Raw genomic sequence first — 72,089 nt, 5'->3', positions numbered from 1 at the left:
GTGGCTGCCTGGTTCACACACACCAAAAAGCAACTGAAAATCAAATAGCCTGTTCTCAAACTTCTCTTATAAGGACAAAACACTCAAATCGGGATTTCATAAAAATTGATCTCTTCTTTGCTAAATTTACAAGATTGCATCCATTTTGCATTCCAAGAGGAAATCTTTAAAAGAACTGTGATGCAGAGAAAAAAGGAAAATAAAAGGAATTATGAGGAACTGGGCTTGCAATGTCTACATTTCTTTCGAACATGAGCATCTGAAGAGTTTGGGCACTTTCCAAACAATCTGTAAAACCTGAGATTCAGGCAGAAGGTCTGCGAAACTATATGGAAGAGCACAAGAAACCTGTTACCTCTTCATAGGTGGAAGCCATCTGTGAATTGATACATATGGACCTGCTGGTCAACCCCCTTTACACAGGATGGCGGCAGTTGTGAGTCTTTCATGAGGCTTAAAACATGGCCAATCTGCAGAGGTGACATAAAAACATATTTCTGTGTTACTGCTTCAGTGTTCCTTGTGCATTTTGGTGTCTCACGTGGAGTTTGTGCACAACAGATGACACATGTCCACAGAGAGATGCTGCTTTTTTTACATGCATGCTGGATTTTAAGTGGTTTGCCATCATATTTCCAGACTGTTCCTGCAAAGTGTGTGTGTGTGTGTGTGTGTGTGTGTGTGTGTGTGTGTGTGTGTGTGTGTGTGTGTGTGTGTGTGTGTGTGTGTGTGTGTGTGTGTGTGTGTGTGTGTGTGTGTGTGTGTGTGTGTGTGTGAGAGAGAGAGAGAGAGAGAACGAGTGGACAGAATGAGCTAAATATTAAATGGTTAATTTTTCACGCTCGTCAGTTTGGATTTATCTTGTGTCTGTGTGCGCATGTGTTTCTCTGTCAGCTAAATCTGCAGAAAAATGACCGCTGCACAAATAACACTGTTGGACAGTATGTTATCACGCCACACAGACAGAACAGTTTTAATATGACACATGCCATTTCAGATAAACAACGCGAGCAGGTCACCCGCAAATGAATGTCAAATGCAACACTTTCCAACCAATCACATAGCTCTACTGATCCACGCACAGGGCAAAGGTGTACCAAGAGCAGGCTTAAGAACATTGGAGGGGTGCTAGGTCGGGACTCTTGCATACAGCTCCTGGGGGGAACGTTTGCTGCAGCAGTCCAGCGCTGTCGTAATTACTCTGTTCAATCCGTGAAGATGCTTTTTAATACAACATCTGATTTTGAAGTCTGTTTCCTGTCAGTCTTTTGAGTGTTTGAGTTCGCTCACCACATTAAAGTACCTGGGAGGGGATCTGCCAGCCAACAATATCCCCTACAACACCTTTCACTGGACTTTCTATGGCTGGAAAATGACTGACAGCCATGAAAAATAAAAACTGATTAAAAAAAAAACATTGCAAAGTCACATGACTGTTGTCCTTTTTAGAAAACTCACTTTTTTGTCTTCTTGGCATTCTGTGAGTCAAACTCTGGATTTTACAACTCACTACATGTAGTCATTTATACTCTATACGGAGGACAGCTGACTTTGGGGGAAAATCAGTTTACAGTTATGCTACAGTTTTTAAGTAAAGACATAGAAAAAATTCTTGGCTTTTATGAAAGTTTCTGTTTTAAGTTTAATCTGTTTTCCTCCACACACACATCTTCAACCGCATATCCAACATTGGGTTGCAAGGTGCTGGAGCCTATCGCAGCAGTCACAGGGTGTGACGTGGGGTTCACCCTGGATAGGACGCAAGTCTGTTGCAGGGACACATAAAGTCCAACAAACACATTCACACCTACAGGCAGTTTAAAGTCTCCAGTCCATCTAACCTGCATATCTTTGGATGTGGGAGGAAGCCGGAGAACCTGGACGGAACCCACACAAACAAGGGTAGAACATGGAAACTTCACACAGAAAGGCTACAGGTGGGAATTGATCCCATGACCTTCTTGCTGTGAGGTAGCATTTCTAACCACTAATCCACTGTGTTGCCCTAATTTGTTTTTAATTGTTTTCAGTACAATATTCCATGTAACAAAATTATGAATAACTGTAGTTTTATATTTGCTCTGTTACAGTGTTCACATTAGATCATCACCCCCCCCCTTTTTTTTTTTTCCTTTTTTTTTTTGTGGTCTGTGTGAGACACTTTTGAGACACAATTCTGCTGTTTTGCCCGGAATGTGAACATGTTAATTCTGTGTTTGGGATCACATGCCAACAGAAAGATGAAAATTAAAGTTAAAAAAAAAAAAATTAAGAGAAAACTTGATCTATCTTGTCAAACATTTCATCTTTGCGTGAAGCAGCCACAGCGTCCAACTCTCAGCCTCCAAACAAACAATTCAGCGCTGTTGTGAGTTATAAGGGCAGAAAAATCAAATGTTGCTATTTTAAGCGTAACAATGACTTTATTTCTTTGTTTATTTTTTTTTGCCAAACAGCTGCTGGTTTGAGAGCTGAAAGTTTTCATGTAGGAGGAGGCGTGGTCATGGTAAGGAATTTCCCATAATGCATTGAGAGATTGTGACAAACCTTCAGGTTTACTGTGTAATTAACAAAGACGGGAATTTTTATTTCACATATTAATATTAGCATTGTTAGTGTTATGCTGAGTTTTAAGGAGTTTCACTTACGTCATTCTGTACCTTTGGTGTAAATGTCCTTGATGTAGCTCAAGAATTGTGTATGACAACTTTAAGTATTCTTGTGTGAAATTCAATTTTTGACTGCCTTTTATGGCATGTTAATGTAAAAGATAACCTTGTAAATGATAAAGACGTTAGCTTCAGGTGTTTAGTAGTTGATTACTGCAACGCGTAAGATGGTTAAACTTTGTTACTTCTACTATTAACCAGCGTCACTGATATCTTTATAACACTGGATTGCTCGTTACCACTCGCATGCTCCGCTCCTGAACGCTCTTTTCTATTGATCTTTAATGAGGTGCACGCAACTTTATTCTTTGTGATTTTGCCAAAACTGTCTTCATGTGCAGCTATAAACTGCGCAAATCGCCAGTTCAAAGGCTGCGGACGAACATTTCACCTCCGAGTATGATTGAAATGGAAAGTAATGAACAATAATTTGAAGCTGTTCCCTTATACCAGCATATAGACATAGACAAGATTTTATATATATATATATATATATATATATATATATATATATATATATATATATATATAACAACAACAAAAATATAAACGCAACACTTTTGGTTTTGCTCCCATTTTGTATGAGATGAACTCAAAGATCTAAAACTTTTTCCACATACACAATATCACCATTTCCCTCAAATATTGTTCACAAACCAGTCTAAATCTGTGATAATGAGCACTTCTCCGTTGCTGAGATAATCCATCCCACCTCACAGGTGTGCCATATCAAGATGCTGATTAGACACCATGATTAGTGCACAGGTGTGCCTTAGACTGTCCACAATAAAAGGCCACTCTGAAAGGTGCAGTTTTATCACACAGCACAATGCCACAGATGTCGCAAGATTTGAGGGAGCGTGCAATTGGCATGCTGACAGCAGGAATGTCAACCAGAGCTGTTGCTCGTGTATTGACTGTTCATTTCTCTACCATAAGCCGTCTCCAAAGGCGTTTCAGAGAATTTGGCAGTACATCCAACCAGCCTCACAACCGCAGACCACGTGTAACCACACCAGCCCAGGACCTCCACATCCAGCATGTTCACCTCCAAGATCGTCTGAGACCAGCCACTCGGACAGCTGCTGAAACAATCGGTTTGCATAACCAAAGAATTTCTGCACAAACTGTCAGAAACCGTCTCAGGGAAGCTCATCTGCATGCTCGTCATCCTCATCGGGGTCTTGACCTGACTCCGGTTCGTCGTCATAACCGACTTGAGTGGGCAAATGCTCACATTCGCTGGCATTTGGCACGTTGGAGAGGTGTTCTCTTCACGGATGATGCGAAGGAGATGTGTTGCACTGCATGAGGCAAATGGTGGTCACACCAGATACTGACTGGTATCCCCCCCAATAAAACAAAACTGCACCTTTCAGAGTGGCATTTTAATGTGGGCAGTCTAAGGCACACCTGTGCACTAATCATGGTGTCTAATCAGCATCTTGATATGGCACACCTGTGAGGTGGGATGGATTATCTCAGCAAAGGAGAAGTGCTCACTATCACAGATTTAGACTGGTTTGTGAACAATATTTGAGGGAAATGGTGATATTGTGTATGTGGAAAAAGTTTTAGATCTTTGAGTTCATCTCATACAAAATGGGAGCAAAACCAAAAGTGTTGCGTTTATATTTTTGTTGAGTATATATATTGTGTGGGACCTGGTTATTTGTGGATTTTTTTCTACCAAACATTCCCCGATTTGATCGACGTGAGAAACCGGAGTGACCTTTGAGAAGTGACGAATCACAGGCCACCCTCGTTACGACGTATAGTTTTAATTTCTTTGAAGGTCAAACCGCAAAAAAGCACGAATCTGAACATTATCTTTTTCAGAAACGTTTACGCCTCAATTGAGGACATCCAAAAATTATAAATGTTGTTTTGATTTCCTGTAATGCCACTGTAGAAGTTAACACTCTAAGTATGTTCAGATCATTTTCACTTATAGATTCGTCTGGTTACAATTCAGATTTTTTGATATTTATCAACAGTAACTCAAATATGCTATTTATAGTCAGTGATCATAGAAAATATTTGCTCCCCCGCCCCCCCCCAAAAAAATTTAATTAAATATGAAAATTTGTCACCACATGCACTAAAGGCATTATGGGAATATGCTTACCATGCCCACGCCCCTCCAACTGAAAGTTAATTTCATCAAACACTTGACGATTCCTCTTGCTGGATGTGCTTCTATAACAGTCTATGGTACAGAATCAGGCTACGCGGTCCATGTGGGCCATACGGGCCATGCGGGCCGTTTCCCTGGGCGGCATTTATGGAGGTATATTTATGGAGGTGGGGACGAGCACTTGAAAAAAAAAAAAAAATCATGTCCACCGTAAAATGGTTTTCTTGTCACTGTGTTGAATTGGCAAATTAGCGCCCCCTGTAGGCAACTACGGGCGCCTCTGCTTGCAGTGAAATGATGGTGAAAGAAAGAGGGGCGCGCCGCGTGCAGAGAACAGTTCACCCCTGGGTTGGGAGGAACAAGTGGGCTAAAGTCAGTTACACCTCGATTTTCTTCCAAATAACGCACATGTCATTCATAACATTATAAATACAGGCTTATAATTCCTGCACGTTTTTTCTGAATTGTGTGACATATGCTGCACACGGTAAGGGTTCAGCTTTATCCCGAGCTGGGCGCAGCCGAATTCTCTCCGTGTGCGGCAGGAAACTGTGTACAGTCTCTGCACCGCTTTAGCTCCGTCCACTTCGGACGCAGCACAGAACCAGAACGCTGCGCCACATTTCTCTGAGGATCGCGCAGCAAACGAGGCAGGCAGCCAGTTTATAAAATAAAAGGCATTTGAAAGCAGACAGACAGGGCGTAAGAACGGGTTTGAATCTGCCCACTTATGCAAAAAAAACTTGCAAAACGGACAGCCTGCCTATTTGTAAAGACGGCTTATGTTGTGTTCACATTCCAAGCTGAAGTGACTGAATCTGTCCTTTTTTGAGCCTGCAAGTGTTTTTACAATAATTTTCCAGCAGCTGGCAACTCTTTTTGTTGTCATGTGCACTGACATAATAATAATAATAATAATAATAATAATAATAATAATAATAATAATAATAATAATAATAATAACGACATTTAAAATTAGGCTTATCTTCATAATTAACTGGTTTATTTAATGGAGAAAAAGAATCACATTTGAGTTCATTGGCATGGGAACCCTAGTAAAATTTCAGTTTAGATTTTTGTTTGATCCACAGATGAAGACCAAAAATTGGGAGAAAAAAAAAAAAGACAATGAAAAACACGACATGAAAATTCAGTAAGGTACGTCTTATATATTATATTCCAATTCTAAGGTGGAACTATGCCAGTATACAAAGGTATATCCAAATATGTAAAAAGGAAGAGTAAAATAAGACAGTAGAAAAGAGCAGAGTAGAGCCACTTAGGTGCCTGGTCTTGAGAACCAGGGATGGTAGGTTTGATCAAATTTCTGTCAAACCTAAAACTTTGGCAGATTAGTTAATGCTAAGTATTTAAACATTTAGCCTAATATGTACAAACATCAAGTTAAATATTTAGCTAAATGTTGAGACAAATATTTACCTCAATAAAACTGTTCCTTCCTGAAAGACAGATTAATAAAGTCTCTAATGTAAGGGCATGTTTATTCAAACTTGCAATTCATGGATGTTTTGTTTTGAAGTAATATTGTAGCCTGCGGGCTTTTGACGTCAATTTCAATTGCAATTTCAGGGGCACTTCTAAAATATTAATAATATAATAATTTTAAAAATGGCTGTGCCAAAATTTTGTCTGTTTTTTTGGGGGGGGAGAAATCCTACAGCTAGCCAGGCCCCTGTAGTCGGTGCGGACCAAGGTAGCTTAGCCGCCGTTAGTTCCCTTCCGGCAGATCCCGAGCAGCCGGGAAAGCAGGCCGACTGGGTGACTGTGAGGAGGAAGCGTAGTCCTAAACAGAAGCCCCATGTACACCGCCAACCCGTTCACATCTCTAACCGTTTTTCCCCACTCAGCGACACACCCGCCGAGGAACAAACTCTGGTTATTGGCGACTCTGTTTTGAGAAATGTGAAGTTAGCGACACCAGCAACCATAGTCAATTGTCTTCCAGGGGCCAGAGCAGGCGACATTGAAGGAAATTTGAAACTGCTGGCTAAGGCTAAGCGTAAATTTGGTAAGATTGTAATTCACGTCGGCAGTAATAACACCCGGTTACGCCAATCGGAGGTCACTAAAATTAATATTGAATTGGTGTGTAACTTTGCAAAAACAATGTCGGACTCTGTAGTTTATTCTGGGCCCCTCCCCAATTGGACCGGGAGTGACATGTTTAGCCGCATGTTCTCCTTGAATTGCTGGCTGTATGAGTGGTGTCCAAAAAATGAGGTGGACTTCATAGATAATTGGCAAAGCTTCTGGGGAAAACTTGGTCTTGTTAGGAGAGACGGCATCCATCCCACTTTGGATGGAGCAGCTCTCATTTCTAGAAATCTGGCCAATTTTCTTAAATCCTCCAAACCGTGACTATCCAGGGTTGGGACCAGGAAGCAGAGTTGTAGTCTTACACACCTCTCTGCAGCTTCTCTCCCCCTGCCATCCCCTCATTATCCCATCCCCGTAGAGACAGTGCATGCTCCCAGACCACCAACAACCAGTAAAAATCTATTTAAGCATAAAAATTCAAAAAGAAATAATAATATAGCACCTTCAACTGCACCACAGACTAAAACACTTAAATGTGGTCTATTAAACATTAGATCTCTCTCTTCTAAGTCCCTGTTAGTAAATGATATAATAATTGATCAACATATTGATTTATTCTGCCTTACAGAAACCTGGTTACAGCAGGATGATTATGTTAGTTTAAATGAGTCAACACCCCCGAGTCACACTAACTGTCAGAATGCTCGAAGCATGGGTCGAGGAGGAGGATTAGCAGCAATCTTCCACTCCAGCTTATTAATTAATCAAAGACCCAGACAGAGCTTTAATTCATTTGAAAGCTTGACTCTTAGTCTTGTCCATCCAAATTGGAAGTCCCAAAAAACCAGTTTTATTTGTTATTATCTGTCGTCCACCTGGTCGTTACTGTGAGTTTCTCTGTGAATTTTCAGACCATTTGTCTGACTTAGTGCTTAGCTCAGATAAGATAATTATAGTGGGTGATTTTAACATCCACACAGATGCTGAGAATGACAGCCTCAACACTGCATTTAATCTATTATTAGACTCAGTTGGCTTCGCTCAAAATGTAAATGAGCCCACCCACCATTTTAACCACACTTTAGATCTTGTTCTGACATATGGCATAGAAATTGAAGACTTAACAGTATTCCCTGAAAACCCCCTGTTGTCTGATCATTTCTTAATAACATTTACATTTACTTTAATGGACTACCCAGCAGTGGGGAATAAGTTTCATTACAGTAGAAGTCTTTCTGAAAGCGCTGTAACTAGGTTTAAGGATATGATTCCTTCTTTGTTTTGTTCTTCAATGCCATATACCAACACAGTGCAGAGTAGCTACCTAAACTCTGTGCGTGAGATAGATTATCTCGTCCATAGCTTTATGTCCTCATTGAGCACAACTTTGGATGCTGTAGCTCCTCTGAAAAAGAGAGCCTTAAATCAGAAATGCTTGACTCCGTGGTATAACCCACAAACTCGCAGCTTAAAGCAGATAACCCATAAGCTGGAGAGGAAATGGCGTCTCACTAATTTAGAAGATCTTCATTTATCCTGGAAAAAGAGTCTGTTGCTCTATAAAAAGCCCCCTGTAAAGCCAGGACATCTTACTATTCATCACTAATTGAAGAAAATAAGAACAACCCCAGGTTTCTTTTCAGCACTGTAGCCAGGCTGACAAAGAGTCAGAGCTCTATTAATGACTTCATGACTTTCTTTGCAAATAAAATTTTAACTATTAGAGAAAAAATTATTCATAACCATCCCAAAGACATATCTTTATGTTTGGCTGCCTTTAGTAATGCTGGTATTTGGCTAGACTCTTTCTCTCCGATTGTTCTGTCTGAGTTATTTTCATTAGTTACTTTGTCCAAACCATCAACATGTCTATTAGACCCCATTCCTACCAGGCTGCTCAAGGAAGACCTACCATTATTTAATGCTTCGATCTTAAATATGATCAGTCTATCTTTTTTAGTTGGCTATGTACCACAGGCTTTTAAGATGGCAGTAATTAAACCATAACTTAAAAAGCCATCACTTGACCCAGCTATCTTAGCTAATTATAGGCCAATCTCCAACCTTCCTTTTCTCTCAAAAATTCTTGAAAGGGTAGTTGTAAAACAGCTAACTGATCATCTGCAGAGGAATGGTCTATTTGAAGAATTTCAGTCAGGTTTCAGAATTCATCATAGTACAGAAACAGCATTAGTAAAGGTTACAAATGATCTTCTTATGGCCTCAGACAGTGGACTCATCGCTTGTCCTGTTAGACCTCAGTGCAGCTTTTGATACTGTTGACCATAAAATTTTATTACAGAGATTAGAGCATGCCATAGGTATTAAAGGCACTGCGCTGCAGTGGTTTGAATCATATTTATCTAATAGATTACAATTTGTTCATGTAAATGGGGAGTCTTCTTCACAGATAAGGTTAATTATGGAGTTCCACAAGGTTCTGTGCTAGGACCAATTTTATTCACTTTATACATGCTTCCCTTAGTGTTATTAGAAAGCATTGCTTAAATTTTCATTGTTACGCAGATGATACTCAGCTTTATCTATCCATGAAGCCAGAGGACACACACCAATTAGTTAAACTGCAGGAATGTCTTTCAGACATAAAGACATGGATGACCTCTAATTTCCTGCTTGTAAATTCAGATAAAACTGAAGTTATTGTACTTGGCCCCACAAATCTTAGAAACATGGTGTCTAACCAGATCCTTACTCTGGATGGCATTACCCTGACCTCCAGTAATACTGTGATAAATCTTGGAGTCATTTTTGATCAGGATATGTCCTTCAATGCGCATATTAAGCAAATATGTAGGACTGCTTTTTTGCATTTGCTCAATATCTCTAAAATTAGAAAGGTCTTGTCTCAGAGTGATGCTGAAAAGCTAATTCATGCATTTATTTCTTCTAGGCTGGACTACTGTAATTCATTATTATCAGGTTGTCCTAAAAGTTCCCTGAAAAGCCTTCAGTTAATTCAAAATGCTGCAGCTAGAGTACTAATAGGGACTAGAAGGAGAGAGCATATTTCACCCATATTGGCCTCTCTTCATTGGCTTCCTGTTAATTCCAGAATAGAATTTAAAATTCTTCTTCTTACTTATAAGGTTTTGAATAATCAGGTCCCATCTTATCTTAGGGACCTCATAGTACCATATCACCCCAATAGAGCACTTCGCTCTCAGACTGCAGGCTTACTTGTAGTTCCTAGGGTTTGTAAGAGTAGAATGGGAGGCAGAGCCTTCAGCCTTCAGGCTCCTCTCCTGTGGAACCAGCTCCCAATTCGGATTAGGGAGACAGACACCCTCTCTACTTTTAAGATTAACCTTAAAACTTTCCTTTTTGAAAAAGCTTACAGTTAGGGGTGGATCAGGTGACCCTGAACCATCCCTTACTTATGCTGCTATAGACTTAGACTGCTGGGGGGTTTCCCATGATGCACCCAGTGTTTCTTTTTATTCACCTCTTTTTGCTCTGTATGCACCACTCTGCTTTTAATCATTGGTGATTGATCTCTGCTCTCTTCCACAGCATGTCTTTTTCTTGGTTCTCTCCCTCAGCCCCAACCAGTCCCAGCAGAAGACTGCCCCTCCCTGAGCCTGGTTCTGCTGGAGGTTTCTTCCTGTTAAAAGGGAGTTTTTGTTTCCCACTGTCGCCAAGTGCTTTCTCATAGGGGGTTGTTTTGACCGTTGGGGTTTTTCTGTAATTGTATGGCTTTTGCCTTACAATATAAAGCGCCTTGGGGCAACTGTTTGTTGTGATTTGGCGCTATATAAATAAAATTGATTTGATGCCAAAATGTTGCTTTTACAAACAAAGCACCAATGCAAGGAACATTTGGTTCTCAACCAATTTTGACAAAGATTTCAATTAAAATAAAGAAGTTCTGACCATAATTAACACTAACAAAGAAATCCACGTATTTCACTATTGAACAGCTTATGATATTTATTTACTTAAACAACTATAGCTCAATAAAGAGCATCCAAAAATTTTGAAAAAGTTTAATAAGGACTTATTTAATTTAAGTTCCACTACTGCATCTAAATGACGTTGACGTCATTTTCACCTATGATTATGGCAAATTATAAATCAGACTGTAGATGATTCTTCGACATAGCTGCTGTATGTCGTAATGGAACTATTGTACGTATTTTTGTATTTAATGCGCCAAATGTCAAAGTTTGTCAGTTTTCAGCGACAGAGGCTAAATGCATTATGGGAAAACGCTTAATAGATACGCCTCTCGTCCACGAAAGCTCATTTCATTCCACCATGTGCACTTTTCTCTCGCTAGAAACATAAAAGTAATGTTCAGTTATAAATATGTTAGGATTATATAAAGTGAATATTTGCTTCTTTTTCGTCACCTTCACAACAGCGTTGCTATTTTTGTTTTTTTCCTCAGCTTCAATTCGGACTCATGGTGACGTCACACCTCAATCAAAGATGTAGTGTGGAACAAGATGCTTCAAAACTTCTCTTTTACTTTTGATGTTCTTTTCAATCACCAATCTGCTTCTGGAGCCACTAGCTCAAATTTGTCTGGATAAAACTGATCCTAATTTTGAGAATCTCTTTTTTGCTGCTCTGGATTACGTAAACAATTTTACTTTTATTTTTATGTTGTTTTACAAAGCAACATTGGATTGGATTACTCTGATCCAGATTTTCAGGGTCATTAAACCCAGATAAAGACTGCTCTAAATGAAAATAAATACTGCAATTTAAGATATATTGGGATCTTGCAGCAGGTCTGCTCTGTCAGCCTGATCCTGTCAGATCTCAGAAGATAAGCAATGTGGGACCTGGTTAGTACTTATATGGGAGACCTCTTTGGAACACCGGCAGCTGTGTGTGTTTCTCCATGTTGCACTGGACTTGGGTCAGGAATGGCAACCGGCATAAAACCTGTGCCAAATACCAATGCAGATCTGGCTGTATCAGCTGTGATGACCCTGAACAACATGGGAACAGCCAAATGGACAACAACAATATATATGGAGATCTTCAGCACTGGGTCAATGTTACATTTTTATTTGAAAAGAGAGAAAATAAAGCAATAACTTAACCACATGAGGTGTACAGCCAGTACACTCTGATGGCCACTGTCGCTGACCGAATGGTCCCCCCTAAAAATCAGTCCGCTCTGCCTTCACTGTGTCATTAGCCATGGTTCACTGATTATCACCTCTTGTCTGTTTAAAACTGCACCCTAGTCATTTTCTGTCTCAGTGACAGATATCTGAAGTGTTTGTACAACAATCATTTCCACATAAATTCAGCATTATTTCATCATAAAAGATGGAAGGAGTGATCAGAGCACCGCAGCTACATTAGCTGCTAGCTGTTGCATTCACTGTGTGTCGGTCATTTCAAAGCATCACAGAGTATCGCCTTGTTTCTGCTTAAAAAACTGACTTTAGAATGATTTTAGAGGTTTTACCTTGTCATCTGATGCCACTGAAAAAACTTAGAAAGTGCACTAAATTTGAACAACCATTAGTAAGGTTAGGCAGTTCTTGGGATGTGTCTCAGTCCTTGATGGAAGAATTAGATGCCTTTACTTCTGCTCTCTACAATAGACAAAATGTCAGGAATGTTGATGAACTGCATTATTTGAAACACAAGGAAGTTGGTGTTGATTGTCTGAAAATGAATCCTTCAAAGAATGGAAATTTTGCATCTGTCCCACCTTACCGCAAGATTTTAGAACATCACATCAGAGGGGTTAACTTTCAAGTGGGAATTTGGAAGCATGTTCATGTCCCTGATCCAAACATTCTTGCTCCAACTGATAATAGTGACCGGACTCTCGTGAATGGCAAGTTGAAGCGTCTCTGCTTTGATAGTGATGTTATGGGCTGAGAGCTTTGCAGACAAATTTGCCAAAGATCTGAAACAGAAAATGAAGATCATTCTGAATCTGATTCTGCTGGTGTCACTGATGTGATGTGTGAAGTAGTGATGTTAAGCTCGAGTCAGTCTGCTCGACACTGCATCGAGCTTTTTGAACCAGAAGTGTCAGTGAGCAGCGTGTCGAGCACGCCCCCATCACGTGACCACTGCTAGTGAGGCCTCATTACGTCACACCACGTGTCGAGCTTCGCGGAAAATTCGAATAATCTGGACGTGTCAATATGACCCGCCAAGTATTTAAATGAGATATGAATCACAGCTCAAACCATGGGTTTTTGAGAGGAGTAGATTGCTAGCGACATTGTTATTGCCAATTACCACATGAATCGGAGCCAAGGAAAGCATTAGTTTATATTTAGGTCTAGTTTAGAGTTCATTTACTATAGTTAGCTACATACACATAAGATCTAACATAGAGAGACACACACCATACACAACAGGCATCCATTCTTATGCAACATTTATTCACACAGTACATCAACATAGGTTATAGGTTAGACTATATATTATAGGTAGATCAGAGACTGAGCTGAACGACTGAAGAGCTGTGATTTTGTTGAAGTGAAAGGATGCGTGTGTGTGTGAGAGAGAGTGAGTAGTGGTGAGGAAGGGACATGGAGGAGCCAGTTCCAAAAAGAGCACGATCAATTGCTTGGGAGCACTTTGATCTAATAAGCCCCAAAAAGGTCAAGTGCTTGATTTGTGCTCAAGAGTTGAGGTACAGTAACAATACGTCTTCAATGCGGCGACACCTGTGGTGCAAACATCCCGAGACATCAATGGCTGCTGCTCCTGCTGCTCCTGGAGCACGAATCAGGCCATGTAACCTGTATTTTATTCTTTATCTAAGATTAAAACATACTCATATTAGAAAAGTATCCGACCTTATTATTTTTTTCAAAAACCATTTGGATTTGAATCACGTGTGATTACATCAGACATGCTTGAACCCTCGAGTTTTTTCACGCCTGTCGGTTACGTCTTTGAGTGAGGAGTGGCCCATCCTCTCGTCGTTTTTTTCATTGTTTATGAATGGCTCAGAGACTGCTGCTTTGTTTGATAAAAATTTTTTCAAAACTGTAAGGCACAACTGAGTGGACACCATTCAATAAATTTAGCTGGTTTTCGGTAAAACTTTTAATGGCTGATGAGAGATTTTGGTCTGTAAGTGTCGCCGTAATGACGGCCCACGGCGCCTGACGGCGATCTGCGCTTCGAGGCGGCAGCGTCTCACCGTTTCAAGTTGAAAACTTCCACATTTCAGGCTCTGTTGACCCAGGAAGTCGTCAGAGAACAGAGAACTTTCAGAAGAAGTCGGCATAAGGAGTTTATTCAGACATTCCATTGTTAACGGACATTTTGTAATGAAAGAACGTGCGGGCAGTCGCATGTCGGGCCGGACCCGACCGCGGGGGGTCGCGACAGGAAAAACACCTCCGTTGGAAACCTTAACGGGCAAGCTGGAACATGCCCAAGCTGTTAAACAATTTCTCAGTTACTCACTTGTTGAAAGCCATCAAAAGCCGCCTGAATTTTACAAATGGTTTTCAACACGGAGGTGTTTTTCCTGTCGCGGCGCACACAGATTCGCCTCGGCGAATTTGCGCGCACGTCTTTCATTACAAAATGTCCTTAAACAGTGGAATGTCCGCATAAAGTCCTCATGCCGGCCTCTTCTGAATCTTCTCTGTTCTCTCACGATGTCCTGGGTGAATTAAGCCTTAAATTAGGATGTTTTCAGGTCGAAACAGGCCGACGACGGCGCCTGGAAGCGCTGCAGGACGTCCCGTTCTGTGGGAAGTCCTTACACCGACAGAAACACCCCATAATCTCAGCCATTAAACTTTTCACCGAAAACCAGCTTAATTTCTTGAATAGTGTCCACTCGGATATTCCTCACAGGTCCAGAAAAAATTTTGATAAAGCAACGCGCGCCGTCTCGAGCAGCGTGTGAAACAAAGGAATTCAGCCGAGAAGGCGGGACCGCATCTCACTCAAGGCCTGCCCACAGGGAAATGATGTCACCGACACGCGTGTAAAAACTCACGCATGCGCACGAGGGTTCAAACATCTTCTTCTTCTTTGTCTTTCAGCTGTTCCCATTAGGGGTCGCCACAGCAGATCAATCGTTTCCATCTCACCCTGTCCTCTGTATCTTCCTCTGTCACACCAACCACCTGCATGTCCTCTCTCAGCACATCCATGAACCTCCTCTTTGGTCTCCCTCTTCTCCTCCTGCCTGGTGGCTCCATCCTCAGCATCCTTCTCCCTATATACCCTGGGTCCCTCCTCTGCACATGTCCAAACCATCTCAATCTCGCCTCTCTGACTGTTTTGTAAACTTTCCCCTTCACTCTTGCTGATATTCTTCAGTCACAAATCACTCCTGCCACCTTTCTACACCCACTCCACCCTGCCTGCACTCTCTTCTTCACCTCTCTACCACACTCTTGTTGGGTATTTTCGCCTCCAAACATTCTTAAAACCTTGATAAGACAAACAGAGTCAAGAAACACCAGTGAGACAGAATGTCAATTTTAGCTCGCGAGGAGTGCAGTCAGGCTGTACACCAAAGCTACACTAAAGTCTGGCCTGCGCTCCCGCTCTTTTTATTAAGGACTTCCCTACATACATGGGCGGTACAGCTCCTAAGGGGAGGAGTGATAGTGCGTGAGCTGTTGCCGCAGAACCGCTGATTGCACAATACATTCAGGACGTTCAGAACCTTTTTAATCTTGGGCTCGATTAAGATGTGTTTAAGACATCTATCGATTAATCACACTTCTTCTGACACAAGGACTAATGTATCATAATCACACTGTGGTTGGAACATTCAATTCTCTATTCTTTATCTCACTGCTCCGCTTACGGCTGCATTCTGCCTGGGTCATCTTCACATATCCTGAAAAAGAGCTTAGCGTGCACACAGAGATACCACAACTTGCAGAAACACTTCATGTCACATATCTTAAGTAACCTTCACCCATCACATCAGTACAGTACACTTTATCAGAGCAGAGAGAACTACATTCTACCAGAGCAGACAACACAAAACATGCATGATAAAATAAAACAGTGTATCTACAGAATAACTCCAACATTCCCCACTGTTTATCATGCATTCCAACGGTATTACATCTTCACCTAAAAGTAAACAATTGTTACTAAGCAACCACTTCTTATTCAGATTTTCAGCTGCAATTTTCAGGCACCACAGACTTTAGGTGCGTCAACAAGTCCTTGGCTAAAACGGGAATGGCTTTTACTGGGAGGAGTAGGGACACTAAAGCACAGTAGCCTGACACATTCCTAGGCAATCTGTCAAAAATTCTATTATCTCCACACCACCACCACACGCCACTTCGGCTGACCGGTATAAATGAACCGTTTATCTGTATTATTCGACTACACCACTTGTCTTATTACATTTTCAGCTAAAGCTTCATAGGCTAAGAGTGTGTTAACTCATCACGTCAACAGTTCAAGCTTGAACTGGAGTTGTGAGCTTTTCAATATCATCATAATTCTCAACACAGTCATTATAGTTTTCTCCACTAAGGTCTGACTGTTTCAATGCTTGATATTTTGGCATAGTTTGTTGGAAAGCCAGATTACACTGTACAAATGTATTTGACACCAATTTGCCAACCATTGTTTTGATATAAGGGATCACACAACACATGCAAAGTCCAATCAGAATTAGGACTATAATAACTGGTGTCACCATTTTCAATAGTAACTGCCACCATGGTCCTGAAGTCAACCAGGACCAGGGATTCCACCGGTTCACGGCTAGGGTGTCTTTATGCATTGCATCACAAAGTTTATTCAGCTCTTCCAATGCGTCCTGCACATCCACTGAATGAATGGAGTCTGGGATGAAAGTACAGCATGTTGTGTTCAGCAGAACACAAACTCCTCCCTGTGAACCAGTAAGCAAGTCTAAAACCATGCGATTTTGCATCACCATGGTACGTAAAGCATCTATTTCAGTGTTTTGAGCTGCTACTATTTTCTCAGTTACATTCATGAACAGACCCAATCGATAATTCAGAGTTTCAATCATTAATGAATTTTTTTTTTTTTTTTCCCACTCCTATCCAGGGGAACAATGAATGTGCTATTTTATCTCCTACAGACCACAATTTTTGATCCTTTGGTACATCCGAGCCCCACATGTGATCATGTGGTAACACATCTGGGTATATCAATCTCCTCCGTCTGGTGCTGCCATTCTTCTCTGTGGAGGTCCTTGGCACTACCACATATGTATGGTCAGTCACCTGGGTAGGTGCACACACACCACCCCAATTTGGTGGGAGACTCATGTACAGTCTGGAACCACAAAGCCAATAGATGTCATCATACACCGGAGTACCATTTACAGGTTGTAGCAAAAACTTACTAACATAAGCACATGCTTCATCCGTTCCCTGTGGACAGGAGCCTGTATAATTACATCCCCGTCCAATGTGATGAAGATAAGTACCATCCACATATTATGTTTTGGTTAGGCTTAAATTATTTGATAAAACATACGTTTGGGTACACAGACGTTTCTTAATTTTACCTACAGTTTTATTCCCTGTCCTGTAAAAGCAAATCGGGAATGGCCGTTGTGATGACAATTTAACATGATGATATTTTTGCATTTCCCTTCAGTCTAGTCAATGGAGCAGCACTTGGGCACGCTTGTACGTCCTCTGTTGAAATCCCTATCATATAAGTGGTTGCACTGAGGCAAGTGGTGTTACGTCTTGTCAGATTTGCTGAGAACTGTTGCCCCCGAAATACAGTTTGATTATGCATCCGTATAAGACATTCTGTCACCCTAGCAGGGTACGGTTTAGCCGTCAGAGCTGGGTGTGTTGAGGATATAGCCATTTGCGAACAAACATAACAATTAGTAACGTAATTCCATAGCCAATAAATGAACATCTCTGTACCACAAATTAGTATGGTATATATGAGGGTGTCCATCTGTCTCATTCACATTATGAATAAATCTCTTCTGACGTTGCTTGCGTTGTTCTCTGGCTCGGTCCACAGTGAGCTGCAATTCTTGGGTCAACCACCAGGCCAGGAATCCGAGGAGCACGAAACACACTAAGATCACAACGCAACCGGCTGCCCTACCAGCAGTCCGGCAGCAGCGGCGCTGAGCACGCTGCTCCGGGGTCTGCTGTAGTTCAGTCATGATTGCTAGGATACAGTGTTGTTAGCCAACCTCACCTAATAGTGCAAGGATCTCCCTGCTTCACTGGCATTGAGACAATCTATTGCTAATTAAATAGACTCCCTTTGTAGCCAGACTTCCCCTTACACTGTGGAGGCAGCCAACACACGCTGTATCTTACAATGACTTAGATGTATCCACATTGATCTCTCCGCTATCTTTACTGCAGTTGGTGTTGTTAACAGCACTTGGTATGGACCTTCCCAACGAGGACTGGACCAGTTCTTCCTCTTAATCTGATGAACACCCAGTCTCCTGGCTGGACTACTGGAAGGCCGTCCTGTGGAAGATCAAAATTATTCGGCAGTAAATGTGTTTAAGTTATCTCTTTCTGTGTTAATGTCTTTTTCATAAAATCTGCTAATGTTTGTTCCTCATCTGCTGTTTTAGTATCCATGTCAAAATTGGTAGACGATATGGTCGTCCATAAAGTATCTCAAATGGTGTTAAACCTGATGGTGTTGGTGTTATTCTCATATACAATTTTACTAGGTCCAAACATTCAATCCAGGCTCGTTTTGTCTCTTCTATACATTTCCTTAATCTTATTTTTATTGTGCCCTTTGTCCTTTCCACTAATCCTGCACTTTGTGGGTGGTAAGCACAATGATGTTTTAACTTAATTTTCATGTGTTCTGCTACTCTTTGTACAACTTCATTTACAAAATGTGTTCCATTATCACTGTACAATGTCTCTGGTATTCCATAATACGGAATAATTGTCTTACACAGTGCTTTTGCTACTGTTAAAGCATCTGCTTTTTGTGATGGAACAATTTCTACCCATTTTGAAAAGGCATCAATTAATACTAGACAGTATTGATAAGGTCCACATCGATTTAGTTCAATAAAGTCCACATGAACAATTTGAAAAGGATACTGTGGTTTTGGGAATTGCCCTCTCCGGGGTCTTATACTTCCCTGTGGGTTGTGTTTCAATCAGGTAACACAGGCTTTACAAAAATTTTTTGAGTATAAATTAAATCCATAGGTAGTAAAGTATTGGTCTACCATATATACCACCCCCCTGTCGACACACCCATGTGTCGCAATTGCAGCTGCTTTGAACAAGCTTTTGGGTAGGATGGGTTTGTTATGTATACAATAAAGTCCTTTGGGGTTTGGGGTTGCCCCATTTTTCAACCACAAATGTCGTTCCTGCGCTGGTGCCTGTTTTTGCATATCCAATAAAAGGTCAGAATCTATTAATGGTTCATTGTCTGTCTGGCAGGCGATAAGAATGTATCCAAACGTTTGGAATAATAGCCAACTGGTTTATTTTTATTACCATGTTGTTGTAGCAAGACTGCACACATGAATCCCCGTTTTGTGTCCACCATGAGAGTGAATGGCTTGGCATAATTGGGCAGAGATAATACTGTGGAACTCACAAGTTCTTGTTTAAGAGCTGTAAACTGTTCTTCAGCTTCTTTATTCCACTGTATTTTGTCAGTCATATCCATTGGTATAGAGTGTATTAAATCCTGCAATTTCTGCACCATCTCTGCATAACATGGAATCCAGGCTCTGCAATAATTACAGATACCTAGAAAAGTCATCATTTCCTTTTTCTGCTTCAGGTTTTAACGGATATTGTTTGATCCGTGGTTTCCAATCAGATCGTGGCTTAATTTTGACTGGCGGAGTATTTTTCAACAGTCCTACATCTGTGGGTGCATTCACCCAGAGATGAGGAGGCAGTTTGGCCAATAAAGTCTCATCTTCCTGTGTCAACAACACAGATGTTGTTAAATTTCAATCATCCAGATCTACTTCATGTATCACCGGTGTCGTCCAAGCACTTACAAACTTGTATTTCCGATACAAGCCTGTGGATGGACTGAAATCCCACACCGACATTGCATCTGCTTCATGCCAATCAGTTGCTTCCTCAGCTATTTTAACAATTCTTCCAAGGTCCTTCCAGGACTGAGTGTCTGCCCTTATCAGTGAAATATGCGGCACAGCCTCAGGTTTTCCTCTGTACCATTTGTCTGCACTTTGGGTCAGCACTACACTACACACAGAGGTGGTTTTTCTGTCTGTGTATAGGTGTGCTACTGTCTGTAATTCTGATGGAATTTTCAGAAATCCTGCTCCATACCTTTCATCCTTTCGTGGAGTGAATAGCATAGTTATGTGTAGATCTTTAGGTGACATCATTACTACATGTTCGCTGTTTTCACAGGTCATCAGACCTTCCTCCAATAATTGTTCAGTTTGTCTCAATTCCGACAGATCCAAAGAGTACTGCCAGGCCTGGGCCAAATTTGTATATACAGTAGCGGGCTGCCTTTTTTGTTTTCAGATTTCTTTCTGCGTGTATGGCGTGGTCTACATACTCTTGTAACCCAGCTGTTGGGGGCGTTATCATGTGTTTGTCTACCCATGCTCGGATATCTGATCTGGAGTTGGCATGGAGTGCATTTGTCAATTGTTGTTCATACACGCTATCATTTTTCAGTGGTAGAAGACCACTGTGCACTTTAAAAACTTTTTCCATTCGATGTCGATAGTCTTCGAATGGTTCATCATCTTTCTGTTTTGTGCGATTTATTTCTGTGTAATTTGACTTCTGCTGGTATTTCTGCTTAATTCTCAGCAATAGTGCGGCCAATCGATCTTCCAATTCCTGACTATCATGGGCTAATGGAGTGTGGTCTGCCTCTGCAGGATCCCAATCTCCTGTTACATCAGCCCAATCCTTTGTCACAGTTGCCATTATGACTTGTTGAACTTCATCCCCTCTAAGATTGTAGGATTTAACCAAAGCGGTTACGTCAATAATGTACTGGGCTACATCTTCTCGTGGGGGAGTTACACCTTCCACAGCTGCCTTAACGTCTGCTTGTGTCCAAGTTCGGTACACAAGAATAGTTCTTGGTCCTGACGTATGTGGATTTGCCACATGAATCATTGGATAGACTCCTGATCCACCTGGTTCCTGATCAGCCGGTGGGGCTGATGGTCCAGGTTGTTTTTCTTCATCTTTTGGTGTTTTGGATCGTGTTCTCATGACGTGTTGTGTAGGGTCTACATATGATGGGGGTTGTCCCTGTGGTAAATCTGGATAGAGTTTATTCTCCTTTATTTCAGCTTCTGGCTAACTGTGTTTTGTAGTATCCAATTTTACTACCATTTCTACTTTTGGAGCCGCAGGCCCTGTCTCATTATCTTCTTGTCTGTGAAACATCACGTTCCCCTGCTCCTTCTTATCATTTACTGTTTCTTTCTGTCTTTCCTTTGCTTCTCTAAGGCCCTTCTTTCGTTTCTCAACTTCTCTTTCCCATGCTACAATTTCACCTTGACCTTCTTTTTTTCCTTTTTTTTTTTCACTTGTTCCACACTTTTTCTCAATACTGTTCTTTAGTTTAGTTAATGACTCTTTCTGCAGGCGTCCATCAAATCCATGATCTTTTATCCACTTATCTAAGTGTTTTGTTGAATTTGGATCAATTTTATTCATGTATATCCAATCTTTTGTTTTTAGATCGTCCCGGGACTTAGGTCTCTCATTTTTACTGTTAGATTTTCCCATTTTGTGTTTTCTGAACGTTTTAGACCAGTGATGGTTTTGCCCCTACAGGGTCCTAATCCACTGGTGGTGTTACAATCACAGGGTAGTAATCAACTATTCTGAGAAGTGCGTTCCCTTTCGCCACCCCGGAGGGCACGGGAAGGCCTTGCCTTTGCTTCTTCTCAAAACTTACTACTTACTTTCCTGTGAGATTTTCATAGAGGGGAGTCGAAGTGACTCCACACTCTCACTCAGTCACCTTTATTACACTCACACACAGTTATTTTATTTACACAAATACATAGAAACACTTTTAATAACCGTACGCGTATTCTTAGGCCAGGGGAGCTCGCCCTCCCGTGGAATTTAACTAATGTCCTGCATTAGGGGAGTCCACCATCCCTGCGACGTTTAACTGCCTTTTCACTGTGCACTTATTTCTCTGTTTAACCGTGACTTTCACACTTTTATTCCCTACCGGTACATGTATATAAACAGAGGAGTCCGCACCCTCCTTCGGAATTTAACTACGTGCGTTCCTCGCCATTGTAGAGGAGTCCGACCTCCTCGCAGAATTTAACTGTGTTTCATTAACAGACGATTCTACGCCATCGCTTGCGGAATTTAACTGTTTATGTGATCTGATCACCACTCACTCAGTACTGTTACAAAGAAATTCTACTCACTGACTCGACCTCCTGTCTGTCTTCTTCGGGAAAATCTCGTCAACCAGACGATGCCAACGGCGGTCGACAATTGCAGACACGATCAATCGATCGGACCTTGGCCAAGGATTTTCGTCTGGACTTGACGACCTCCGCCGGACACCTCCGGTATTGTTGAGATCCCGGACGTAGCCCCCAGTCAATGTTGGGTATTTTCGCCTCCAAACATTCTTAAAACCTTGATAAGACAAACAGAGTCAAGAAACACCAGTGAGACAGAATGTCAATTTTAGCTCGCGAGGAGTGCAGTCAGGCTGTACACCAAAGCTACACTAAAGTCTGGCCTGCGCTCCCGCTCTTTTTATTAAGGACTTCCCTACATACATGGGCGGTACAGCTCCTAAGGGGAGGAGTGATAGCGCGTGAGCTGTTGCCGCAGAACCGCTGATTGCACAATACATTCAGGACGTTCAGAACCTTTTTAATCTTGGGCTCGATTAAGATGTGTTTAAGACATCTATCGATTAATCACACTTCTTCTGACACAAGGACTAATGTATCATAATCACACTGTGGTTGGAACATTCAATTCTCTATTCTTTATCTCACTGCTCCGCTTACGGCTGCATTCTGCCTGGGTCATCTTCACATATCCTGAAAAAGAGCTTAGCGTGCACACAGAGATACCACAACTTGCAGAAACACTTCATGTCACATATCTTAAGTAACCTTCACCCATCACATCAGTACAGTACACTTTATCAGAGCAGAGAGAACTACATTCTACCAGAGCAGACAACACAAAACATGCATGATAAAATAAAACAGTGTATCTACAGAATAACTCCAACAACTCTCCATTACTTTGAACAGTTGACCCCAAATATTTAAACTCATCTACTTTCACCACTTCTACTCCTTGTAACTGCACTATTCCACTGGGCTCCCTCTCATTCACACACATGTACTCGGTCTTGCTTCTACTGACTTTCATTCCCCTTCTCTCCAAAGCATATCTCCACTTCTCCAGACTAGACTCAACTTGCTCTCTACTCTCACTACAGATCACAATGTCATCTGCAAACATCATAGTCCATGGGGACTCCTGTCTGATCTCATCTGTCAACCTGTCCATCACCACTGCAAACAAGAAAGGACTCAGAGCTGATCCTTGGTGTAATCCCACCTCCACCTTGAATGAGTCTGTCATTCCGACTGCGCATCGCACCGCTGTCACACTATTCTTGTACATGTCCTGCACTACCCTAACGTACTTCTCTGCCACTCCAGACTTCCTCATACAATGCCACAACTCTTCTCTTGGCACCCTATCATAAGCTTTTTCTAAGTCCACAAACACACAATGTAACTCTTTCTGTCCTTCTCTGTACTTTTCCAACAGTATTCTCAGAGCAAACATTGCATCTGTAGTGCTCTTTCTCGGCATGAAACCATATTGCTGCTCACAGATCTTCACCTGTTTTCTAAGCCTAGCTTCTACTACTCTTTCCCATAACTTCATGCTGTGGCTGATCAGCTTTATGCCTCTGTAGTTACTGCAGCTCTGCACATCACCCTTGTTCTTGAAAATAGGAACCAGCACACTTCGTCTCCACTCCTCAGGCATCCTCTCACTTTCCAAGATTTTATTAAACAATCTGGTTAGAAACTCTATTGCCATCTCTCCTAGACATTTCCATGCCTCCATTGGAATGTCATCTGGACCAACTGCCTTTCCACTCTTCATCCTCTTCATAGCAGCCCTCACTTCGTCCTTGCTAATCTCTTTTACTTCCTGATTTACTCTCACCACATAATCCAGCCTTTTCTCTCGCTCATTTTCTTTATTCATCAACTCTTCAAAATATTCCCTCCACCTTCTCAGCACACACTCCTCACTTGTCAGCACATTACCATGTGCATCTTTTACCACCCTAACCTGCTGCACATCCTTTCCAGCTCTGTCCCTTTGTCTGGCCAATTGGTACAAGTCCTTTTCTCCTTCCTTACTATTCAACTTCTTGTACAGCTCGCAATATGCCTTTTCCTTTGCTTTTGCCACTTCTCTTCTCGCCTTACGCCACATCTCCTTGTACTCCTGTCTACTTTCTTCATCTCTCCGACTATCCCAAAACTTTTTCGCCAACCTCTTTCTCCTTATGCTTTCCTGGACCTCTTCATTCCACCACCAAGTCTCCTTGTCTTCCTTCCACTGTCCAGATGTCATACCCAGTACTGCCCTAGCTGTCTCCCTCACCACATCTGCAGTACTTTTCCAGTTGTCCAAAATTGCTTCCCCTCCAACTAGTGCTTCTCTCACCTGCTCACTAAATTTCATACAACAGTCTTCCTCCTTCAGCTTCCACCATCTGATCCTTTGTTGAGCTCTCACTCTCTTCTTCTTCTTTACCTCTAAAGTCATCCTACAAACAACCATCCTATGCTGTCTAGTGACACTCTCTCCTGCTACCACCTTACAGTCTGTGATTTCTTTTAGCTTGCATCTCCTATAAAGAATGTAGTCCACCTGTGTGCACCTTCCTCCACTCTTATATGTTACCCTGTGCTCCTCCCTTTTCTTAAAGTAGGTATTCACCACAGCCATTTCCATCCTTTTTGCAAAATCAACTACCATCTGTCCTTCCCCATTCCTATCATTGATACCATATCTACCCATTACTTCCTCATCACCTCTGTTCCTTTCACCAACATGCCCATTGAAGTCTGCTCCTATCACCACTCTTTCATGCTTGGGCACACTCTCCACCACCTCATCTAACACACTCCAGAAATCTTCTTTCTCCTTCATCTCACAACCTACCTGTGGGGCATATGCACTGATGATATTCATCATCACCCCTTCAACAATTTCCAACTTCACACTCATCACCCTGTCAGACACTCGCTTAACCTCCAACACACTTTTAACATACTCTTCCTTTAAAATGACCCCAACACCATTTCTCTTCCTGTCCTCACCATGGTACAACAACTTGTACCCACCGGTGATACTCCTGCTCTTACTTCCCTTCCACTTGGTCTCTTGCACACACAATATGTCTACCTTTCTCCTCTCCATCATATCAGCCAGCTCTCTCCCTTTACCAGTCATACTACCAACATTCAAAGTCCCCACTCTCATTTCCACCCTTCTAGTTTTCTTCTCCCACTGTTCGTGGCAACGTTTTCCTCCTCTTCTTCGTCGTCTTCACCCAGCAGTAGCCCAATTTCCACCGGCACCCTGTTGGGCAATAGCACCGGTGGCGGACGCTGTTAACCCGGGCCGCGACCGATCCGGTATGGGAATTCGATTCTGAGTCTGCATAGTTGGGTTGGCTTGTTTTACGCCAGATGCCCTTCCTGAAGCAACCCTCCTCATTTATCCGGGCTTGGGACCGGCACTCAGAATGTACTGGCTGCACAGCCCATGTGGCTGAGTTGCACGAGGGTTCAAGCATGATTGGTGGAATCGCACGTCATTCAAATCCATATAGTTTTTTTTTTTTTTTTTTTTTAAAGGTCGGTTTATTGTCTAATAGACCTCGTATTCTACAATAAAGGCTTTCATAACCATTATGTGTGCATCTGTATGGACTATTTATTACATTAAAAAGACACAATAATACATCTGACATTTTTATTATTATTATTTTTCAAGAACAAACCCCATCAGTCATGAATTAATGCAAACATTTGTCAGGGCACTCGCTCAAGGTAATTCTCAAAGCAATCCAGCAGATGTCACCCTTCAAACTGTATCAAACGCGTCTTGGCATTGTGTCGATTTTCAGCCAGTTGTGTTGCAGTGGCTTATTGGTTCACGAGGCTTCGAAATTGCCGTCGCTAGTGTGAAGTAAGTTGTCACGACTCTTGACAGTGATGCATAGTTCAAGGTATTGCTGAGATGATACTTTATATCTTTGAATGGTGTATAAAGCAAGATGTTGTGACTCTGACAGTGAGGCATGACTCCAAAATAATGCCTTTGCTAACTGAAAGCACCAAATCCAGGAACAGTTTTTGATGATTATGACAAAGCTGCCGAACTTTGAGAAGCTTTGTCTACAAATTTTAACTGTGTATTGATACACAAACCCATTAGAATATTATTTTCTTAAACATACGAGTATACAGCTCAATAGAGAGCATCCAAAAATTTTGAAAAAGTCTAATAAGGATTAATTTGTTCAAAAGCCACTACTGCACTTAAAGGACGTTGACATCATTTTCACTTATGATTATGGCAAATTAGAAATCAAATTGTAGACGATTCTTCATCATACCTGCTATATTTCTTAATGGAACTATTGCACGTATTTTTGTATTTAAGGCGCCAAATGTGAAAGTTTGCTAGTTTTCACTGACAGAGCTAAATGCATTATGGGAAAATGCTTAACAGACACGCCTCTCGTCCATGAAAGGTCATTTCATTCAACTTTGTGCGCTTTTCTCTGCCTAGTAATATAAAAGTTATATTCAGTTATAAATATGTTGTACTTATATAAAGTGAACATTTGCTTTTGTTATCACCTTCAACTCACAACAGCGCTGCTTTTTGGGTTTTGCTCGGCTTCGTGTCGATATCAGGGGGACGTCACACCTCAATCAAAGATGAAGTGTGGAACAAGATGCTTCAAAACTTCTCTTTTACTTTTAGTGTTCTTTTCAATCAGCAAGCTGCTTCTGGAACTGCTGCTCAATTGTTTTTTGTCTGGATAAAACTGATCCTAATTTTAAAAATCTCTTTTTTGCTGCTCTGGATTACGTAAACAATTTTACTTTTATTTTTATGTTGTTTTACAAAGCAACATTGGATTGGATTACTCTGATCTAGATTTTCAGGATCATCAAACCCTGATAAAGATTTCTCTAAATGAGAATAAATACTGCAATTTAAGATATATGGGGATCTTGTAGTCGGTCTGCTCTGTGTCAGCCTGATCCTGTCAGATCTCAGAAGATAAGCAGTGTGGGACCTGGTTAGTACTTGGATGAGAGACCTCTTTGGAACACCAGCGGCTGTGTGGGTTTCTCCGGTTGCACTGGAGTTGTCAGGAAGGGCATCCAGCGTAAAACCTGTGCCAAATACCAATGTGGATCTGGCTGTATCCGCTGTGATGACCCTGAACAAAATGGGAGCAGCCAAATGGACAGCAACAAGATATATGTGGATCTTCAGCACTGGGTCAATATTACATTTTTATTTGAAAAGAGAGAAAATAAAGCAATAACTCAGCCACATGAAGTGTGCAGCCAGTACACTCTGAGTGCCAGTGTCGCCGACCAAACGATCCCCCCTTAAAATCGGTCTGCCCTGGCTTCACTGTGCATGCATCATTAGCCGCGGTTATCGCCTCCTTTCTGTTTCAAATTGCACTCCAGTCATCATCTGTCTCAGTGACAGATATCTGAAGCTTTTCTACAACAATCATTTCCACATAAATTCAGCATAAAAGACGGAAGAAGCGATCAGAGCGCCACGGCTACATGAGCTGCTAGCTGATGCGTTCACGTGTTCGCGTGTTGGTCATTTCAAAGCATCACAGAGTATCGACTTGTTTCTGCTTAAAACTGACTTTAGAATGATTTAAGAGGTTTTACCTTGTCATCTGATGGTTACTAATCCTATTAATCCATTTGATCGCTTTGGATGAATAGACTGTCTCAGACGAGTTGCTGAGCTCCGAAATGATGCATGCAGAGTGGATGCAGGGTGGACCAATTTTTAAGGGGGACCATTCAGTCTATGACACCGGTTCCAAGCCCGGATACATGAGGGTTGCGTCAGGAAGGGCATCTGGTGTAAATACTGCCAACCCAGCAGTGCAGACTGAAAATTGAATCTCCATACTGGATCGAATGACGCCCGGGTTAACAACGAACGCCACTGGTAAGAAGAAGAGGAGGAGAGCGTGTCCACAGACAGCGAAAAAAGAGGAAAGCTAGAAGGGTGGAAGTGAGAGTCGCGACTTTGAATGTTGGCAGTTTGAGTAGTAAAGGGATAGAGCTGACTGATATGATAGAGAGGAGAAAGGCAGACATATTGTGTGTGCAACAGAGCAAGAAGAAGAAGAAAAAGAAGAAGAAAAAACATGGATCGCTGGCATCCCAATCCAACGTGCAAACCATTACGCCACCACCTCCCTCCAACTAATAAAGTCGTAAGAAAATAAGAGCAGGAGCATAGGAGGTGGGTTCATGTTTTATAATGTATGTTTTAATGTACAGCACTTTGTGTCAGCAGTGGTGTGTTAAAGTGCTGAAGTTGGAATGGCACATGTGTCAGTCTTGTAGTACAGTGGCCAGGCCCAGGAAATTTTGATGGTACCCCAACCGGAGGTACAAGTTGAAAATAGTATCATTTTGACCGTGAGGATGTCCAGTTTCTGAAAAATGATGTTGTAGTTGCAGCTTCTGTGTACAACATGTCAAATGATCCCCTTGTTTGCCAAAAACTGCAAATAAATAAATAAATAAAAGCAATTTCCAGTTTTTCTTTTATTTTTTGAAATATGCAACCCATATTCCAACCAAACTTCATTATATGGGTTTATTTGATGAAAGAGACCTTCATATAAATCTTGGAATACTTTGATTTACTTATGGCGAAAAATATACCCAAAATACTGAACATTTTAGCGGATTTTACAGAAACATGAGAACTTTTTCAACTAACTAGGCAGAAAATTACATTACAACAATAATCTACAAGTTAACTGACAGAATGATACTCAAGTACTAACGAAACAAAAAAAAGAAAAACGTGCTTTCACATTATGCACATTTTGCATTATGGGAAAATGTTTACCATGACCATGCCTCTCTTACTGAAAACTTTTTTCACTAAAATGTGGTCTTTCTCATCGCTAGATTGCATTGTGCTACATATCCAGTAAGCAGGAATGGCTGTGTCAGTTTTAGATGTTGCACTGAAAGATGCCTTCACTAAACACAAAGTTGCTACTCCAGCCTACAAGTTGATCACATGAGGGTTATGTCAGGCTACCATATGGCTAGCATACTGGTACAGTTTTGTTTTATGCTTTTTACTCTTTTAATTCATGTTATTAGTAATTGGAGCGGGCAGCTGCCTCAACTTCACCTAAATTCTGGGTCTTTTAATGAAGCTTACGGCTAGTGGCCGGCGATCACCTTAGTATTTCTTCTGTTTTTGTTGTTGATTAATGCTGGCAAATTATACAGTATTTTTTGTCTTTCTGATGCCTGATTCTGTTTTTTCTCTGTTTAAGTTGCAGCTCCATCCAGAGATGGGAGTTGTGTTTGTGTTGGCGACCCTCCTGTCCTGTGCACCAACAGCAATTCTTGTATATTCGTCCGTGAATTGTTCTGTGAATTATTTCTGTAATTTATGTTTGTAGCATGGCCCAAGCAGAGGGTCACCCCTTTGAGTCTGGTCTGCTTGAGGTTTCTTCCTCAGAGGGAGTTTTTCCTTACCACTGTTGCTCTGGGGGTTGGTAAGATTAGACCTTACCTGTGTGAAGCACCTTGAGGCAACTCTGTTGTGATTTGGCGCTATATAAAGGAAAATAAATTGAAATTGAAAAAAAAAATCACTCAGTGCTCTGCCTGCCATCTTGGCTTCAAGTCGGACTCTTGCTGACGTCACACGTCAATCAAACACGAAATGTGCAACAAGAGATTTCAAGACTTCTGTTTTACTTTTGATGCAGTTGTTTAGCAGCACCTTTTAATAAATAGACATCAACTGAATCTATGGATAACACTGCGACAAATGACTGTAGCCTAAAGAAAGTTGGACAAACGTGTCCCAGATGTGACAATCGCTTTTCCATCTGCATCAGACGCTCAATGCACTTTACAATAATGACTCACATTCACCCACATGGACTGTATTTATATAGCGCTTTTCCATCTGCATCAGATGCTCAAAGCGCTTTACAATAATGCCTCACATTCACCCCAATGTAAGGGTGCTGCCATTCACGGCGCTCACTACACACCAGGAGCAACTAGGGAATTAAGGACCTTGCCCAAGGGCCCTTAGTGATTTTCCAGTGAGGCTGAGATTTGAACCAAGAATCCTCTGGTCTCTGTTGGGGAAAGTGTAGTGACCCACAACAGGGGGCGCAAATGAACGGTCAATAGATGAGCCAAAAGGTAACAATTTAATGTTGTGAATGTGCACAACGAATATACAGACAATCTCAGAATCTGATAGCAGTCAATACACAAAGGTGACGTGTGGGCAGGCTCGAGGATAGAAGACGTCTGTCCTGAGAAGAGCCGGAACCACACGATTTCCGCCGCCACCGAACCTGGTGAATACTGGAGCCGCCAAGTCCCGAATTCCCAGGTGATCACCGTCCCCGACTGTTGGATCTGGTGCTGCTGGCGAGGAGCACAAACAGTGAGATGTGGGTGTGTGCACACCCAGTAACAAAAACAGTCAGAAGGTGGAAAGTCACCTCCACCTCTAATCACACAATCGTGCAGCTCCTGTTAACCACTTATCTGGTTTGGGTGTGAAGCGAAGCCGTCGCTGTTCACACCAAATGCCAATCCAGCAGATAAGGCACACAACAGGAAAGCGGCTGCAAAAAGAGTTCAGACTATGACACAGTTTTCAGTACAGCAGAGAATTACCTTCCCAGGTAGATGATATCTCGGCAGCGAGGTGGAGATGACATCCGGCTTTTATGGAGTGATGAAATGACGGGTGACAGCTGTCATGAGTTGATGTGTGACAGCTGTCACTCCCGGTTGTGTCTGTGGCGGCAGCGCCCTCTCGTGCCTGAAGCCCGCACTTCAGGCAGGGCACCCTCTGATGGTGGGCCAGCAGTACCTCCTCTTCTGGCGGCCCACACAACAGTCTCAAGTCCAATGCTTAACCACTAGACCATCATCTCCCCAATAAGACAATATTTAGTCAATAACATTGGCGTCATCAGCTGTAATCCTGTGTGTACCTTTTGTCATCTAATCTACTTTAAGACCAATAAAAAAAATTAAAAAAAATCATTAGTTTATCATCCTTGACATCAGCTTGGGACTCCGACGAGGGCGGTCGCATCTCCTCCACTCTCCCTTATCTCTGTTCTCTGCTTTAACCTTCAAGTCCCTACTTCACCAGACTGTGAATTCCTCAAATTATATTGGACACTGGATCTATTGGACTACTATTGGATTAACCATGGAATAGATCAGCTGGTCTCTGAATGCTATTGACACCATTTTTTTCTACAAGAAGGTCAGGACCAGGGGATCCTACCTGCCCAGATGGAATGCATCCTGCAGGCTATGTTCTCGACTCCTGGGAGTTGTGGCTTGTTGCATGCTTTGCGCCTTTCTCTGTTGAGGATGTCAAGGATTTATTAATTTTTGGTCTTACGGTAGCAGGGCTGGTACTTTTTGGCTTATGTGCTGTCCTGATCTACCGTAAAATTGGCACGTCGGCGGCATCAAGAACCACGCCCCCTCGCTTGTCCATCATGATTAATGAGGTTGGCAAGGCAGTGCATTCTCAGACTGCAATGACTCTTGAACTCAGATGCAAACTGGATGACATCTTGGAGCAGATGCATGCCTTGCAGTTTAAGTGAAGATTTCAGAGGCCAGTGAAAATTCTTAATTCATAATTGGGAATATTCTTAATTCATAATTGGGATTTGATTGTTCAAGTGGAACTGTTAAAAGTGTTTTTCACTGCTCAAACCACAACATCACAGGCTTATCAAGCCTGAAGTTCAAATTGCCCACTGTTTTCCCTCCAGAGGAATTTCGTCGGCCTGGGGATCATTTGGCTGTTTCTTATCTCAACTCACAAAGACAATAAACTGTTTTCACAGGACTGAAGCATGCTCCATTCCCTCCCCCCACCCCCCTCCTACTCCCCATTAAACACCCCCCACTCCAGCATCTGCTCATGTCATTCCTTTCCGCTTCTGCGGGGGTGGTGCAGTTTTAGCTGCAGCTGGCCTCCATTCCTCCCACAAGCTGACGGCGGCGCATCTCAGGGTTGCTGCGTGGCCTTCACCCACTTGCCTCAATTCGGATAACGGACTTTTTCAAACTTAGTGCACATAAACAATGTCAAATGTGTATGTGCTGTCTTTAATTCTGATGTGTGCCATTATTACAGTAAACAAGTAACAATTGTGGACTAATTGCTGTCTGAGGTAACTGGAGTGTAAACATAATTTCTCCACTGTGAGATCAATAAAGTATGAGGTCTGTTAGAAAAGTATCAGACCTTTATATTTTTTTCAAAAACCTGATGGATTTGAATCACGTGTGCTTGCATGAGCAAACCTTGAACCTTCGTGCGCATGCGTGAACTTTTTCACGCCTGTCAATTGCATCATTTCCTGGTAAGCAGCCTTTGTGTGGGACGTGTGCAGCGCGCTCGGTGGATTTTCATTTCAAGGAAAAACGACTGGAGCAGCGCCGCATCAAATTTTGCTAGAAACTGAGCGACAGCCAGGCGGAAACCATTCGGAAGATTCAGACAGCTTTCGGTGACGATGCTATGGGCATCACACAGATTAAGGAGAGGTACAACCGGTTTAAAGACATCCGCACAACGGTGGAGAGCGAGCCACGCTCCCGTCGGCCATCAACATGCTGAAATGACCGGATCACTCCAAAGTGAACGCTGTGGTGATGTGGGACCGTCGTGTGACTATCCGAGAAATTGCGGAAGAGGTGGACATCAGCACTTTTTCGGTACATTCCACTGTGACAGAAGATTTGGCCATGAAAAGAGTGGCGGCGAAATTCATGCTGCTGCTGACAGCACCTCCGAGTTGGAAGTCTCACAGGACATGCTGTGACATGCCCACCTCTTCCACAATTTCTCGGATAGTCACATGACTGAAAAGTCACCGAAAGCCGTCTGAATAATCCAAATGGTTTCCACTTGGCTGTCGCCCAGTTCCTGGCAAAATTTGATGCGGCGCTGCTCCAGTCTTTCCGTCTTTTTCCTTGAAATGAAAATCCGCCGAGCGCACAGCACATGTCCTCACACAAAGGCTGCTTACCAGAAAACGATGCGCACAGCACACGCCCCACACAAAGGCTGCTTACCAGAAAATGATGCAATCAACAGGCGTGAAAAACTTCACGTATGCGCACGAAGGTTCAAGGTTTGCTCATGCAAGCACACGTGATTCAAATCCATCAGGTTTTTGAAAAAAATAAAAAGGTCTGATACTTTTCTAACAGACCTCGTATATCTCATCTCATCTCAGTAAGTGATGAGGGAGGGCAGATGTTTTCTTCTTCTTAGAAACACAGAACAAACAATACAGTATAATTCTGAGGCTGGGAAATTCAGGGAAGTTTCATTTAGAAATATGATAAACCAGCCTCACAGCTCTGCAAAAGTATTTGATTAAAACCCACAAAAAGTAGTATTCTACAAAAAAAAAAAAAAACTTGCAGGCTGGATCAAGTGGTCAGTGTCCTGACAAGATGAACTACGCATTGAAGTGAGCTCCACCACGCAAAAAGTAAAGACTTGCTGTCTTTAAAGCAGAATATTGTCATGAGATGACGGGGAGCTCATCTCGATGGGGGAACTCATCTCGACAGAACACCGGGTCACTTGGGGAGGGGGGTTCTGAGAAACTTTGCAGAGCCTTGATTGGTTGTTTGTCCAAAAAGCGGCATTGTGACTGGTCACTACTGTGCACTGCCCCTCCAAACAAAGGGCATTACTGTGGACAGACGTATTGCCATTGGTTCACTACTGTGCACCACAGCCAAGTGACTGGCTACAGGGTTGGACTACTGTGGACCTGCAGTCTAATTATGCTATGCTACCGTATGCTAGTCCAGCTAAAAATCCTTTAAAGCCCCTTTCACACCAAGCTATGCAGCCCCACATTTTAATACGTTGAGGGACGTAAAGGGCTCCATGAAATGGACTTAAAAAAAATTAACGTTTTATTTTTCCACGGACTTTTGCCGCAGAGCACCGGATGCAGTGCTCTACACAAGTCTACACAACACTCCATTACTGTAACTCTATGCAACACTGCACTACTGTATAATATTTCCTCCTCAATTGTACACAACCCTACACCACTCCGGCGAAAAATCCTTTTAGATTTTTTATCATTGCTAGATTTTTTTCATCCAGCAGAACTTTTCTGGCAGTGAAACTTTAAAATAAAGTCCACTATAACTCTTCACAGACGTATCGCCAGCGAGAGGACATGTCCACACCCACTATAATTCCTCACAGATGGATTGCGAGGGCAATTGTCGGCTGTAGTTCCGCCTTCACCTCCTCAAGTTCTATCACGATTGTGGCACATTAAATAAAGCCCATTAACTCCTGGAAATAATGTACTCTGACTTTTTCCAATATATCAAATCTATCTGCGTGTCCAGGCAGTCTGTATAAACAGCAACTTGGAGCCAAGCTTCTCCACTCTGCGCGCAACTTCTGCAGCCATTCCTGCATACTAGATACATAGCACAAGGCAACTCTATGCAGCCCGGTGTGAAAGAGGCTTTAGGTTTTTATCCGTACATACCTGCATTGCTACATTTTATTCAACTCACTGGACTCTATTGAACTTTACTGGCAGTGAAGCTTCAAAACCACAGAAGAGGAAGAGGCGGGCAAAAGCTTCCCCCCTGCGTGCAACATATGCAGCCAACCCTGTGTAATAGATACACAGTACAACGAAACTCTATACAGGCCTGGTGTGAAAGTCTGTCTTAAAATGTTAACATTAGCTTCTCAATAGCTAACTTTTGCGTTTGCACCAAACTGATGGACTGCCTGAGTTAAACTATTTTGTCTCTGCACCAACATAGATCTTTTTGGGTCACTGCAAACATTCTCAGAGGTTCTCTGTAGTCTGATGTGCATCTCTAAAAAAAAAATTTAAACTATACGTCAGAACGACATAGACCGGGTCAGTACTGCACGGTGTGGTATGGGTCAGAATATTTCTGGTCTGGCTTGGTTTGCATTTCCACCTCCAGTAGAACCCTTTTTTGTTTGTTTGGCAGGCGGAACACGCAAATATTGACAAGCATGTCATCGAGCAAGCGAACGCTGTCACACGCTCTCTCCCCTCCACGCGGAGGCCAAACACAGTAATTTAACATTTTCTTGATCTATTTCATATTTGTCTTGGTGGATCATCATATTTAATTTCATTGTGTGCAGATAAACTCTGGTATGAATGAATGAGGCGAGGTGCTGTGACTCACTGTGAGCAGACAAACACAAAGGGACGTTATGTTTCTTCAGCCACAACAAGGAACTAAAGTGTTTTCAGATGCTGTTTTCCAAAATCAGGACACTTTATGTGGGAAATTTTTCATCAGGTTGTGATGATGAATCTGACTGAAATGATGTAACAAGTACAATTAAGATTTTATATTTACTCGGTGTGTGAATGGTTTTAATATTTGTAACAGTATGAACTGTTCACATGATGATTGTAGCTTTCAGTTGTTGCTTCAATCAATGGACAGCATTAATGGATGTATTTTGACTTATGAGTAACTTACAAGAAACTTGCGTCAACAACTTACCTATGGTCTGCGTATGCAGGGCGTGCCATACGCTGGCATCTGTCGAGAATATTGTGCACACCCAAAGTTTTTCTATGTACTCACCATATTATGACATATACATCAGCATGTTTCAACATGCTCTTAACTTGTGCAAAACTTACCCATAACTTATCAGACATAGGCCAGCATATGCCAGTGTTTTTAATATGATCAGGATACGCTGACTAACTTGTCAAGGTGTGACAGGGGTGTAACAACAGTCTATTCTGCTCTTGGGCATAGTTTAAAAATAATAATCTGGATAAAATTGATTGGATTTGGGAATCCCATTCTTTACTTTCCAGGATCACGTAATGTACTTTATTTTTATGTTGTTATTAAAAGCAACACTGGATTGGATTTCTTTGATCCAGCTAGAGACATTTCAGGAGTACCATAAACAAGACAAAAAGTGCTCTCAATGGGACTAGATATTACAATAGAAACTCTATGGAAAAACAGGTAGCACAGCATGGGGTCAAACTGCAAAAAAATGAAAACACAGTAAAAGCATTTACAAATGCATGTTTATTAATAAATAAATGACCGGATAGGTATTTATGAAAAAAATGGAAAAAAAAAAAGAGTTTATTTCTGCTCCAATTAGTGCTGACAGTAACACCCTGGAAGGTGTTGGGTCTTGTTCTCATTTCATCCATCCATAAAAAGGACATTTCTGTTGTTGAGGACCCCCCGGCGGCTGACTAAAGAGAAAAATTGTATTTATTCAGTATGTTTGTTGACTCAGAATTTGCAAGATTGCAGTTGGTTAAGTATACACGCACTTATTACACAATTAAGAAAGCTGGATGTCAACAGAGACATCAAGACAACAGAATTCTCTTTAACATTTAAGCTTTATTCACTTTCAGTCACACTTGACTTGCATTCCTTTGGAACTGGAATAGTGAAAGAGAAATTAAACTTAGAAACACAACATTGAAGGTGTAAAATTAGTGATAAAAAAAATCTGCAAAAGACCAATATTTAGAGCAGTATTAAATAATTTCACACTTAAATAAGATGAGGTGGTTCGGGCATCTGGTAAGGATGCCCCTGGGCGCCTCCCTAGGGAGGTGTTCCACGCACGTCCAGCTGGGAGGACACCCCAGGGAAGACCCAGGACTAGATGGAGAGATTATATCTCCACACTCCCCTAGTCAGAGGTGGTCAGTGTGGCCCGGGAAAGGGAAGTCTGGGGTCCTCTGCTGGAGCTGTTGCCCCCGTGACCCGATCCCGGATAAGCAGCTGAAGATGAGTGAGTGACAATTTAATTTTTTTGTTGGTGTATTTTATTTTTAGTGCAACTTTTTCCACTCACAATATTGTCTTCAAATATTTATATAAGGTTTGTCATTGCAAGCCTTTCAATTACTGTTTTGTCTTTTGTTTTTTTGTTTTTTTTCAGTACCAAATTTTCAGATTTGGTATCAAACTTACCTTGTTACTGTTCTGTCTCCATAGATCTCTTCAGGCATCGTGAGCTCTTTAGATGTCCAATTTGGAAGGTGGCACTGCAGGAGGGTAGGGCTCGAGAAAAGTGGTCGGCCTGCAGCGATCATTTAGTCTTTCACAACTCATTGTGTAAATGTAGATTTCTATCAGCTGCTGTAATTTTAAAAAAAGTAAAAACTTGTACGTCCTCTGGGATTTTTAAGATTTAAGCCATAAACAGAATTTTCTTTGACACCACTACAGTTTTATTTATTAGACTTTGTGTAAGGGATTCATAATATGACATTGCTAATATGATCAAAATTAGCCTTTTGTCTGTTGTCCTGTTTAATGGTTGGAAGCCACTCTGTGTTTTAGGGAGAAACCAATAGCTTTCTCCTCGTGGCTTCAGATGGTTGTTGGCAATCTGTGCAAGAATAGTCCTTCAGACCCCGTCTGCTCCGTCTGCCTACCTCAGGTTGACAGCCCTCAGCATGTACCTCACCTCGCTCTCCCCCACCAAGAGGACAGAGTTGTTGTTGTCCGCTGGGTGTAGTAAGGCTGCCTCTGGTGACTTCACCTCAAAGCATGCAAAGAAGAGGTTCAGCTCCTCTGCCAGCAAGGTTTCACCTTCAGCAGCTCTGAGATTAGTCCTGTAGCTCGTGATGTGTTGGACTCCCGGCCACACCTGCCTGCTGTTGTTACTCTCCAGGTGGTCCTCAGTCTTTCTCCTGTAGTCCAACTTGGCCTTCTGAAGCCCTCTTTTCAGGTTGGTACTGGCCACGCTGTGGACAGCCCTGTCCCCAGACCTGAAGGTGATGTCCCTCTCCTTCAGCAGTCCCTGGGCCTCCCTGGTCATCCAAGATTTATGATTAGGAGAATCCCAAATGTGTTTATCCTCTGTGACAATGCCCATGCAGTTATTCATGTAACACTGTCAGTGAATACCTCCAGATCTGGATGTTCAAAAATGTACTAGTTCATCCTGTCAAACAGTCCTGCAGCTGCTGAGAGGCAGCATGAGGCCAAGTTCTAACAGTTTTTGTGACGTAAGAGCAGTTTTCCTGAGGGAGGGTATATGCAGGGATTAAAAGCAGTGAGAGGTGGTCAGACTGAGCCAGGTGAAGCAGAGGTCGAGCCTTATAACCCAGTTTGACATGTTAGCTCCTCTGGAGGCACACCTTATGTGCTGGTGGAATCTAGAGAGTGCAGATTAAAATCTCCCTCAACAATGCACACCGCATCAATGACATGCAACTGTGATGTAGTTTATTGGTGTGTGTGTGTGTGTGTGTGTGTGTGTGTGTGTGTGTGTGTGTGTGTGTGTGTGTGTGTGTGTGTGTGTGTGTGTGTGTGTGTGTGTGTGTGTGTGTGTGTGTGTGTGTGCACGTGTGTGCATGTATGTAGAGACTAAATGGGTTTTTGTTTGTTTTATTTTCCCAGTGATCCTTCATTGGAATAAGCGGTTGAAGATAAGTGGGTGAGAGTGTTATTTTCTCTGTCTTTTCTAATAAAAAAAAATTGACCCAGTGCTGATGATCCCCATATATTTTATTTATTCTCATCAGCATTTATTCTCATTTAGAGTAGTTTTAAATCTGGGTTTTTAAATCTGATCCTGAAAAATTTGTATCTGCATCAGAGTAATCCAATCCAATCCAGTATTTCTTTGTAAAACAGCATAAAAATAAAAAATAAAACTGATTACATAATCTAGAGCAGCAGCAACAACAACAAACACCAAAATGGGATTCCCAAAATTAGGATTAGTTTTATCCAGACAGCAGAAAGTTTTGAAGCATCTTGTTGAACACTTCATCTTTGATTGAGGTGCGACGTAACGAGGAGTCCGAATTGAAGTCGAAGAAAAACCAAAAAGCAGCGCTGTTGTGAAGGTGACAAAAAATACGAAGAATCAAATGTTCACTTTATATAAGCACAACATATTTATGACTGAATGTAATAACTTATGTTTTCAGCGAGAGAAAAGTGCACATGGTGGAATGAATTGAGCTTTCATGGACAAGAGACGTGTTCATTACGAATTTTCCCATAATGCATTTAGCCTCTGTCACCGTAAATGAACACACTTTTACACTTTGCGTATTAGTTACAAAAATGCGTCCAATATTTCCACTTAAGCAAAATAGCAATTATGTCAAAGAGCCATCTACAATCTGATTTATAACCTCGAGAAATCATAAGTGAAAGCGACTTTAACTTCTTTTAAGTGCAGTAGTGGCACTTGAAAGCAGTATAGCACTCCAATCCAATTCAATTCAATTTAATTTTTGGGTGCCCTTTGTTGGGCTGTAACAGTTCAAGAAAATGTTTAATGTTAAACAGCGAGCGAGTTTCGTCGTGTACGAAAGCAATACTGTTAATCTGCGGAAGAAAATCACATTTTAACTTTTCGAAGCTAATAGAATTTTAGGTTGTTATTGCCCGTCAAAAACCAAATCTTTCTTGGTTTTGGTGCTTCCAGCTCCCTGTGTTTCGTTGAGTCGGGTTTGACTCCTGTCTCATGACGTCGTTTGACGAACTGAAGCCACGCCCCTGCGCTTTTCACAGAAGCGTACTTGCAGTTTGCGTGTCTTGGGGTATAACAGCAAGTCTCCAGGGTCCAACATCTTTGTCAAAACTCAAAGGAGATGACGGCATCACAGGTAAATTCCCTGAGGTTTTTTGTTTGTTTACTATCCACTTAGAAAAGGTTAAATTTATCATTTTAACCAAGTGGAGAGTTTGTATTTAATTTGAAATGTAAATAAGGTGTCCCATTGACACGTACAACTTTATTTGAAGAAACCTCAATGTTTTTACTTTTTTAAGAGCAGCAGTTTTCAAAAATGTGTGTCTCAGTTGGCCCATGTGGGATTAAACTTAATTAAATTGGATGATTTTCATAACAAGAGAACGTATGATGACAAAAAATAAAATTGTATGGATTATGTGTTTCTCTGCATGGCTTTTATTTATTTTTCTTGTAAATATGATAGTGCTGGAAAACACAACCATGCATGTTTATTTAATTATTATTATTATTATTTTTTTTTTTTTTTTTTAAACGTGCTGGTAAAATATCACCCCCCCCCCCCCCCCCACACCTCCTTTGGAATGCAATGAAGCATGATTTGTGATTTGAATCTAGACTGTGTGTTTCCATGTAAATGAATAAATAAATAAATGATTGAATGAATGAAAATGAATATAACAGGCAAATTTGTATTGCACCCCCATTTGAGAAAGAGTGTCCCAGAAGAATGAACAGTAAAAAAAACAAAACAAAAAAAAACCTACAATTTTTGATTGCAGACTGATTTTCCTTTATTAGTTATTCAGGTCCACTTCAGCGTTTTCCATTAAATAAACCCACTGCAGGTCACGAGATGCACAGTGTGCTGTGAGCACTTTCACTGCCCCCTTTGCCCCACCAGCATGTACAAGCCTCTGTCAGAGGCTGTGGTTTAACAGCACTTGGAGGTGTGCTCCAACATGAAGATTAGTTCCCTTCTGTCATCTTTGTGCTGTGTTTGTGTGTGTAAATAAATAAAGATAAAGAAATGTGATGATATATGACCATATCATTGTTATATTGTTCGTGAGGGAAGGTGATGATCTAGCGGTTAAGTGCTGGGCTTGAGACCAGAGGATCCTTGGTTCAAATCCCAGCCTAACCGGAAAATCACTAAGGGCCCTTGGGCAAGGTCCTTAATTCCCTAGTTGCTCCCGATGTATAGTGGGCACCTTGCATGGCAGCAGCCTGACATCGGGGTGAATGTGAAGCATTGATGTGTAAAGTGCTTTGAGCGTCTGGTTCAGATGGAAAAGCACTATATAAATGCAGTCCATTTACCATTAGTAGTTGGTTATTTTTCCATGTGTTTGTGTGTGTGTGAATAAATAAACAATGCTAAGAAATGTGATGCATTCATTTCACACATCAAAAGTGCTTATCTTGCACTTAAGTCTTGAAGCCCTCCCGCCCTGTGTGTGTGTGTGATTTAGAGAGAGAGAGAGAGCAAGAGAGAGAGAGAGAGAGAGAGAGAGAAAAGAAAGATAAGTAGGGTGACCATATTCTGATTTCAAAAGAAGAGGACACGCTGCATCGAGATAATGTTTCCCCTATGTGGATAGAAAACTATACAAAAATTGTATCTTTATAAACAATTTATGAAGATGTTATTCATGGGTGAGCTGTAAACACAGTACACTCCACCTCTCCTTTATCCACAGGGTAGGATGCGTTGCACAGAACTCTATGATTGTTGTTCTCTGAATTAGGGTCAACTGCGGCCTGGACTTTAATGTCTTGCAGAACAAACTTTAGGGTTCCTGAAATGAGGAAAAACATGATTATTTCCCACTAAAACCATTTCCAGGTATTCATATATCAGAGTACTTTTGGGTACATTTTTTTAGACACACACACACACACACACACACACACACACACATATATATATATATATATATATATATATATATATATATATATATATATATATATATATATATATATATATCAGATCACACCTTTATTTGGTGTAGAAGTATATGGATGAGCTGTAAACACAGTGCAAAAAAAAAAAAACGTATGGGAAACGCAAATATCCATACCATGTCCTCGCTATTCAACTGTAAGAGAATCTCTAAATTAAAAAATTCTAGCAAAGTTCGTGAATGCTGTGATGTACCACTTCCGCGATTTACATAATTTCGCGCATTCGGAGCTACCTCAGATAAGTATACCACTACACCACTACACTTCTTCTTTGTCTTTCGGCTGGTCCCGTTAGGGGTCACCACAGCAGATCAATCGTTTCCATCTCACCCTGTCCTCTGTACCACTACAAATTGTGGCAGATCAGTTATTTGTCCGGTTAGGTTAAACTTCTAATAGTTATTTTTAGTGTGTTTTTGAATGGATCATACTTGTGCTTAAAGTAGATAACAGCTGTTTTTATTCAAGGATGCAGAGCTGGAACTCTGAATGATGTGTTGTTATGGTTGCTGGGTGTGTACTGCTTGTGAGCTACGCATGTTCATTGTACAGTTATTGTTTTATATATTTATTGTATTCTGTACTCCCATACCCATGTGGGGGTTGTCAGAGTGATCAATAAACTTCAAACTTCATTGCACTCCGCCTCTCCTCACTGAGGGAAAAAAAAAAAACGTTTTAGTAACGTTCCTGTGAGAAACAAAACCGGACATTTGGCCACACGAGAAAAGAGAGGTTATGATGTAAAACCGGACATTTTATATGTGACTGAGGTTTTATTTTGATATGTAAGAGCGCGGGGCGTGGCTTACGTTCACCAAACGAGCGTCTGCAGCATGGTCTGCACACTGAACTCTACACTGCGTCTGCAGCATGGAAATTTGGTCTGCAGGTCTGAGGCGGATCTATCCGGTTGTTAAGCGCTGACGTAACGCATCACGTGGTAAATCTGTTTTCGGGTTTGATCCTTTTAAGGATTTACAGTTTAGGTTTAGTTTGTGTTTACACTGTGCGTAAACCTCCGTCCCTCCCTTCTCCGCCTCCACCTCCGTTAACCGCATTCGTCTGGTTACAATAAACAGGACATTAAAGTGCAAACTTCACTTTTTCCCCGAACGACATGAACAGGAGCTCGCAGCAACTTCCATTGAAAATAACGGAGAAACAACCTGAGCGTCTGACATTTTTACATAAAACAAACGCAGTAACGTCTAAAAACGCAGATAATATATCTAGGAGAGTTTTATGTTGCAATGTTAATGCTCTTGTTCGTGTGCAACGGTGTAAGTGCAGCCTGATCAGATCTCAGTGCAGTTCAGTGTTAATGACAGCGCGCCTTTTTTTTGTTTGGAGCCGGAAGTTGAAAATCACATGATGCGTTACGTCACACTTAACGAACTATAATGATAGCGCCGGACTTTGCTCAACCGAGTAGCTTATAAATTCGGCTCGAACCATTATCCGTTCGTAACTTTATCTATGGATAGAAAGGTATTTTTAAACGAGTTTCACACTGGATGTCCCAGTTTGGAGACACACCAAGACCAGGTAACGCTTTCATATTAGTTGCTGACAGCATGGCTAACGCGTTAGCTTAGTTGTTACTGCTGCATGGAAGTTTCTTTGTTCAAACTGCTCTAAAATGTTATCAAGTTCATTTTGCCCTAATATGTATATGTCGCGGACTATCCCTAGTTCTCAAGACCAGGCAGCTAGAGTGGCTCTACTCTACTCTTTTCTACTCTTCTATTTTACTCTTCATTTTAGATATTTAAATATACCTTAGTATACTAGCATAGTTCCACCTTAGAATTGGAATATAATATATAAGATATACCATTAGGCCCTTCAGACTCTGAAGAAATTCTTGGGAGTATTAACATGGCTAAAAACCTTCAGCCCCCCCCCCAAAAAAAATACAGCCATCTTAACCCCCTGCCACATTAAGCGTTTTTTTTGTTTTGTTTTGTTTGTTTTTTTTGTTGTTGTTTTTTTTGGCGTCTCACATGCCTGGAAAGTCCTCACCATCTCATTTAGGCCCTTCAGACTCCAAAGAAATTCTTCTTGGGAGTATTATCATGGATAAAATCCTTCAGCCCCCCCCCCCCCCCCCCAAAAAAAATACAGCCATCTTAACCCCCTGCCACATTAATAGAATAGAATAATTCTTTATTGTCCACCGATGTGGAAAATTTTCTTTGGCTCACCAGCACAAAAAAGACAATAAAACATTCATACAAACACACAAATAAAAACAAAAATAAGATACATAAAATACATGGAAGTAAAAGAAGAAATAGAATAAGACCTAGTAAGATAAATAAAACGTACAGTAAGATCTAATAAAATCAAATAAAACAGAAGTAAAGCAGTTCAGGTTTAATTTGTGGAGTGGTCACTTTTTTGAGTTCATTATGGTGACGGCATTTGGTGACGGCATAAAAGATTTTTTGAAAGAACCTTTGGCCAGAGGAGCTCTGTAGCGCCTCCCAGACTTCAAGAGCTCAAACTGACAGGACAGAGGATGAGAGCTGTCTGCCAGGACTCTCAGCTTTCCTCCTCATCCTGTCAGTGTAAATGTGGGCCAGAGTCTTCTGGGGTTTTCCCACAATTTTCCCCGCCATTTTTACAATTCTATTTAATTTGTCCTTACATTTACAATTCAAGTGACCAAACCAAACACAAAGATGAAATACTCTCAATATGTGCAGAATACACAAGCTCTAAAATCTGCGGATTAACACCAAGACAACTCAATCTTCTGAGAAGACTGAGTCGCTGTGAACATTTCTTAAAGATAAAATCAGTGTTTTCAAAGAAGCTCAAGTGACTATCAAGAACTGTACCAAGATATTTAAAAGTTTCAACTGTTTCAACAAGCTGGCCATCGAGTGAAACTGGCTGCACAGTCAGTTCTTGCTTTGTGTGAAAAACAAGCTCCTTTGTCTTAGACACATTGATTTCCAGCTGGCTGTCGAGACACCAAGCTTCAAGAGCCTTAATGTGAGCGAGATAGGAGGCTTCGCCAGAGGAGTCACACTTCTGTAGCAGGCCGACTAGGGCCATGTCATCCGCGTATTTAATCAGTTTAAAGTTTGTCATTAACTGCAAATTTGTTTGTAAAAAGAGAGAAGAGCAGAGGTGAAAGAACGCTACCCTGTGGGCAGCCACTGCTTATGATGAGCTCTCCTGACAGAATGTTGTTAGCACAAACTCTTTGAGGGCGACAAGACAGAAAGTCTCTGATCCAGAGCATCAGGCCCTTTTCAACATTTAAATCAGCCAGCCTTTTCAGAAGAATATGCAATTTCATAGAATTAAAAGCTGCACTGAAGCCTACAAACAAAACCCGAGCATATGCTTTATCAAGTGAAAGCTGCTTTGAGATCATGTCCAGCAAAATCAATCCGGCATCATCAGTACCTCTGTCCCTCTTATAGGCAAACTGCAGAGGGTCTAGTTCACTGACCACTGTGGTGGTCCGGACGTCAACTAAAACTCTCTCCATAGTTTTACATAATATGGAGGTTATGGCAATGGGCCAAAAATCTTCAAGTTTGCTTGCCCCTGGCTTTTTTGATATAGGCCTTATTATGGAGAATTTCCAAGATTTGGGCACTCCTGTGACAAGAAGGGAATTAAACAATCTGGAAAAGACTCCTTTTAATTGAGGAGCACAGTCTTTGAGTAGACGGGCTTTCAGGCCATCTGGGCCAGTGGCCTTGTTTGGCTTCAGTTTAGAAAGACTTTTAGCCACGTCATCCTCAGTGATAGCTGTGGGAGCTCCTGCTGGAAGATTTTTACAGATCTCATCACATTCCTGTTTATCATCCACTTTATCAAATCTACAGAAGAAACGGTTTAACTCATCAACAAAACATTGATTAATGGTTGTAAGAGCATCACATTTCTTACTGGATTTGCCCATCAGTGTATTTAGACCTTCCCAGGCTTGTTTTATATTGCCACTGAAAAATTTACTTTCTACTTTATTCTTGTACTCAATTTTTGCCTTAAATATATTCCCTCTCAGCTGTCTCCTTTTTTCCTGCATTAATTGCACATTACCAGAGCAGAAGGCTGCCTTCTTTTCATTAAGACAGATTTTCAATTGTTTGGACACCCAGGGTTTGTTATTTGGGAATATTTTCACAGTTTTAGTCTCTGACACGTTATCCTCACAGAACTTAATATAAGATGTGATGGTGTCAGTGAGTTCGTCTCCATCCAGACAGGATTCAAAGAAAATGTCCCAGTTTGTTTCATCAAAACAGTCTCTGAGTTGCTCTTTGCTTTCCTCGGACCACACCTGTACCTGCTTATTAACTGTTTTAATTCTTTTGACCACAGCTTTGTATTTAGGCAAAAGATGAATCACATTGTGGTCAGATTTTCCAAGAGGCGGTCTGCATACCGCTTTATAAGCCTCTGGGATGTTCCCATAGCAACAGTCAAGCGTGCGATGCAGATGTGTAGGACAGCGTTTTTTTTTTTTGTTTTTTTTTTTTTTTTGGCATCTCACATGCCTGGAAAGTCCTCACCATCTCATTTAGGTCCTTCAGACTTTCTTGCTCCCCATTGCATTTTTCCTTCTTGCAAAGTGGCGAGAACAGCTGAGGATAACTTGCGATTTCATTGCAACTACATGGTCGCAGGCCTGGTTTTCTAACCAACACTATTCAGAGACAGATTATGAAGTCCTGCTGTCATCAATATCCAAACTTAAGTGAAATTCTTCTCTACTCATAGTAGCTGAGAGAGCTGTAAGGTTGATGGAGGTTTGTTCTACTTGCAAAACAGACAAATATCTTAGCAGCAAATTTATTAACACTAATACACAAATCTGAAACACTACTAAAACACGACAAATGCTATATGTACTCATTTTCATGTATTCCTCATGTGTATTGTATGTAAAACTGACATGTTATAATAAAGAGTGTTTGAGCCGTGAGGTGTTTTAATGTGAAATATGAAACTGTCTTAGGTGCGGGAGGTTTTTTCAAGGTCTGGCAAAACCAAAGTCATTTTTGTGAGTTTTAGGTAAAAGTTCATCATTTATAACCCCAGGCTAATAAATTTGAGATTTGTCATAACCCTAATGTCCACTGTGAGAGACATAATCAAAAAAAAAAAAATCTGGAAATCACAATGTATTATTTTTTTTTTTTTTAGTTGTATGTTACTGCTTCAAATAAGTATTTGAAGACCTAGCAACCAGCAAGAATTCTGGCTCACACAGACCTGTTAATTTTTCTTTAAGAAGCCCTCTTATTCTGCACTCTTTACCTGTATTAATTGCACCTGTTTGAGCTTGTTGCCTGTATAAAAGACACCTGTTCACACACTCAATCAATCACACTCCAACCTGTCCACCATAGCCAAGACCAAAGAGCTGTCTAAAGACACCAGGGACAAAACTGTAGACCTGCACAAGGCTGGGATGGACTATAGGACAACAGGCAAGCAGCTTGGTAGAAGACAACAACTGTTATGATTATTTATTAGAAAGTGGAAGAAACACAAGATGACTGTCAATCTCCCTCGGTCTAGGATTCCATGCAAGATCTCACTTTGTGAGGTAAGGATGATTCTGAGAAAGCTCAGAACTACATGGGGGGACCTGGTCAATGACCTGAAGAGAGCTGGGACCACAGTCACAAAGATTACATTAGTAACACATGATGCTGTCATGGTTTAAAATCCGCTTTTTGGAATCAACTCCACTTACCATGTTTAGAGGATGAGAACAACCCCAAGAAAACCATCCCAACCGTGAAGCATGGGGGTGGAAACATCATACTCTGAGGGTGCTCTTCTGCAAAGAGGACAGGACGACTGCACCGTATTGAAGGGAGGATGGATGGGGTCATGTATTGCGAGATTTTGGCAAACAACCTCCTTCCCTCAGTAAGAGCATTGAAGATGGGTCATGGCTGGGTCTTCCAGCATGACAATTACCCCAAACACACAGCCAGGGCAACTAAGGAGGGGCTCTGTAAGAAGCATTTCAAGGTCCTGGAGTGGCCTGGCCAGTCTCCAGACCTGAACTCAATAGAAAATCTTTGGAGGGAGTTGAAACTCCAAACCTGAAAGATCTAGAGAAGATCTGTATGGAGGAGTGGACCAAAATCCCTGCTGCAGTGTGTGCGAACCTGGTGAAAAACTACAGGAAACATTTGACCTCTGTAATTGCAAACAAAGGCTACTGTACCAAATATTAACATTGATTTTTACAGGTGTTCAAATACCTATTTGCAGCAGCAACATACAAATAAATTATTAAAAAAATCATACATTGTGATTTCCGGATTTTTTTGTTTTGTTTTTTTAGATTATGTCTCACAGTGGACATGCACCTAAGATGAAAATTTCAGACCCCTGCATGATTTCTAAGTGGGAGAACTTGCAAAACCGCAGGGTGTTCAAATACTTATTGTCCTCACTGTACTTTCTAGCAAATTGTAGCTGAACTTTCAGGTCTTCTTTTTAGAAAATCCTCTACACCCCTTCATCAGGAAGCTGGATTTTATATTTTAATTGATTTATATAAAGTTGTAGATGTTTGCTTTCAGTTTGAGTTTAAGGAAGACAAATTTATTTATTTATTTATTCATCTATTTTTTTAGGCCCCGAGTAGGAAAAAGTCCTATGAGGACCCTATTCTAATTGTGTTATTATTATTATTTATTCTTGCCACTTTTCAAGCCCCAATTTTGGCCCTTTCACATGCTCAAAAACTCACCAGACTTTGCAGAGTTGTCTGGCCGGATCCAAAATTCAATATTTTGGGGGTCGCACACATGGTTAGATGAAGTATGTGGGCTGTCATGCCCACATATTTCATCGTAGATCCCTCAAACTTCCTGGACATGATGTGGGCTCTGCCCTGAACGTCTGCATATATTAACTTCCCACCTAACACATAGCGCCCCCTGTGGTAACAGGAAATGTCCTATTTTTACTTTAACAGGTACTGATGTCACATAGTCAACCCTATCAACTTCATTCCACTTCTAAAACATGCAGAACAAGTTGGTGAACATAGACAATGATCGCTGTGAAGGTATGAGTAACAGCGTCCGTGTGGCGCTGTGCCAAATATTGCCCCTTCACCATGAAATTACGTTCTTCCTTTTGACAGCTTTAATTTTGTCATATCATCATGAAAATTGCTACACAGGTCAAGCACGGCAACCTCTTACAATTCATAGGGGCATCACCCATGGGCGGGGCAAAATGCCTCAATAGCGCCCCCTTGCATCTTTCAAAAACCCCTCCCCATAGGGGGTTTTTTGGAGTAGGGGGATGAAAATTGGTACACATGTGACTTGCATAGACGTACAAAGAAGTCTCTTGCACCATTGGTCTACTCCAAACAGGAAGTCAGCCATTTTGAAATTTTCATGTACATTTGGCGTGATTTCCACACGTTGTATTTGAATGAAGTTCTCCTAGGGATTTTGTCCAATGCACTTCAAATTTCTTTCAGATCATCCAGAGACAATAGTGATCAAAAGTTATTGAAAGCTTTTCTCTATGTCGAAGGGTGTGGCTGCTATGGCGCCACCATTTTGAACCTGGCGGCTACAAGGACCATAGAGGCTACTTTGGCTCAGCCCTCTTATGCACCACAATTCCACCTGCTTTGTGCGCTGGACGCTGTATATAAAATAATTATTTTGTAGTGGATTAATCACTTTCAATTTGGCATTGAAAACACCACAAATCACTTCTGGAATCAAAGAGGACCATTTCATTTGCAGCTTTTTTTCCTCTCTGTCTCGTGCACTGAGATGGAGAACATATTTGGAACAGCCTAAAATGTAATTATTTTTAATGTTTTAATACCTTGGTAAAACAGATGCATGCTAATTCCTTCTTTATAAACAGCTGTAAAAGTATGTTTGCGATTTCACATCTTGTTATAATGGATCAGATGAGGTGCACTCTCTGCGCACTGATGCAGTTTTGCAGACAATAACAGATGAAAACAAAGTTAAAAGTTGGATCACTGGTGTCAAAATGACTGAAGCTTAAGCCATGGAAGAAATGAAGCCAGCGAGAAGAAGTGCAGAGGCGACTGTCCAGGAGCCTGTGGCTCAGTTCTAGCTGGTCTGTGGATGTGTTTTGTGTTGTGTTTTTTTGTTGGAGGTGGGAGTGATCCACACAGTTGTGGCTGTATATAATTAAAGCGGCCACCTCATTTTGGTGTCTTTTTTTTTTTCTTCTTATTTGGTCACGGAGAGCTGAGTGAACACACAGAACTGCTGCATTTTATGACTCTGGAACAGGTGAACAGCAGCCTGACGCAGGGATGCGCACGCCGGCTGGACTGTGCAGGAGCATCTTTTTTTTTTTTTTGACTGAATGAAATGTGACAACATCTTGAATGGATGCTGTGAATTGAAAACCCACACTTTAAAGGGATCAAGTGTGGGAGGGCTGGAGGTTTGGACCAAACCCAAAACAAAACAATGTGCACCAACATCACATTACATGGTGCTACATGGATCATATGTGGCTTGGTGTGGGTAATATGCGTCAACATAAGCCATTTGAGGCTGGACGGTGTTTAAATGACAGGTCAGTCATGGTTAACTAGAGGCTGATACCTGGCACATGCGAGGTACAGAGAGGCACATAGAGACTTCTTCGTAGCGGATATGTGATAGATTTATACATGGATCATTATTCGAATAATCACTGACAAATCCATACATGGCTCATTATTCATGGCTTTATTATTTGGTGGGACCAAGGCTTAACAACCTGGACCTCATTTCTGGCATAAAATACAGTAGTTTACTCACTGAAATATAACTTTGGAGTCCATGGTTCAGGCAATGTGTTCAGATTCAAATCTCAAAATTTTTCTTCTTCTACCAAGGTGGATAAGAACATCTTGTGATACACATCATCAACTACTGTACAGGAGGGACCCAGCAGTCAATATGGGCCACCGATTTTCAAAATGCAGCTCTTTTCAATTGTGCAGTGCTGTGACATGTCAGTCATCTGTTTCCAATCAGATTTCAGGGGAGTCCAGCACAACCCTGGCCTCTGCTCTAGCTCCACCCATGCCAGGAAGTGTTCAACATTTGATGTTTTCTGTTTCACTGTGGACTCAAAATTTCTACATTCAGTGGACTCAAAATTCAGGATTGATATTCCTGAAAATGAAAAAGAAATCTTTGTTAGTTTGGAAATTGTACGAATTTAAAAAGTGGTAACATTTTATTGGCCCACCCTGTGTGTGTGTGTGTGTGTGTGTGTGTGTGTGTGTGTGTGTGTGTGTGTGTGTGTGTGCGCGCACACAAACAGCCATATAATAAACAAATTATTAACCTTGCTTGCTCAGTTAATAATCCTTTAATATTTTGCAACAGTGGTAAGTAAACACAAACATCTCGTGGCTTGTTTAATTTTTAAAATTTAATTGGGGTAAATTTGAGTTAAGTTTGGGGTTTTACAAGAATGTGGTCTGTATTTTGAGTTCAGATCCTCTGTTGGGGTGTAATGATCAGGTTTTTATTCATATGGAAAGGTCTGACATCTTTTAAAAAGGGAAGAAAAAAAATCTTTTAATGTTTATTTATTTGTTGTCTCACATACCGAGCAACCATGTAAATTATATAATTTTACATCAAATTAAGATAAGGGTTAAGCTTTAATTTTAACAATACGTACATCTGCTTTCATTTTAAAATCACTGGTGTTGCTTTACAGAGGCAAAATTCAAAAATTTATGTTACTGGGCAAATACTGGTGTGCCTGACTATTAATAGTTGTGAGTTGATTTATTTATTCATTAATTGATTCTTCAGTAGTAAGCCAATTAGTCAAATAGTTTTGGCTGTAATAAGATGTACCTTGGCACACCTTGTAAGTTTGTTCTTGCCTTCTGATTGCAGATGTCAGACTCAACCTCAACTAACAGTTTTATTGGAAGCTATTGCCAGCCTCCAGACAGGATACGACCAGTGCCAAGGAAGCTGGAGGTCCCTGGACACACAACGAGAAACACAAACTTGCACACAAGCAGCACTCGGGTGTTTCAGAACAAACCCAGTATCGTCAGCCAAGGTGAGATCTCCCGCTTCTTGTTTCATACAAAGCTTTTGTTACTCCCACCTGTTTTTGTTTTTGTTTTAAACCAGATATGCTTTTCTGTTGTTGAACACCTTCAGGTGTTGTTGATGCACTGAAGACCCTGCAAGAGAAAATTAGGAAATTGGAGCTTGAAAGGAAGCAAGCAGAGGAAAGTTACCAGAAATTCTCCCAAGATATTCAGAAGCACAGTCAGTACATGGCTTCTTCTAATGTGTACAACCAGCCAGCGGTCGGCCTGTCTGATGCAGATAATGCCAGCAGGAGAGGTGATTCAGCAGCACTTTATATGGCTGCAGGAACGGCCACATTCCGTTACAACACAAATCTGCTCTTTAAATATTGTTTGAGAGTCTAAAAAGGCAAAGTTGTATGTAAATGTTTTCAGCATGTTTGTATGTGCTTATTACGATAGAGCTCGATGTGAAGCTGCAGTCCACAGAAGTTTGCTGTCACCTCCTTGAGAAGCAGCTTGACTGCATGAGCAAGATGGTTCAAAATGCAAAGAAGGGGAGACATGTTGTGTTTGAAGAAGAGGTACCCTCACATTAAATTCTGTCAAATAATTCAAAATTAAGGCTTCAGATTGAAGCTGTGTTTGCATTATCGCGGCAAAACATATTTGCATCCGTACGGCGGCCAATACCAACCACAACACTTCCAAATTGAGACAGTACAAGTAAAAGCAGAAAACACAAGTGCAATAAGCATCTACATAATTTAACAGGTAGCTCCATAAAAAAAAAATATCTTGCAAATTGAAAAAAAACTTGCAAACAAATCAAATCAATTTATTTATATAGTGCCAAATCACAACAAACAGTTGCCCCAAGGCGCTTTATATTGTAAGGCAAAGCCATACAGTAATTACGGAAAAACCCCAACGGTCAAAACGACCCCCTGTGAGCAAGCACTTGGCGACAGTGGGAAGGAAAACTCCCTTTTAACAGGAAGAAACCTCCAGCAGAACCAGGCTCAGGGAGGGGCAGTCTTCTGCTGGGACTGGTTAACACAGAACACAAACAAATATAACCTGCATCACATAAAATAATTTACTTTGATAACCTGTCTGCTGCAAATTGACAGAACTCACTCAAACACAAAAAGGCTTTGCAAAGCTTCACAACACATTGAAAGTTGTACCAACACAATGGAAGTACAACAGAAACAATGGTTTCTGCCTAGTGGACTTTCACTGACAGGTCAGTTGGTATATTGCTTTGCCCCACACTTTATAGCTAGGGAATGCCCATGCTTCACTTGGCTGTGGAAGATAGATGGTTACTTTCGAGATGTGGAGATGGACCAGTTATCTCCTTGGGTGGTTGCCATCCAGGACCTAAGGTGGTTCCGTGGTATTGTGTATGCTGCAAAGTGGGGCACCAGCATAGGCTCCCAGACTTGACCTGTATGCATTTGCAGATTTATACATGTATTTTGAATCCACATTAGTGAGTCTCCACATGCATTTACAATAATTTAGCTCCATTAATCCCTTAACGCCCATCGTCGCATATATGCTACAATCTCTGACTCAAATGTGCAACTTACCAAATTGACCTGTATGCCTGTTGTTGCAAATTTGCAACATACCATCATTATTATTATAACATTATAACATAAAGTCATTACCAGAATACCCAATATTACTATCTAGTTTTTGTGCAAAAGTGAAATTAATAATCTCAACATTATTTACCATCTACGTAAAGGCAAAAAACACATTTTTTTTATATACAGCTATATAAATTCGGGCGTTAAGGGGTTAAGGGGAGAAGCTTTGGCCCTGCCTCTTTTTCTTCTGTGGTTTTGAAGCTTCACTGCTAGCAAAGTTCGGCAGAGTCCAGCGGGATGAATAAAATCTAGCAATGCAGGTATGTACTGATTTAAAAAAAAAAACAAAAAAAAAAAAAACGAAAAGGATTTTTTTTGCCGTACTGCCGTAGGGCAGCGTACAATTGTGGAGGCATGGTGTAGCGCAGTGTTAAGTAGACTTGCATACAGTAGCAGAGTGTTGCACAGACTTGCGCAGGCTGAATGCCTGTGAAAAAACTAAACATGTTTAATTTTTTGCATCCACTTCACCAACCCCTTTGCGTCCCTCAGCGTATTGCCATGTAGGACTGCATAAGCTCGGCGTAGTTGGTATGCCGTATTACACAACTCCACATTGACTCGGTGTGAAAGAGGCTTTAGTAACAAGTTGGAGAACTCTCACTTTGTTTTTTAAATGCATGACCAGACATCTTGCTTATCACTTGAGAAAGGGACTGAGCATGAATCCCCATTGCCCAATAATCGAAAACCTGAGACCAGCGGCACCATAATGTAATCTTCAACTTCCCCACTAGAAGATCCTAAACCCTACACTCTGTAGCTTCAGTTTTCAGGTAAGTCACATTTACTTCGGCACAAAAGTGCCGAAGTAAATGGCACTTATACCTGGTATACAGGTATAATTACCTATAATGGTAATTATACCTGTTTTTTAGTTTCTGGCTTTTCTGAATACAAATATGTTAATTGCATTCAGCTTGTTTTTAACTCCCTTCTAGGCTTCACTTCAGAGCCAAAATCGACCAAAACGTTCAAGCACTCAAACTCGGCAAGAAAAGCTGGAGAAATTTGAGTCCGATTATCTAAAGGTCTGCACAACCCAAAGTCTGGCAGAGGTAACTTGTTAGTTTTCCAGTATGTCAGTGAAATTCCCTGATCTTTACACAATGAATGCTAAGTTGACTTTTTCAAAATAAAGTTGCTTTCCGATGAAGATTGTTTCTCTAGAACAGAAACTACAGAAAGAGGAACGTAACCATAAACTTATTCAGGAGAAACCAGACAAGGTCAGTCCAAGTCTGTACACATACCTTTGTTTATCAACTCTAAAATGTGTTCTGTGTAAGTAAGTCCCTTCAGCTGCTCCCTTGTTTTGCACTTGGGGTCGCCACAGCAAATTCAAGGTGGATCTGCATGTTGAATTGGCACAGGTTTTACTCCGGATGCCTTTCCTGATGCAACTCCACATTACATGGAGAAATGTCGCAGGAGTGGTATTTGAACCCGGAACTTTCTGCACTGAAACCAAGCGCTTTAACCACTTGGCACCACCCCTAATGTGTTCTGTGTAATTAAGTCCCTTCAGCTGCTCCCTTGTTTTGCACTCAGGGTCGCCACAACAAGTGTGTATGCCCTGAATAACTGAGCAATCTCATGAAAATTTGATGAAACCTACTTGCCCCCCCCCCCCCCCCCCCCCCCCCAAAAAAAAAGAAGCACCCATAAGGTATTATATGGATTGTCTGACAGTACAGTCATCCATCCATAGGTGCTACTGTAGTCATTCTGTCATATTTGAGGACCTGCTTGTCACACAGTCTTCAATTTGGCGTCAAATTATATGCAAAATGTAAGTTTTCATTGTTTCTAATGGAGAATATCCAAGACATAAGCATTAACATGGTGAAGCCTAAAAATAAAATGATCCCCTAATCACATCTTGGTGACTACAAGTTTCTATTTGATCAAACTGAACATTTTTTCAGGAAAAGGACTAGAAATGCATGTTATGACCTTTGACCATAATTAAATGGCTTCTCATCTCAGCAAACACTACTAGAGAATCGATTTTGCAGTTAATTTACTCAGAAACTCAAAGTTTCTACACTGTCCAACTGAACATTTTTCCTGACACATGGGAAATCCCCCCCCCCCCCCCACCACAGTCAAACCACTGTCAATATATTTTGACATAATGATGAAATATTTTTGTATGTTGGGAATAATGTGAAACAGAAATTAGGAGCAATCAGATCAGAAATACAAATTGGTTGGTGGTATGAGGCACAGTGGGAAATATTTCCAGTTTATTAAAGTCTTCCTACCTCAACATGAGCACAATCTATCCAAGTATTTATGTTGTATTTTTAAAATAATATCCTGTAGTTCCCCCCCTTTTTGCATTAATTTGATAATAAAGTTCACATAAATTTTATTGTCCGGTAAAAGAGAAAGGTCAACAAATTGTACAAATTTCATTCAATTAGGAAAAATTGTGGCTTTGTTGTGGTAACCTTTTTAAGCTGCTGTTGTGATTTTCACAGCTGCAAATGGAGTTTGACCTCAACATTCAGCCACCCAGTTCAGCCGCTGAAAAGATGAACCCAAAGAGACAAACCAAAAGGACTATCAAGGTAGTTTTCTAAATATTGCACAGCCATCTATTTCCTGCGGGTATTTAGTTACTTAAATGTGTTTTTGGCTATAGTGGTGATAACCTTTTCTTTCCTGCAGAAAAAATTAAGACCGAAGCAGTCGGCACCACCGAGCGAGCTAAGGTACAAAAAAGTGCCTTTTGTTGCAGGAACAGTAAGTCCCCTCTTCTGCTCAGTTACGTTGAAGGACTTCTGTCACTGAGAGAATGGTTTCCCTTCATGGCTGATGTTGTCGTCTTTCTGTCACAGTCGACAAGCCCCAGCCATTCAGTACACGCCAACTTGCAAAGTGTGCTTCATATGATGAAGCATCACCAGCCCCAGCTGTGCGAGCAAGTGTGTCAGCTGCAAAGGGCCGGCTCCGGGGCCAAGAAAAGCCTGAAAAAGAGCTTCTCACCTGACAGCAGGTCTGAGCCACCAACCGAGCCCCTGAGCTTGCTTTCAGACCTGCTCCTGGCTCTGCAGGATGAGCTCGGGCGAATGAGCTTGTGAGTAAATAGCCACACAAATGCCTGTATTTAACCTCCACCCACCCCCAACCAGATTCACTGTTTTTGTTTTTTAATTCACTACAACTAATTTCTTACTTTTTTACAAAAATGACGACCCTGAGTTTGACATTGACTTCACATTGTGCTTTTCATAACACGCCACATAGAGTTTGTATTTTGCCATGACATACAGTTTGTGTTCTCCTCTTGTTTTGGGGCCAGTTTTCAGTTTTATTCAAATAGATTAGCAGCTACTACACACACTCATCACTTAATCAAGATCAGGTTGTGTGGGGCTGGAGCCTATCCCAGCAGTCACTGGGTATGAGGTGGGGTTCACTCTGGACAGGACGCCAGTCTGTCGCAGAGCCACATATAGACAGACAAACAGTCACACACACACACCTACAGACAATTTAAAGTTTCCAATCCACCTAACCTGCATGTCTTTGGATGTGGGAGGAAGCCGGAGCACCTGGAGTGAACCCACACAAACACGGGGAGAACACGCAAACTCCACACCGAAACGCCACAGGTGGGAATCGATCCCATGACCTTCTCGCTGTAATGCAAAAGTGCTAACCACTAATCCACTGTGTTGCCCCAGTTCCTATATATATATATAAAAGTTAATTTTTGCTAAACAGAAACAAAAATAGTGAATTAATTTAATCTTTTGGTGTGTGTGTGTGTGTGTGTGTGTGTGTGTGTGTGTGTTAGTGAACAACAGGAGTTAATGCAGCAGTTAGATGCAGCTGAACAACAGGAGCACAGGCTGGACCTACAGAGGGAGCTGGAAAGTTTGGCTGCAAGGATGGAGGAGAAAGGAGCACAAATCACTCAAGTCCGCAAACACCAGCAGGCGGTATGTGAACTGATTTGTAAATCTCATAAACTGATACTAACGTGAAGTATATGGGAGGAGGTGGGGCTAGGGGCAGAGATGCCAGCAACAAAAACCAGCAGTGAAGAGAATTTCAATTTCAATTTTTTTTTTTTCCAAATTTATTTTCATTCATATAATGCCAAATCACAACAAAGTTGCTTCAAGGCACGTCACACAAGTAAGGTCTAACCTGTGTAAGCACACAGGCGACAGTGGTAAGGAAAAACTGTTGTACAAGTAGCTGGCTATCTGATGCCATGCTTCCATAATTTATCCAATAATATGTATGATCTATAGTATCAAATACTTTCTGTAAGACAGAAAAAAACCCTACGGTGTGTTGTTTTTCAATTGCATTTGTGATTTGTTCCACAAAATCAACTACCGCCAGTGAAGTAGTACGATTTTTTCCTAAATCCCCATTTCTGCTCATTTATTAAATGATGTTTCAGGGTTGTGAAAACTCCACGGATCCGCGGGATGCTGCGGATTTCATCATGGGGAGGGGTGGTGGGGTGTTACTGATGTACTCTTTAATCATGAACATCACTGAGTTTTTAAAATGCTTATCGCAAAGCGTTCTTTTTTTTTTTTTTTTTTACGACATCGTGTAAGTTTTATAAGTCTGCAGACAGTGATCTGTGTGTTACAGATACAAATCAGTTTCCTCGGATCCGCGGAGTTTTGCGGAGGAAAAATGCCACTCAAACTGTAGCTGTTACGACAGTTGTCGTAAAGCAGGACTGGTTGGTTGCTGTGGCAATGCTGGGTGGCTCCTGTGCGACGCTTAAGCTAAACTTAGCATGTGGACATCCCAAACTTTTAAAGCTTTCAAGTTTTTAAAAGATTTGTGCAGCATGTCTGTGTCATGGACCAGCGTCGCACAGAGAGAAGATGGGGAGAAAGACTGTTTGGAAAAAGCCTTATAAGGAAAAGAATCCATGGAATTGTCACTGGCTTCATTGACACACCTGAAAGATAAAAGAAATGGGAAAAGTGAACTGTGCTATCAGGAAACACGGTAAGAATTTTTCTCTCCCTGGAAAATAAACATTCTGCTGTTCAAACAGGGTTTTAGACAAGATTGTGACTTTATCACTAATCTAGACTTTCTTTCATTGTAAAAAAGACATTGTGGCTTTGAATGGATTTAGGCTGCATGAATTTAAGTTAAAGGTTTAATGACACAATCGATTATATTTTTTATTAACCCCTTAAGGCCTGTTGTCGCATATATGCTACAATATTTGACTCAAATATGCAACATACCAAATTGACCAGTATGCCTGTTGCATATTTGCAACATACCAGTATTATTATTATAACGTAAATTATTACCAAAATACCAAAATTACTATTTATTTTTTGTGCAAAAGTGAAATTAATAATCTCAACATTTACCATCTACTTAAAGGCAAAAACACACCCAAAACATTTTTTTATATACAGCTATATAAATTCAGGCGTTAAGGGGTTAAAGACATATCATAATTATTGTGACCAGTTATTTTTTTATGTTTTACTTTAAGTACTATGTTAATTATTTCATATTCATCAGTTTCTCTGATAAATATTGAAGCCCCCATCACACATAGCAAGAATGTTTTTGAGCCATTCCGACACGGCAAATATTGCCTACGCAGTCGGGAAGAAAAGAGCCGTGGTCAGCCGTGGTCCGAACACGTATACGGACTGCCTCGTGCACACCTGCAGGATGTAGCTCAAACATTTTTCAGACAACTGTCAGATGACACAGATTGCTGTCAGACGGCACCGACATTGGCGCTGTCACTCACCCACGCACTCAAATCTCCTCTTGTCCTCACATTCCCAGCACTAAACTGACCTCTCATCAGTGTGTGTCTCACATGACGGAGTGCACGTGTACATGCTTAGAACAGACAATTTGAGTGATGAATGTGTGACCGCTCAGCTGCAGGTGTGTGTTCACAATGGTTGACTGAAGCAGTGTGCGGGTGTGTGGCTGAAATGTTTGCTCAGCTGCATGTGTATGTGTCTATAAACGCTGTACCAGTCACTCCGCATGTGCACATGGGGCGCGCATGTACACGCGAGCACTGGAGCTGTCCATCCTGCCACACAAACAGGCTGACAGCTGTCCGTGATCACTTGCTTGTGTACGGTCCGGTGGAAAAATCCCATTAGGTGTTTGAACAGTATATACTTGCATTGCTAGATTTTATTTGTCCAGCTGGACTCCATAACTGCTGTTGGACTGTGCTGGAGGTGCGCCAACTTCCCACGTGTGCAACATTCAGGCTGTAGCCAGTAGATTTTCTATTTTTTAAACTCTTTTTCTGTTGTTGTCATTTTACTTGATACACAACAAAACACAACTGTAGTTGGAGTATCGTTGTGGGACAGCGCTTCACATGGGATTTAATTATACCAGAGGTGGATTATGCTTTTGTCAGGTAATCGATGTTGGTGGGGGGGTTGGTGTTGAACTCTGTAATCGCGATCGTCACTGGGTTTTTAAAATGTTTATTGCTAAGTGGGGTTTTTTTCATGACATCGTGCAAGTTTTATAAGACTGCGGCAGTCCACGGACACTGATCTGTGTGTTACAGATACAAATCAGTGTCCTCGGATCCGCTGAGTTTCGAGGAGAAAAAGCAAGAGACTGGCTGGTTGCTGCGGCGACGCTGTGTGTCTCCTGCGCATTAGAGGTGGGCGATACTGGGAATTTTGGTATTGAACCGATACCGAGTAAATACAGGCCCAGTATCGCCCATACCGATACTTTTTCATGTTTAAGCTTCATAGATCCAAAAGACCTAGGATAGAATTTCGCCAGACATTGTACGTGACAACAAAATACTTTATCACAATCAACATTTTTGTTTAAAAACAATCACTCAACACAACTTAAAAGAAAATCTCCTGAGATAGAGGACTGACAAACCACAAGGGTGCTCCGTGTTGTGTGACGCAGCGCTTCTCTTACAGACAGAGAGGAGACTTTGATGAATCTGCGTGCGCAGCACTCAGTGCGTGCGGGAGAGAAAAAAGCTTGAGTATCAATCTTTTTACACGAGGATCGTTCAGTATCAATACCAGTGTTGGTATCGATATTATCGATATTAGGATCGATCCGCCCACCTCTACTGCACAAAGCTTAAGCTAAATGTAGCATGTGGGTGGACATCGCAAATCTTTAGAGCTCTAAAGTTTTTAAAAGAAGAATTGTGCAGCATGTCTCTGTCACGGACCGACGTCGGACAGAGAGAAGATGGTGAGAAAGGCTGTTTGAAAAAGTCTGATATTTACAAGAATCCATGGAATTGTCGCTGGCTTCATCAACACACCTGAAAGATAAAAGAAACGGGAAAAGCGAACTATGCCATCAGTTAACACGGTAAGAATTTTTCTCTTTCTGGAAAATAAACATTGTGCTGTTCAAACAGGATTTTAGACAAGATTATGTGGCTTTTTAAATTCATCTAGACTTTCTTTGCTTGGGAAAAAAAGACTGTGGCTTTGAATGGATTTATGTGAATTTACACAAGAATGTAAATGTGTTTTTATTAATGTACACTTTTTTTAGAAAGACACTGTGGCTTTGAGTGGATTTACAGGAATATACACAAGAATATGTGGCTTTTTTACTATAAGGTATGTTGATATTTTACCACAATTTTCAAAATATTCTCCAAGTTTTAGCTGTGGTTTTTGAAATGCTGTAACAGTCTTTTCAGTCTTCATGAATTTCATGTAGTTTAATTGTTCTGAGTTAATGCATAATTTTGGTTTACAATTAAAACGAAAATCATTCCACATCCTACTTCCACATCATATTCTGTTATTTCAACATTATCATTGACGGTTCAAATGAAAGGTCGAATACAGGGTCATTTAAATATGCACTAATTTTGAGAGTTTTTGTTCCAGGAGATGCTGAAAATGTATCATTAGATAAAAAATTAATTAGGTTTCTGGGATCCCATGGGGCCCGAGACCCCGGCTCCTGGGGGCCTATGCCCCTCAGGCCCCTGCAAATTTTCCTCAGATTTAACAATTTTCATTTCACAGCCCTGCACAAAGTAGTCCTGTACTCTGAGAATGCAGAGCCCGGGCCGGTACGTAGGGTTTAATTAGGTCGGCAAGTAGGGAGGTGCCAGTATGTACCATACCGTATGGTATAGTATGTGAACAATTTTATAGACTGGTAGCAGAACCTTAAAACAAAATGGACTGCATTTATATAGCGCGTTTCCATCTGCATCAGATGCACAAAGCACTGTACAATTATGCCTCACATTCACCCCGATGTTAGGGTGATGCCATACAAGGCGCTCACTACACACCGGGATCAATAGGGGATTAAAGACCTTGCCCAAGGGCCCTTAGTGATTTTTCCAGTCAGGCTGGGATTTGAACCAAGGATCTTCTGGTCTCAAGCCCAACACCTTAACCACTAGACCATCACCTCCCCTAAATCTGATCTCACTGGGACAGGAAGCCAGTGAAGAGACGCCAAAATGGGTGTAATGTGGTCGAACTTTCTGTTTCTTGTCAAAAATCTGGAAGCATGTATTGGCATGTATAACTGAGTATCATTAGCATAGCAATGAAAGGTAATTCCAAAACGCTGTAATATGTGCCCAAGGGGTGCTATCTAAAGGGAGACAAGCAGGGGGCCTAAGACGGACCCCTGTGGAACCCCAGATTTCATGTCACTAAGGTTAGAGGTAGTGTTATTGTACAAAACACAGTGAGAACGACTGGTCGGGTATGATAGATAGATAAGAACTTTACTAATCCTGAAGGAAATTACATTTGGCCTGCTGCTCACAAACACGTCACACAAGTAAATTACTAAAATACAGTAACATTACATTAAAAACAATCTGTCAGTTGTAAAACATATAAAGTTATACAAACATAAAAGATACAGGACTCTCTTGCTAGGTCAGAGTATTGTGCAATCTAATGGCACGAGGCACAAAGGGCTTCCTCAGTCTGTCTGTGGAGCAGCACTGGGACAGCAGTCTGCTGCTGAACATGCTCCTCCTCTCTCTGAAGACCTCATGTGGAGGGTGTGAGGCATTGTTCATAATTGCCTTGAACCTGGACAGAGTCCTCTGCTCATCCACCTCTTCCACTGGAGCCAGCTTCAGTCCCACCACTGACCCAGTGTTTTTAATGATCTTATTCAGGCGGGAGACGTTCTTCTTACTGATGCTGCACCAACAGACCACAGCATAGAGGAGAGCACTTGCCACCACTGACTGATAAAACGTGCAGCAGTTTAGAGCAGATGTTAAGTGAGCCCAGCTTTCGGAGAAAGTACAGCCTAGACTGGCTGTTCTTGTAAAGAAGGTCTGTGTTGGCTGTCCAGTCCAGCTTATTGTGCAACACCACTCCCAGGTACTTATAGGATGGTAACATCTCCACATCACTTCCCTCTATGCGTACCGGCTGAGGCATTGGAGGCTTCCTTCTGAAGTCCAGGACCATTTCCTTAGTTTTCTGGACATTCAGCTGGAGCTGGTTCTTTTGGTACCAAGCCATAAAATCCTCCACCAGCTGCCTGTACTCTCTCTTCTCTCCCTCTCTGATGCAGGCCACAATGATGTCAAACATGCGAGGGCACTCCCTTGCAGAGAGAAACTTTTTTTTTATTGTTGTTAAGATGACATAGTAGTATTTGAGCATCTTTTATTGGGATGGATAGAGGTAGGAGGCTGGAGTCTGATTATTTTGGTATTTTGTGCATCCACAGGTCCAGAAGTTGAGCATGGCCACTCGGCGCTGCCCTGCTGAGTGCACAGATGAGGCAGCAGTGATCAGGCGTCCAAGTCTGCCAGCCGTCACAGTGAAGCCACAGAGGAAGAAAGTTAGGGCCACTCAAAAGAACCTGAAACTTTGCAACTACCTGAAAGAGGATGACTGTTGTTGGGAGACATAAGGAGCTATTAAACCCACATATAATAAAGTTGTACTTATTCATTTACAAACACGAGGTTACTCTGGCCTGTTTTCTTCTCTACAGACATAAATTGTTCGACAGTGATTTGTGCCTGTGAACATCACCGTGATGGACTACGTGCTTGTAGTGATGTTGAGCTTTATTTCAAGAGTTTGTCAAAATATGATACTGTTTAAAATTTACAGCCTCTCCATTTTCACAGACCATAAGTAATTGGACAAACAGTGAAGATCATTGTTGATAGGCTGCATTTGTGTGATGATTTACATGTTATGAAATGTACAGTGAATTTTGTTGTACTGTGTTTCTAGTTTGGGGCCTATATTTATTTAATATTATTGTTAATAAAAGCCACTTAGTGTTTTCTTTCATAAGTTGTAACTTGTGTGTTAATTTGCATTTATTTCTAAACATTTTTAATTCTATTTAAAATATAGGGATGCCAATCCTCCTGTACACAGGAATTTTTTTTTTTTTTTTTCCAATAACGTGTCATTTTTTTAAAATCGTGTTTAAAGTGAATGTACGCATTTCTTGGAGTGTATATATATCTTTCAAATGGAGCTAAAGTAATCTGTTTCTAATAAATTATTTTTCATATTAGTTTGGAATCGGTCATATTTACATCAAGTGCATGTTTTCAGCTTTACCAAGGAAATGTATTTTTTTTGGGGGGGTGGTGTTTTTCTTTAAGAAACTATGGGTGAAGCATTGACTGAAGGAGGGACCCTTAAATTTTAATGCAGATCTTGGAAATCTCATTACAAACATTAAAAACATTTTCCTGCATTCACCTGCAAATCTAAATATTTGAATTGCCATAATCGGACACAGTTGGGAGGGAAAAAGGCAGGGTTAGCTGTGTCAGAACACAGCCAGATTACCTCATCCACACCTGCACGATGGCATCCAAAGCGCACGTAGACAACAGGTAGATGACAGATTGCCGTCAGATGGCCATAAAAGGTGCTGCAGACCGTCCGATGTCCAAACGTTTGGATGGCAAACATGGGACTGGAGTGGAAGGGAGCACTGTGTTCCTCCCTTTGCACAGTCCCTGCTGGTACCGGAGTACAACCAACGTATGGACCGGACTCATGCCATACAGTAGTGTTCAGAATAATAGTAGTGCTATGTGACTAAAAAGATTAATCCAGGTTTGGAGTATATTTCTTATTGTTACATGGGAAACAAGGTACCAGTAAATTCAGTAGATTCTCACAAATCCAACAAGACCAGGCATTCATGATATGCACACTCTTAAGGCTATGAAATTGGGCTATTGGTAAAAAAAAAAAGTAGAAAAGGGGGTGTTCACAGTAATAGTAGCATCTGCTGTTAACGTTATAAACTCCAAACTATTATGTTCAAACTGCTTTTTTTTAGCGATCCTGTGAATCACTAAACTAGTATTTAGTTGTATAACCACAGTTTTTCATGATTTCTTCACATCTGCGAGGCATTAACTTTGTTGGTTTGGAACCAAGATTTTGCTCATTTACTAGTGTACTTGGGGGCATTGTCTTGTTGAAACACCCATTTCAAGGGCAAGTCCTCTTCAGCATAAGGCAACATGACCTCTTCAAGTATTTTGACATATCCAAACTGATCCATGATACCTGGTATGCGATATATAAGCCCAACACCATAGTAGGAGAAACATGCCCATATCATGATGCTTGCACCACCATGCTTCACTGTCTTCACTGTGAACTGTGGCTTGAATTCAGAGTTTGGGGGTCACAGCCTTTGCCATTCTGGTTATTCTTCTATCCATTTTGATGGTGGTTTTCCGTTTTCTTCCACGCGTCTTTTTTTTTTTTTTTTTTTTTGTCCGTTTTAAAGCATTGGAGATCATTGTAGATGAACAGCCTATAATTTTTTGCACCTGCATATAGGTTTTCCCCTCTCCAATCAACGTTTTAATTAAACTACGTCCCATTTTCCTTAGGCTTTCAAAGAGAAAAGCATGTTCAACAGGTGCTGGCTTCATCCTTAAATAGGAGACACCTGATTCACACCTGTTTGTTCCACAAAATTGACAAACTCACCGAGTGAATGCCACACTACTGTTATTGTGAACACCCCCTTTTCTACTTTTTTTTTTTTTACTAATAGCCCAATTTCATAGCCTTAAGAGTGTGCATATCATGAATGCTTGGTCTTGTTGGATTTGTGAGAATCTACTGAATCTACTGGTACCTTGTTTCCCATGTAACAATAAGAAATATACTCAAAACCTGGATTAATCTTTTTAGTCACATAGCACTACTATTACTCTGAACACTACTGTATGTGTCAAAGCTGCGTCTGATGTGTGGTGTAACTGCTTGACCCACTGCCAACAAACTTTCAGCAAAGGTGTCCAGTGGCACGCACACATGTGAGTGCGGGGTGCACGCTTAGTGGCTCGTGCAGCCGTAATGAACACACACGCACACAGCTGAGTCATCATTCCAGGCCCGCGCGTGTGCATGGGGCACATATGCCACTGGACACTTTGCTGAAAGTTTGCAGCAGTGTCACACCATGTGTCAGATGCAGCCTTTCCAGCCTTTTTATTTTTTTCCTTTTTGCTCGCTTCAGGAGCACAATGCAAGTCTTTACACCGTGATGTCAGTTGGATTTTCACATGGAATTTAATTTTTGCATGGTTATTTGCAGCACACAGCAGCCTAGTGAAAGGCTTTTCACCACAGACTGTGGTTTGGATCCTCTGCACCGTGCGCTCTGCCCTGTCCTGGTTCCGTGCTGGAGGAGAGTTTCATGTTTAATAATCTTTTCATGGCCTGGCAATACAGTTCCACGTCACACCTCCTACAGAGTTTAGATCGTGATCAGGTAATAAATATGCATATTACAGCTGTGAGATTCATTCAGCTCTGCCTGACGTGCGCTATGATGCGTTACTGCACATGAGACCATGGAGAGGCGCAGTAAATCACTGTAAATGATGAATGTCTGCCACGTACATGTTACTACATATCATATAACATTTCGTTTGCCCTCCCTGGCCAGGGTCCAGTGGAGGTGGACATCTGTGGAACAACATGCGACAGGCTTTGCTGTGACCGATCAATCTCAGAGCTCAATCAGCTATGATCAGATCATTTCAGATGCTGTTTTGATGCCATCAGAATATGTAGGCTGTGATCAGATGACGCAAAAACTGCATATATAGTAGATGTCAGATGTGCCACCAAGAGTGTTTTGAACATCTGCAACACACTCGGGACAGCCGAGTGAATGGGACCAAATACAGATGCTCACAGACTGCTGTCTGTTGGTCTTCAGACCGCACCTCAGTATTTCCCGATGTGTCACTCTGACGCTATTTGGCCTCAACTGGCGTATGTGTGATGGGGGTATTATGTATTGTCTGGGCATAGGCTGGTGAAGGTATGCCCTCTGCTGAGTGTCAGTTTACTTTATGTTTTACTGGCACTAACAGCCTCTTAATTTTGTTGGAACATGTCTTCTAAATTAGAAGCACTAGGTGGCATTGTTCAGCCTTTGTTTTACACGTGTGCAGGCTTTTCCCTGAGCTGTGTCATGCAGCTGCACAGTCAGTAAGTCTGGACTTTATTATATTACATGCAGTATACAACCCCTGGCAAAAATTATGGAATCACTGGCCTCGGAGGATGTTCATTCAGTTGTTTAATTTTGTAGAAAAAAGCAGATCACAGACATGACACAAAACTAAAGTCATTTCAAATGGCAACTTTCTGGCTTTAAGAAACACTATAAGAAATCAAGAAAAAAAGATTGTGACAGTCAGTAACGGTTACTTTTTTAGACCAAGCAGAGGAAAAAAATATGGAATCACTCAATTCTGAGGAATAAATTATGGAATCACCCTGTAAATTTTCATCCCCCAAACTAACACCTGCATCAAATCAGATCTGCTCGTTGACATTGACCCTATGCCATGACATTGACCCTATGTGTCTTTTTGTAAGGAATGTTTTCACAGTTTTTGTTCTATGGCAAGATGCATTATCATCTGGAAAAATGATTTAATCATCCCCAAACATCCTTTCAATTGTCCAAAATATCAACGTAAACTTGTGCATTTATTGATGATGTAATGACAGCCATCTCCCCAGTGCCTTTACCTGACATGCAGCCCCATATCATCAATGACTGTGGAAATGTACATGTTCTCTTCAGGCAGTCATCTTTATAAATCTCATTGGAACGGCACCAAACAAAAGTTCCAGCATCATCACCTTGCCCAGGGGCAGATTTGAGATTCATCACTGAATATGACTTTCATCCAGTCATCCACAGTCCACGATTGCTTTTCCTTAGCCCATTGTAACCTTGTTTTTTTTCTGTTTAGGTGTTAATGATGGCTTTTGTTTAGCTTTTCTGTATGTAAATCCCATTTCCTTTAGGCGGTTTCTTACAGTTCGGTCACAGACGTTGACTCCAGTTTCCTTCCATTTGTTCCTCATTTGTTTTGTTGTGCATTTTCGATTTTTGAGACTTATTGCTTTAAGTTTTCTGTCTTGATGCTTTGATGTCTTCCTTGGTCTACCAGTATGTTTGCCTTTAACAACCTTCCCATCTTGTTTGTATTTGGTCCAGAGTTTAGACACAGCTGACTGTGAACAACCAACATCTTTTGCAACATTGCGTGATGATTTACCCTCTTTTAAGAGTTTGATAATCCTCTCCTTTGTTTCAATTGACGTCTCTCGTGTTGGAGCCATGATTCATGTCAGTCCACTTGGTGCAACAGCTCTCCAAGGTGTGATCACTCCTTTTTAGATGCAGACTAACGAGCAGACCTGATATGATGCAGGTGTTAGTTTTGGGGATGAAAATTTACAGGGTGATTCCATAATTTTTTTCCTCAGAATTGAGTGATTCCATATTTTTTTTCCTCTGCTTTGTCTAAAAAAGTAACCGTTACTGACTGCCACAATCTTTTTTCTTGATTTCTTATAGTGTTTCTTAAAGCCAGAAAGTTGCCATTTGAAATGACTTTAGTTTTGTGTCATGTCTGTGATCTGCTTTTTTTCTACAAAATTAAACAACTGAATGAACATCCTCCGAGGCTGGTGATTCCATAATTTTTGCCAGGGGTTGTAAATCTCATCTCAAGCAGCACTTAAAGCAAATGCTTTCTGAGCCATGTTGCAGCAGCCGGTTGGACAGCTGAGTAAATGTAGCTCTGACCCCATGACAAACAGATGTGGCTTCTGATGCAGCAGGAGTGGGTGGAATTGCTTTTCCCCACAATAGTTTGTTGTTTTTTAACAAATCCAAAGGAACACACTGTTATCACTGTTAGCCATGTTACTAGAATGATGTCAGATGGGAAATTTTTAACATAGCTGAGGTTTTCTGTTTGACACCTTTGAGTAACTAAGTGCACAAGACCCTGAACATTCCAGCATTACCTCCACATTACTTCAGTCCTCAGTCAACATTTTTGTCTCTTAAAATCCCAACTCAACTGAAACAGTCCTGCAAATGGTGATAGGAGCACTAAATTCAGCGCACATACTCCTCAGGCATTACTCTTTGGAAAAAACAAACTAACCGATTGGCTACTTGAATTTTCAATAGGCTGCCAAGTTGGGGGCAAATGAATAATTACAAACAGGACAAAATTGAAATATGCTCCAATCATATTGAAAACTAAACCACATTATTTGTCTGGTTATAAATATTTCAAAAAAGATATAGTTTGGACTATCTGTGACTGACTGTTATGGAGTTATGGGGTGAAAACAGCAAGAATGATGACAAAGGTCAGCTTCAGTTTGTACAGGGGTCAGAAGTTGAAGTTGTTCCAATTTTGGTAACAAGTGGTGAGAATTATTGGTTGAGCTAATAGGATTAATAAATGGAATAGTTTTGGATGTGTTGAGTGCTTCGTCTCCAAAGTACAGGACAAACAAAGCCGACATCCATTGTATTCCATGTGACATACGAGTATGTTACTCTGTAATGTGCTAACTAAGCATTGCACATGGTGCATACTATTCCTTTAAAAAAGGAATATTTACCACAGACAGTAGGCGATCCTGGTTGCATGCAATGAAATTACCTCATGATCCACAAAGAAAAAAAAAAACGTAAAATTATTCAGTTCTCCGTGTGGAGCGGAGAAGCCGCGCGACACCATACACACGCTGGATGACCTTCAGGGGGGAAAAAAAAGCATTTACCTTACGTATTTAATTAAAAGTTTAAAAAAAAAAATCTATCTGACATCTTATGTTACATCGTGGAGACCTATTTATGTACAATTTTTTTTTTCTTTTTAAAATTGGTAGGTGCGGATTATATTCAGGTGCGCTCTATAGTCCGGAAATTATGGTCAAGTCCCCTAATAAACGGAAAGAAAAGATCAATCCGAATTATTTATTTTCAGTTTCCCACGTAAAATGTGCAGTTTCCGATGAAAGATCACTCAAAACAGTTGCAGATGCACCTATTCCTGAAAACAAAACGTTCCTATCGGTAACTGACGTATCGTGTTCTGTGACTGAAATCTCAGTGCCGGAGACGGCTGGAACCGATTACGGTAGCACTGGTACCACAGTCTCTTATACAAAGAGACTGGTAGTGTGTTTTTGAAAACATGGCTGTGATTGGTCCATCTGATACATTGGCTGCTATTGGCTATCACACCACGCTCTGTGATTGGCTGTGGCGTAACCGCCGAAAATGTAAGTTGGTTCCACTTCTCCAGAGACTGTGGTACTAGTGCTACATTGTAAACAAAGGCTGCAGCCAATCAGAGAGCGGCGTGTCTCAGCCAATCAGCAAAATGTCAGAATCCTGACTAAAAGTCACATGACCAAATAACTCAATACCGACTCCTTTGCATTGGCTGGAGAAGTGGAACCAACTTATGATTACGGTAACAACAAGCTCACTCACGGACACAACTTCAGCAATTTCAAAACAACCTCATTTCCGGAGACCACATGAAGACAACATGGCAGACACGGAGACCCAAACACCGCTGGTGTAATACATTGTGCAAGAATAGATTCAAAATGTGAAAAAATGTACTTATTGAAGGACAACAGTTCCAAAAGACGAAGGAAGCACAAAACAGAGTCGTTACCCATCAGTTTTGTATATAATGCGGTACACGCGGGTCTCACATGCAGCATTGTATCACATAGTAGTACTAAATTCATTCGTGTCATTCTTTTATATTCTCTCAAAGAAATAAAAATAATTTCTTATGGTGGGTTTAGAAAAGCGAGACTAATAGTAGTAATTACAGTGTTTACTCCTCCCACCTTTTGAGTCTCTGAATGAAAACTCATGAGAATATTTTAATGTTTCACGCATGTGTACGTGTAAACTTACTGTAGTGTGGCTGTTTAGCCAAACTTCAATTTGTTTAGATTTGGTTTGTCAGACTCAATGATCAAAATACTGCTTTAGCATTTAATACATTTTTTTAAATAACAGTCGAATGTGATCTGGGTTAGAAGGTCAAAAGAACAAAAAACTAATACAATTAAACATTTTCTATTCTTTTCTATTCTGTTTAACATTCTGTATGAACTGCAAAATTATTAGTGTGTCTTTATGCAGTTTTAAACTGCAGAAATGCTCACTAGGCAGAAGTAAGTAACAAATGATAATTGTTTGCATACAAAACAGAGAAGAAATGGAAATTAAAACAAATTTTGATGGTTGAATTTGAAAGCGCTACATTTGTCATTACAATGTATATATATACACACACACACACACACACACACACTCATCTTCAACCGCTTAGTCCAATCAAGGGTCGCGGGGGGCTGGAGCCTATCCCAGCAGTCATAGACCGCAAGATGGGGTACACCCAGGACAGGACGCCAGTCTGTCGCAGGGCCAATGTATCCATGCTTCAATTAATTTAATCAAGTCTGTCAGCATTATTGCTTTTTTGTGGATGCACTTAAGTGGCCAACAATAATAAAGATTAGTCAGTATTGTAATATATATAGGCATAATGTGGCAGATTTTTTTTTCCTCTCCAGTTTTGTGTTACAGATTGCTACACGTGACGTACCAATCATATTTATCGTACTGCTGTTGGGCCATTCCAGACCAGATGAGGTGTGTAACTTCCCTGACATTGATAAAGGTGAAGTCAGTGTGTCGGGGAGGACATTGATTGTATTCACTGAACTGTAGAGTTCAGTGATTGTATTCCTGAGACTCAGGAGTTTCAGTAAGTCAGTTAGTCGGGGAAGACATTAACGTTATTCCTGAGACTCAGGAGATTGATGCAGTGAGTGAAAGACTCCCCAAGAATCAGGGCTTTCTGTATGCGGGAAGATCCTGCACTCAAAGGCTTCACTGAGGGCTCATCTGCATCACCACAACAAAGACTTTAAGTTGCAGTGTGACATTTGTGGAGAGAATTTTTTTTTCCCACAGAAAAATTAAAAGAACATAAGGGGAAGACCTACTTGACTGGAGAGGTATGCAAGTGCAAGGAGTGCGGGAAGGTTTTGAGCTCATTTCGTAGAATGCTTAAATGGTCAATGGACTGCATTTATAGCACTTTTCCATCTGCATCAGACGCTCGAAGCACTTTACAAATAATGCCTCACATTCACCCCGATGTGAGGGTGCTTATAGGAATACTTCAAGCTTGCTGTTTATAGTTTTCTTCATATTTTTTCTGCTGTTTTCACTCCTTTGTTTGAATATTTTAACCTTGTATTATAGGAATAATTCAAGCTTGTTGTTTATAGTTTGCTTTGT

The 72,089-nt window shown here is 41.2% G+C and overlaps 1 protein-coding gene across 2 annotated transcripts; it reads left to right on the top strand.

Annotated features, from left to right (window-relative positions):
- Positions 1 to 43,096: 43,096 nt before the first annotated feature.
- On the top strand, positions 43,097 to 63,902 carry LOC117512929 (centrosomal protein of 57 kDa-like). 2 transcript variants are annotated; one of them, XM_034173161.1, is made up of 10 exons: positions 43,097 to 43,244; positions 51,611 to 51,782; positions 51,887 to 52,075; positions 52,222 to 52,343; positions 54,362 to 54,478; positions 55,907 to 55,996; positions 56,097 to 56,171; positions 56,267 to 56,505; positions 57,229 to 57,373; positions 63,141 to 63,902. In XM_034173161.1, the coding sequence occupies exons 1-10, from the start codon at positions 43,176 to 43,178 to the stop codon at positions 63,324 to 63,326; spliced, it is 1,404 nt and encodes a 467-aa protein (XP_034029052.1). In that variant the 5' UTR covers positions 43,097 to 43,175; the 3' UTR covers positions 63,327 to 63,902. The 2 variants fall into 2 exon arrangements, with proteins under 2 accessions (XP_034029052.1, XP_034029054.1); XM_034173163.1 differs by lacking the exon at positions 54,362 to 54,478.
- Positions 63,903 to 72,089: the final 8,187 nt, after the last annotated feature.

The sequence above is a fragment of the Thalassophryne amazonica genome, chromosome 6 (assembly GCF_902500255.1).
Source record: "Thalassophryne amazonica chromosome 6, fThaAma1.1, whole genome shotgun sequence".
In the NCBI taxonomy this organism is placed as follows: domain Eukaryota; kingdom Metazoa; phylum Chordata; class Actinopteri; order Batrachoidiformes; family Batrachoididae; genus Thalassophryne; species Thalassophryne amazonica.
Note: the sequence above shows the minus strand (reverse complement) of the source record. Positions and strands in the feature narration are given on the sequence as shown.

Bases quoted from the DNA above. Each gene is read 5' to 3' on its own strand.
- LOC117512929 (XM_034173161.1), top strand. From the start codon at position 43,176: ATGGATAGAAAGGTATTTTTAAACGAGTTTCACACTGGATGTCCCAGT. The intron at 43,245-51,610 runs GTAACGCTTTCA...TTCTGATTGCAG, and splicing joins TGGAGACACACCAAGACCAG to ATGTCAGACTCAACCTCAAC. The intron at 52,344-54,361 runs GTACCCTCACAT...ACTCCCTTCTAG, and splicing joins ATGTTGTGTTTGAAGAAGAG to GCTTCACTTCAGAGCCAAAA.